The sequence below is a fragment of the Molothrus ater genome, chromosome 1, assembly GCF_012460135.2.
Source record: "Molothrus ater isolate BHLD 08-10-18 breed brown headed cowbird chromosome 1, BPBGC_Mater_1.1, whole genome shotgun sequence".
Classification (NCBI taxonomy): Eukaryota; Metazoa; Chordata; class Aves; order Passeriformes; family Icteridae; genus Molothrus; species Molothrus ater.
Genome location: NC_050478.2, coordinates 104,463,381 through 104,535,469, shown reverse-complemented (window position 1 = coordinate 104,535,469; position 72,089 = coordinate 104,463,381). Strand labels below are relative to the sequence as shown.

General features: G+C 37.9%; 2 protein-coding genes across 3 annotated transcripts; one reads left to right on the top strand and one right to left on the bottom strand.

Annotated features, from left to right (window-relative positions):
- Nucleotides 1–37,129: 37,129 nt before the first annotated feature.
- Nucleotides 37,130–56,529, bottom strand: METTL4 (methyltransferase 4, N6-adenosine). 2 transcript variants are annotated; one of them, XM_036378625.2, is made up of 9 exons: nt 56,439–56,529; nt 54,558–55,071; nt 53,785–53,847; nt 50,227–50,593; nt 48,041–48,110; nt 46,056–46,230; nt 45,735–45,841; nt 45,047–45,135; nt 37,130–38,908 (listed from the first exon to the last, which is right to left on the bottom strand). In XM_036378625.2, the coding sequence occupies exons 2-9, from the start codon at nt 55,044–55,046 to the stop codon at nt 38,763–38,765; spliced, it is 1,506 nt and encodes a 501-aa protein (XP_036234518.1). In that variant the 5' UTR covers nt 55,047–55,071; nt 56,439–56,529; the 3' UTR covers nt 37,130–38,762. The 2 variants fall into 2 exon arrangements, with proteins under 2 accessions (XP_036234518.1, XP_036234519.1); XM_036378626.2 differs by having other exon boundaries at nt 37,130–38,905.
- Nucleotides 56,530–58,416: 1,887 nt separating this feature from the next.
- On the top strand, nt 58,417–71,765 carry NDC80 (NDC80 kinetochore complex component). Its single transcript, XM_036406745.2, has 16 exons — nt 58,417–58,517; nt 58,899–58,985; nt 59,764–59,887; nt 60,015–60,187; nt 61,387–61,489; nt 62,301–62,390; nt 63,664–63,757; nt 64,877–64,983; nt 65,801–65,945; nt 66,242–66,447; nt 67,636–67,788; nt 68,060–68,149; nt 68,965–69,057; nt 70,572–70,702; nt 71,076–71,178; nt 71,537–71,765. Exons 1-16 carry the CDS (start codon nt 58,417–58,419, stop codon nt 71,657–71,659), a joined length of 1,923 nt encoding a protein of 640 aa, XP_036262638.1. The 3' UTR covers nt 71,660–71,765.
- Nucleotides 71,766–72,089: the final 324 nt, after the last annotated feature.

The window sequence follows — 72,089 nt, the reverse complement described above, 5'->3', positions numbered from 1 at the left end:
TCTCCAACTTCACAAATATGTTAGCTTGAGAGATAATGAAGAGCGGACTACTTTCCATTCAAAGGTTAGAAGATAAACATTTCAGAAAACATACTTTAGCTGAGTGCCTGTGGTAATACTCTCATGATACTGTGTCCCATAAACTGGTGTTGCTCCCTCAACATGACTGCAGCATGAATAAATGGAAGAGGCAGAAACACTTGGGGACACAGTTTAGTGGTGGACTTGGCAGTGCTGGTCTAATGGTTGGACTTGATGATCTTAGAGATCTTTTCCAAACTTAACAATGGACATAGTTTAGTGGTGGACTTAGGAGTGCTGGCCTAATGGCTGGACTTGATGCTCTTCGAGATCTTTTCCAATCTTAACAATTCTATGGTTCTATGGGAGGCTCGGAAGAAACCAGGGCAGTGTAATACCATTTTCTGCTTGCCACCTGTCAAATAGAAGATTTGAAGTGCTGCTATTGGGAGGATAGCTCATAATATACATTAGGGTATGTGATAATAGCCAAAAAAATATTTTGAAGTGCTAGACTTCTAGACTAGTTAAAACTACAGTGAGAAGAAATAATTTGATTATGCATGAACTTCTTCCAGTGTTGGGAAACACTGCAAAATGCTAGGTACCAATAAAACATTTATTTAGGAGAAAATATACTGCTGGCAATAGGAAAGTGAGTTTGTTCATTTAGGTCAATAGTGATAGGTGTGATTAGAGTGGGTTTGCTTGGCTAGGTCCATAACATCTCATGGCATAAAGTAAAAGTAATGATATTACAGCTGTTGTCACAAGTAGATGTTTAATAAACCATGTCATGTAGGTAGTTTCAACCTATACACAAGAGAAAGATTCAAATGAAAAGTAGTTATTGTTTGCTACCAGTGTTTTAAATGCTTTGAAATTCACAGCATCTACTCTGAGTGCAGGTGTAACAACCACCTATTATAATTTGCTGAAGTAGTTGACTGGTAGCAAAAAGATACCTGAAGTATCTCTTGTACCTCTCACGCTGAGGCCACTTCATATCGAAGAGTTTTTAAGTGCTACTTTTTCTCCCCCCAGCTTCACCTCCATGAGTTAGAGGAACACATAAACCTCAGTGTCTGACTTTGCACAGCTGATTAACCTTGGCTAAGGTCCAAATGCCCACCTAGCCACTCACTCACTCCCTACCTCAGTGGGACATGGAAGTAATAGGATTACAAAATTTGGGGTTGAAGACAGGGAGACAGCTTAGTCATAATCTCATCAGCTCTTAAATAAACTGCAATATTCAGATTAAGTCCAGGCTGTTGTCTTACTCTGCTTACTCCCCTGATATCCTGACATCACCTGCTGGTGTGAGCACACAGTATCTGCAATTCCCTTCAGCCTGGCACCCTCTTGCTCCCCCCATCACAGTTATAGGGCAGACAGAGCCCCAGAACAGAGGAGCAGGCATACAACTAATTTCCACATGGAAATACTTTCATTTTACTTTTCTACACCATCTCCTGATAGGACATCAGCACCCACAGACCTGCTCCCCATTGCAGTTTTCCCAGAGCCACCTCATCCCTAGAACACTGCCATTTGCTCTGGACTCTCCTGATTCCCCCTCTTCACAGCACTCCTCAGCACTACTTTTAAGCTCTTCAATTTAGCAGAAAAGCCCTCTGTTGGAGGGTTTTAAGAGCATCACAAGACCCTTGACCATTAATGCTGACTGTTCCACAAAAGTACCAATTCAATTCACTCTCTTCCCTTTTACTTGCACAGACAAGTCTCTATCCAGTAATGGCTTCAATCAGCTTCAGAGCACACAACAATAAGGATTTAGGAGACACAGGTGTTTGAGCTCATCCTTGATCTTTTCTCTATCAGTACAAAGTGTGTTTGCATTGCTTTTTCCATGACCCACTTGTAAATATCACTGGTGATACAGGGAGGATGAAGAGATTGTTAAAGTGTTGGAGAGAAGAAAAATAGGGTTGGAAAGAGGAAAGCAGACCTCCTAACATCATTTTATATGGACATAAAGATACAAGACTGAATGCTGTGGGTCTTAATCCTAGAACCCAGACCACAGAACCACAAAACTAAGGCATCGTGGCTGAACAGTTGGCCATTAGCGGACCACAGAAAGCAAACGCATCAGAGGATTTTGTTCCAGTCTGTTGTTCCTGCTGCAGTGATACATATGGGAAAAGGAAGAGAGGATTAGCTAATTGCTGACTTCAGTAGTCATTCAGTTATAGAGTGGATTGAAAACTTACCCTCCAAAATTTCTTCTTTTGAAAATGCAGCTGGGTCAACATAAAATTGCTGGGAGCAAATTGATATCTCTAGCTTAAAAGAAAACTTAAGAATAATTATAAGTTTTACATGTTTTTCTTTCAGATTTGTAATAAACACTGAAATGTTCAGGGCTTACATTCAAATTGAAACAGTCTCAGTTTATCAAATCAAATATTTTCATTGTCTGATTTCAAATATTATTTTGTTCCTTTTCCCAGACAAGTTATTTATTTTCCACACAGGATGAACATTTTACTAAACAAAAATATTCTTTATTCAATAAAAAGGGGCAACTTTAAGGATTTGTCCTAATAATCGTTCTGTGTTTCTCCTTTACTTTTCTAACTCTCAATGCTCCTGCTAGAGTAAAATGCAGACAAATCTTCACTGGTCTCTTTTCCTCAGTCTGGGTTGTTTTCAGAGCCTGCTTGCTTATTTCTAAGCCTCTGTGCTAGTTTTGCCATGGAGGAAGGGAGAGCAGGACAAAATTTATAACAACATTCTCTTTGGGATGCTGTTCTCATAATGAACACAAATTGCTCTCATTTATCATCTTGTGATGTAATCATATAAAAGCCTTTCCCGTCCTCATCCCTATAAGGTAACTGTTTTGCTCTATTGGATTATAATGACAAATGACAAACTCTTTTGCATGACTTCAACTGTTTGAGTCTGAAGGGATTGTTACTCTGTAATGCCACTGTGGACTTCCAATGGATGCAACCCATGCCAAAAGCAACAGGTGGAAGTGTACAGTACACCAGCAACTTAACTATGCTGTGATGGCTCTTAAAGGGGCAAAAAGAGAAACCAGCCAACCCAAACAAACAAACACAACAGCAGTCTTCAGGACAACCAAAATTTTAAACACCACAGGGAGTAAATTGTGGCTACATATAACATCTGAATGGGGCATAAATCCAAGGATTCTACTCTTAGGATGTTTTATTCAATAAACGAAACCAGTTGGATTTCTCACTATATCAGCATTCATAGGGTACAAATTACCATGGAGTTATCTACAGGATTCATTTGCTTCATGTCTTTTGGAGTCTAATAAATACATTCAATTCAGGGCTGCCAAAACATGCAGAGTTCCAGTAAAAAGTGATGCAAGTAAAGGGTGCTCAGCAATGCAACACCATTGTGTACCATTTCTAAGGAACCAACTGTGTTAGTATTTCCAGTAGAAGAGGCAGAAATCTTCCCCAGTGTTCCAGGAGAAAACTTCACCATTTCATGTTTCCCCAGAGTATGCCAGCAATTTAAAATTCGTGATGTGCTATTTGCAAATAGTTAAGTACATAATTAATACTCGCTTTGAACTTAGAACATTTGCTCTGTTGAGCACAGAATTTGACACATGAGTGAACTGCCTTTTCAGGAAAATCACGGACAGCCATTTCCATAAGACACACAAGTCCTCAACAAGCACCACAAAGAAGTTGAGGTATGCTTTTCCTTTTGTCTTCCACAAGTTTTTTCTGGAGATTTTGATTAAGTACCATGGACTCTCACATCCTTACACATCGAGTGACAGAAGAGTTGAGTCAGCTTTCTAGTATCATTCTTTTCTTCATTTATGCTGCCTGTCCTGTACATGACTAAATATTCAAATTACTTATAGACTGTACTGTTTTCTTTATTAAAATGAATAGCGATACATTTAAAATACATTTAATCTAAATCACATTGTAACACCTACCTCCCATTGAAATAATTGAAATATATTGCAAAAAATTATACATATCTACTCTGCATTTCATTAAAGAATTTTGCAGGCTTAATCAGCCTTGAATACACCTGTGCTTCAGCTCTCCACAAGATTAAAATAAAACGGTACCATACTACTCTAATTATAATATTGACCTAAAATCAGCCACCAGCTCTACTGAATTCAGTGAATGTAATGGTGAGGATGCTGTGATTTTTTTATATTATTATCTGGGGAGAGAAGTAGTAGACAAAGTTGATCTCTTATCACCTGAAGAAGAAATGTTATGTTTTCTATATTTACCCCCTGAGTAAATATAACAGCAAAACTCTTGCTTATAACTTAGATGCTTCTCTATTAAAATGACTGAACAATTTGTTTCTCCCACACTTTAAAGGCTCTGCTTTTTGAGGTGCCAAGCAGCAAAGTGACAGAAAATTGCAGGTTCCATGAAATCTCCTTTGTCCCATACTGTTTTGGCTTTTTTACTGAGTGCTTTTAATACTCAGTGTTTTTAATACCATGGCAAGGAGCACATCAATGACACTAACAGTTGAACAGACTAGGAAATAGGAACAGGAGTACCACAGCTCTTACCTGATGTTAATCTCCTGCTACCAATGAGAAAGTTTCACCACCACATTCCCTGAGTCTTTCGGTTCATTAATTGATGTTGACAATACATTCCTGCACAGTGGACATTTCGGAAGAAAACCACAGGCACACAAACATGGGGCTCAAAGCAGCTCTAAGAAGTGATACAGTCCATCCCCTGTCCCAGTGCACATCATCTACAGAAGCCTTGACAGGTTATGTCTAAATAATTCCTAAATCTCCAAATGGAGATTTTCCAGTTCAGCTAAGCATTTTGTTGTTGAGTTTAATGGCCATTGTTTGAATTCAGTACCAGAAAATGCTCCTTCTCTTAGCTCCTTCTCTTTTTATGTACCTGAAGACTGCCACAAGCTCCATCAAAGTCTTCTCTGTAAATTAACCAAGTTTATTCCATTTTCCACTGAATTCACATTTTCTGCATGTCCTGTTTCTCTCTTGAGGCTCTTTCCTGTAGCTCCATGAAAGCCTATGGGTCCACAGTGACAACCTGCAACAAACTGTCAACAAATATTTGTCACATCACAAAAATGCATAAAAAATCACTGTGGAAATAATATCTAGTTCAGCTATTCTTGCCCATAAGGGACAGATACAAAATCCTGCATAGAGGAGTATGTGAAGCACTTCATCAACATTAATTTTTAACTTAATTTTACTAATTCACTTTGATGGAAATATTTAATTAGCTACTAAGAAGTAAAGGAGGTTTGGGATCCAAAAAAACATGTTTTTGGATGACTTTCCTTTTCAGGGATTCACATTCTGCCTACTCCAGCTGTTGGCACTACCAGGTATTTGTAAGGGATTCCAGGCTGTTCTCAGTACTATACAGGGCTCTCAGTGGGTACAAAAGGCTGGAAACAACTCACACATAAACAGAGTCCAAAAAAATCCTTTCAGATTTTCAGAACTCTGCAGTACCTGTGGTGACAGTGTCATGTTATTCTGTTGAAGCAATGCACTTCTGTAAGAAATAAAAAATGTTGTTTAGCTATCACTCAAGGTCCTAATTGAATATTTGGAATCCAAGACATTTGGATTATTTTGCTGGTTGAGTTATGAAGGTACACTTAGCTGTGGATAAGTTTACCCTTTATCTTTGGCTGAAAGCTTTGTATAACAAATTATGCCCAAACTAATATATTTTCTTTAAATACATCTACTTTTTCAGCAACTGTCTTTAAGGCTGCCACTCTTTCCAAGTAAGTGATTACGTGACCTTCTTCTAAAGTTTTTCTTTTGTTATAAGCAGTTATTATGGTCATTTTAATGATTATTAATGTATTCTTATCATAACATTCAGGCACTTGTCATTGTCATAACATTGTCATTTTGTAGCATAAGAACCCAATATTGAAATTAACTGGAGGCTGACAAAATACATATTTTTACAAATCTCTCTATGGCCTGTGCAAAGCATCACAGTAGTTTCTCACTTTCTGCCCATCTTCTTTCCTGCTTGGGGAGGGATGGAGGTTTTGCAGGATATCCCAGTTTTTGAGTCACAGCCCTCCTGAAATTTGCATCGACAATGTTTGTAAGAGATCACTCAACCTGTCTTGGTCTTTTCTTTTAGTGTCACTTGCTCTTCAGCCACAGCCAGATCTGAAGCAAAGCATGGTTAAGATATCTTACAAAAAACCCTCAATTTTTTAAAACCTGACACTGCTTCTTTCTCCATCACCTGGGAGACACAAGCAGCCAAATGCTCACGTCTGCACAGGCCAGGTGCTCTCACTCCTTACAGCTTTAATCTGTTTTGCTTCCTTAACTCCCCGGAGAAGGTCAAAATGAATGGCATTGACCCCAGGCGTGTAAAATGTCAAAATCTCATTAACTTCATTGTTTCAGCGCTTGGAGATTTTCATTAATTACCCTTTTGTTCCTCTGGTGTCAGCAAGAAGTGTCCTGTGGGTTGCTCAGAGCTTCAGGAGCTGACAGATCATCAAAGATATCCTTATAAAGCTAATACCATAGAATAATTGTGGCTCCCATACCACAACATTTTTAATTTTAGTGAGAACAGTTCCTGTGGCAGTTGATTTAGGTTCATATTTTATAGTTTTATATTCATGATTTCTTATTAGTACCTAATAAGATACTCTTCTCAGCACCTTGGAAAGTCAGTTCCTGTTTCTTTCACTAGAACATCATCTGCCCTTATGCTGATGGAACCCATGAAAATTATTTCTGAGGCTTATGTCTAGCAACATGTCAAAGGAATCAAAAAACAAGATGTTTCTTATGTGAATAAACAGAACAGTGCAAAGTTATTATGTAGTCCAAAGCAAAAACAGCTATTGGCTGAACTAAATAAGGAAGCTGGAAATATAAAAATACCTTTCCTCACTTCACAATTTGGTTCTGCTCAGCAATTCCATAACAGCCATACCATTATCCCATGAAATCAACAGCTTGGCCTTTGCATGTAATATGCTCACTCTTCACTTGATGATGTGAAGCAGTTCCCAGGCAGAAGCACAAAAAACTTAAATTTTTCATTATTTGCCTACAGGCTAAAAAAAGAGAGTGATAAATTATAGAATTTGTAAAAATGATTCTGTTTTTGCTGTTTTTCAGGAACATGGATCTCATTTTGACATTTTAAGTTCAATGTGTGTGAGATATCACATGGAGTTTGCTGACTCAGTATTTTGGAGCTGCTTTGAAAAAATGGTCCCAAGTATGAGAAAAGTACTTAAGAAGTAGGATTAGCATCAGAATTTTTGGGACTATTACAACCTTTTAGGGCTATTAGAATCTTTTAGAAAAATCAGATGATATAGATGTTTTTCAGGCTTTTGGGAAAATTTGTTCTAAAATGGCATCCTTATTTCTGCAAGGAAAGACAATATTGAGACCTAGTTCTAAATCTTGGTACGGTTTAAAAAAAAATAAACCTACAAAAAGATACATTTTTTAATATTAAGCACTGTAAATAATGAACAAGTCAACTTTAAAACCTTTTTAAATGTGGTGATCAGTGACAGAATCCACAGCATGAAGCTGAGTCAGAGGTGTTTGTGGTTCAAGTTAAGCCAGGAAAAAGGGCTTTGCCATAGGTATTGAAAGCTGTGGTATGAATTTCCTAGGATTTTATTAAATACCAGGAGGTAATGACAAAAAGAACAGAAAAGTGAAAAGAGAAAAAATATAAATAATATCTAGTATAGAGACACAAATGAAAACAGAATTATATTTTCAGGAAAATTCAAACACCGAATTGAACTGGTGTGAAGTACCTCTTTAGACAAAAGAGAGGTGGAGAGGAAGAACAGGTAACAGATAAATGAAAAATAGGTAAAGAAAACAGAAATAGCTTTGGCCAGACATAGACACATCTATGCCCTCCTTGCTCTCTAAGAAAGGGCCAAGTCCTTGAGGGTGGTTCTCATCATACTCCCACCATGTCTGAGCAAACCTCAGCACTGGAAGGGAATCTTTGGAGCTCTCACTGGGTGCTATAACCACCTAGCAGATACCTAAAGGACTTTCACTTACAGCCCAGGAAATCAGCTGTCCAACATCGTCTGCAGTTATCTGTGTATCCTGTGACTGAAGTCAGGCAGGAAAGCCAATGCCTGAGCCTTGCCCAGAGAGACCTTGGCGTCATATTCTGTGCACAGACACCTCCTGTACCTGTCAGAGCCATCTGTGGGCATTCACTTGTTCCTTGGCACCAAAAAGTGGAGATGAACTCACTGCTTTTTCATTGCACCTCATTTCACACATTCCAAGGATGATGGTGAGAGAAAGTCTTTTTTCTGCTGCAAAAAATCATCAGCATCTAGTACTCCAATTACTGCCAAAGGCCATGTTTTCAATATCTGCCCAAATCATTGAAGAACTACTTGACCAAGAACAGCTACTACTAAAACAAATGGTGTGGGAAGAGATTAACTGGTCACCAAATGGAGTGAGTGAAGCATTCAATAAATGATACAGAAGACTGGCCCTGTCTGAGAGGCACTGGAGATGAAACTGCAATAAGGTATTTCCACTCATCTTAAGGACCTTTTACAGCACATCTTCAGCACCCTAGAGAAACCCTTCTTACAGTTGCCTGTGTTCCAGCTGCAGGATGGGAGTTTGTGTGTTTATTCACACCTAGTTACTAAGAAAGTTTGAGTCTTTAAATTAACCAAAATCCACTTGCCTAATGTCTTCAGTTGGGTAGCCAACTGAATCCATAGATTAAAGCTAATATGTCTGTATATTGGAGTATTTTATTCCAGTTCTAGAGCATCACCTCATTGTAAATGACACCTCAAAGTCTTAGTGTCATTTAATGAGTACATTTTTTTTCAAATATCATTTTTTTTAAATATGCACTTGCCCCATCTCCTGAAATACCGGCTGCAGGATCTACTAGCTGTTCCTGAACATTTACAAATAAAGCAAGGTGTAAGAAAATCAAAGCACATAGACTTGGTTAGCTTTATACAGGCCATGAGTGATAGATATTGTGCTGTAAGTCCAAACAGCACACCACAATACTCAGGGAAATCTATAAAACAGAGCCAAAGAGATTATTTATGTTATTTCTTCACCCTAAGGATCAACTGTCTTTTCTAACAGATTTCCCTCCAGCCTGTTCTTAAAGGCAGTCTGACAGATTCCAGCATTCTCCTGGCAATCTATTTCAGCATTTCATTGCTTTGTTAAAAGAATATGTCTCATCCTGAAGTCAATTCCTTGACTTAGTATTCTCTGTCTTCGAAAAGCAACAGATGTAGAAATTAAATTGATCATCCTTCTTGTCTCTCCTTCTTTTTGCAGTTTTGAATTGGAAACCTGTGGGAAGAGATTGAAAAAAATTGTAAAAAAGGAGAAATATATAGTAAATTCTATTACTTTATCTAGTCAATCTTACATCTTACATGATTCTATGGTTTATTTATATACTTTTTTTTTTGTCATTCATTCATTCATACACTTACTAAATTTAATACCCATACAAGCCACATCTCTGTAGTGGGGGTTGTGCCACCACAGGATGTTATTACTTCCTATATCTGAGGGGTAATGGATTAGTTTATATACACCATAATGTGATGCTTGCTTTACCACAACACCATGACTCATGTTCATCTTGTGAACCTTTGTAACTAATAATCTCCTCTGCATGTTCCTGCATTGTTCTGCACCTGTACATAACTATCCTGATCTATATTTGCATTTCTCTTAGCTAAATTACATTCTACTTCTTTCTAAATCATTTCTCTTTAAGAAAAAAAAAAAAAGAGAAAGAAAAAACTCTACTCCTATCCTTCAACAAGTTTGAAATCCTTAGGAACTCTAGTTTTAGTAACTTCTATGTTTAAGGACTCTTCTCCAAAGATAAAGCTTTGCAGTCCTTTCAGATCTCAGTCTCATATTCCAAAGAGTCTTCCTTCAAAAAATCTGGGAAGGAGGAAAAAAATCCCAAACTGATGAAGTTGCATGTGTGTATCAGATGACATTCATAACATATGAAGTATGAAATTAAATATTCAGGCATGCTAGAGCAATACTTTTTAATTCAGTCCTGAGAATTAAACTAAAAGCAGATTTTGTAGACAAAGGCATATTTTGTTCCACCCACAAACTATGTATAAAGTCTTTCCTGGTATTCCTCAATCAAATGATCCATCCCTTGAAGACAATCAGAAAATGGTTATTTTCAAGCAGTGAATATCCTAATGTAGTATTTGTTTGAACGCATAAGGAAAATAAAACCTCCAACTATAAAACTATGGAATGGACCTTTTTAATTCTTGATGATTTGTCTTATTTTGTAAGAGGAATCTCATCCAGTTTAAGAGTGACATTTTACTTTACATGCCAAAAGGAATGTGAGTACTGAGTATAACCTCACCTTCAAACAGAGGAGGCGGGGACAGAAAAGCTGATTATGAGTTCTGAACAAAGCATGATCCACTTAGGGTAAAATTCTACATAAAAATGCCTTTTTTCCTTTCATTAAAATTTATTCAAAGAACAGATGGGTATGGAGTTTTTTAGCATTTAAAATGGTCTCTTAGGTGTTTAGAAGCAATGATACATGGAAGCTTGTCAACAAATGGCCTAGGGGGTAAAGAAGCTTGACAGTAACAGAGGACCAAATATTCTTTTAAATACTTTCAGAAACAAGCAAAACATTTTTTAGACACACAGGACACATAAAAGCAAACTCTACATTGTATTTTTTAATAATTTAAATGTGTGGCTTCCTTAACAGTGAGGAAAAGTGGTTTCTTCTTGGATTCTACTTCTTGTTTTCTCTACAGATATCTTCTATTTGTGCTATTCATCCACAATTCCTTTTAAGATATTAGCAACATCAGTAGAAAGGAGACCTAGTGAGCTGAAATATTTGTTCCTCAGGCAGCAAGTAGAGGAGCCCTGCATTCAGCGCAGACCAAACCCCTGAGCTCCTGTGAATGGAATACACTCCAGAATAAAGTCTCACAAATTGACTCCAGAAGTATCTTAGCCATGGCTAGTTTTTTTAAAGCTATTCATGATTTCTCTTTAGTATAGTCTGTCTCATCCAAAGGAATAAAATTTTCCTGATCAACAACAGCAGTGGGATGGGTTGTTTAACTGGATGACTTGGATGTGTTGAGGGCAACCATGCCTAAAAGAAGCCACAAGAGTGAAATCCTTGGATATTTCTGCTTCATACATGAGCAGTGACAAATGTGAATTATGTGTGAATGCAATCCCTGTTCTCTCTCCACTAAAGACAAAAATCTTTTTTCTTTCAGAAAAAAGTCTCTGCACTCCTGCAGTATCATCAGGACTTCTGGTGAGCAGTGGTCTTGAGTGTGTGCACATGCTGGCAGGCTGTAGTGAAGAATAAACCTCGAATCAAATCAAATCTTTCCAGCAGGGATATCTAGGAAAGTCACAAGGATCACTGAAGTTCCATTTCTTCCTGAACTTCCCAGAAGACACCCAAAAACATCAGCAGCAAATTACTGCAACATCAATATTAATTTTGGGAATGCCTAGGAATCCTTCCGGCACTTTGGCTACACTTAAGATCGTCACACTGTGAGAAACATACTTGTTTAAAAACTAGTAAAAACTAATCGCAGTGGGTATGGAAAAAGCAATATTCTTGAGGCACACAGAAAGTTGTTATTCATTTGAGGTATGCACCTTCTTAAAGATCAAGAAAAGCATGCAGATGTTACCACAGAGCCATGAAAATATTTCACTATTTTAAGGGGTTAATGGAAGGCAAAACAAAGCAGCTGTAACTTTAAATCCTGATAATTTAAAAGATGTTGCTCTGTCATTATTACAACTCATAAAAAATGTATTGTTGCCATAACAACCGCCTCATCACATGTGAGACTGCCTGCAAAACTCAAGCTTTCTTTAATCAGACAGAGACATAGGCCCAAACCTGAAAATATTTCACCGATACATTCATGACATTTACTCTCTTGTAAAATGAACTTTAATGCACACAATGATTTTTTAACCATCATTATTATAAGGAAAAAAAAACCAAACACACACTATTACTAGAAGACTCCAACAGATTCCGCTTCTCCTCCTAGGCACAAAATTTGTGTCAGGGAATGATTGCATTTCTTCAGATGGAATAGAGTCGATGAATGCAATCAGTGTACATTCTCTTCACTGCCATCATTTTCCTGGGGCTGCACCATGTATCATTTGAGTAACGCTGCACATAAATCCCAGATGGTGGCAGGATTTGCAAATGATCTAATGTGGCAGTCCCTGCCTACATGCAAGGATTCATTGAGGAGAATTGCATTTTAATGGCAGTAGAACGTGCACCACCTGGCTCCATCTGATAAAAAGCCCACACAAAAGAGCAACCACATTTCCCATCCTATGGGCCTGAGAGCGATGTGATGCTTGCTTTACCACAACACCATGACTCATGTTCATCTTGTGAACCTTTGTAATTAATAATTAGTACAGGACCTGCTGCTAAAGCTGCACAGTTCAGGCAGAAACATGGAGTTGGCTGGAAGGACGTCCGTTCAGAGGGAAGGGCAGCACGTCCCCATGTCCTATGGCAGGTCACTCCATAGCTGCTGCACAGCACAGGTGTCTGGTGAGAGGGACAGCAGTGCAGTCACACTGCTCCTGGCTGCCCAAAAGTCATCTCTGCAGCTGTGGCCTGTCCCAGACAGCATTGCTGTCCCAGACCTCCAGAGGAACAGTTTCCTCAGATGGTCCCACACTTGGGCTGAAGCCCTCAGCCTGAATGAGCCAGCACTGGGGGACTTACACCTGAAGTCCCATTCCCAGGGGAGCCTAATCTCCAAATTAATAGGTATCTGGGGACATTGGCTGGGCTTAGAACAAAAATTTCAGCTTTGATAAGGCAGGGCTTAAGTTACACCTTCCAAATTTTAGTTTCCACAAACTGAAGCTTTCCAGCAAAATCTTATTTCCTTGGATTTTTGTCAGTCAGTCCTCCTCTACCGCACAAATGATGTTTAATGTGCTACATTTGATAAAAAAAATTAATGTATCCTTTCTTTCCATACAGGTATTTTCTTCAAGTTTTGCAAATTTTCAATCTTAATTCTTCTTAAGTGATGTTCAACAAGTAAATGCATTCCCTTCTAACATATCTTCATGTTTAATCATGGTTTAATCTGATTTTCTGCTCTGGATTTCAGGGGTCAAAGTGCTTGGCTCAAATCCTAGTGCAAACTTGCTTTCTGTGCTTCCTTTGCTTTGTGTTTCCTTATTTTTTTTTTCCAGGATGTCCCAAAACATGCTCAATGTGCTCATACAGTCGCTGTTGCTAAGTGCCCAAACTAGCTGTATAAGTGGAAAGAGTGTTGTGCACTTGTCATTATAGCATTCAGGCTTAGGCAAATATCCCTCATGAAAAAGGAACAGCCCAGAAATATGTTTCTCCTTCAACTGAAATCCTATTGTACTCTGCTACTAACTCTTTTTTTTTTCCCATACTTCCATAGACTTGGCTAAATTTACCTGTAAAAAGGAGAGGGAAACAAGAAAACAGAGAGAATTTATATGGTTCAGAGGAATATGTGTCTAATGTCAGAGAATGGTGGATTAGAGAAACCAGAGGTCTGACTCACTCTGGCAGTTCCCGACTTTCCTGTTTTTCTAGAGAAATGCACAAACACTTGGTGACACGCCAGTCCTTGGCATGCACCTGCCTCACTGATAGCTCCCACACACACAGGGGAGGTGGGGATTACTTTGGGAAAGATTTAAAGGAAAATAGGAAGAGAAAAAAAGAGGATGATAGGACAAAACCATGGCTGAATTCAGCCCACAGGTTCAGGGAATGGTTAAAGGCAGAGTAAGGAAGAAAGATGCAATCCTCAGCCACCAATAAAACATTTCTCTCACGAGTCACCGCTAGAAAACACATGCTGAGTCACGGGCTCTATAAGCAGTAATTTTAGGAGAGATGATTGGACAGTGGGAATGGTCCCTTAAAACACTAATCTGCTTTGGAAATATTTTAGGTCATTCAAGGAATACAGAAAACAATCTTCCCTGAAACCCATCTGTCTGTCCAGACAGTTTTGGATCACAAAGAATTAGTTGTTTGTTTTGCTCATATTTCTTATTAAAAGGTTATATGTTAAACTTAGTACTAATGAGAGGAAAAATAATGGCACTCAGCCTCCATCCCCAAATGAGTCCCTCCTAGAAGTGTTTCATGTTAAATGTCGAGATTGTTATGCAATTATATTTCAAATTCACACGCAGACGTACTGTGCTTGCATATTTAACTATGTTTTCCTAGACAAGACCTGCTTTCTGTCTTTTGGACTGAATCACTGGCTGAAATGTCCCTTCTGGCCACATTTAAAATCTTGATTATAATCCTTGATGAAACAGGGAAGTGAACAATCCTTGTATTTAATCATAATAAATTAAACTAATGAGCTTTCCTGGCAGATTTATTACTTCTCCTATGGATGAAATTCCACTGGCTGATCGTATGCAAGCCAAAGAAAGTCTTATATAAGGGGAGGGGGTGGGGGAAGGGGTGCATAATATTTTACTTGAAAACAGAACATTCCCTATACGTTCCTAAGAACAACTAGGTTTGTGACTTTTCCTTCACACTTGTATGAGAACCAGAGAGGGAGAGTCAAAGGCAAAGTTCAGGGACTCAGCAATGGGGTGGAGAGATGCAGGATAGTGCCAGGAGTGGTTTTAGCCAGTAGCAGTCCTATCTGACACAAGGAGATATACTTTAGTTCTTTGCCATTGCATTCACGTAGTACAATACAGTGACTCTTTTGGAAGCACTCTAAAATATATACTCCAAAATTTCATGTACTTATTCAAGACTATACATGAAAAAAGGTAATATTTTCCACTTAAATCCAAGAAGCTGTTGAAGCACTTTTCCTTTTTCATCAGGAAAAGCAGCTAAGGATGGGGTCTGGTCTTGACTCTGCAGAGATTTTTCTCTGTAATATAGAGACAAAGCCTGGATCCCGAACTGCAAGTAGAATCAGATAGGAGAGCTTTCCTCCTTGAGTTTCCTGGTCCCTTTCAAATGTCGCCACAAAACAAGAAGTATCCCTCTCTTCACATTTGTCTCAGGGCTGTACTAATGTTGGCTGATAGTAAACCAGAAGAAGACATACCCCAGAGTGAGGAGACACACCACCCAAGAGAGCTGTGACCATGCATGAACTCTGATGGGTGATTGTTAGCAACAGGATTGTAGATGGTGTAGCAATAAACAAAGTTCAGTGCGTGAAAGGCCACAAAAATCTCCATATCCAAGTAATAGTAATTTACCCTTGCAATTCTTTCCCTTTTTTTTCTCCTGACAATCAGATAAAGTGTGGGAGGCCATCTGTCTGCAAGAAGACAATCACTGCTCTGCCGTCCCAGTAGGGTGAACTTAGTCACTGCTTAAGGAGAATCACAGGTCTGAGTCAATTACTGCAGACTTTCTACACACAACATGCTTGCTTCTTTGCTCCACTCAGATAGAAAACTATTTTTAAATGCAATCTTATGACTTTGTTTGCAGACCTCTTGTAATAGAACAGGAAGTGCTTAATGTTTCTCCTTCTGAAATTTTGGTCATTCTTGCACCATCAGTTTAGACCATGTAGTGCCGGTCCAAGGACATGGCTAAAAGTTGTTGATGTGCCTTTCAAAGACCAGTCAATTTGCAAGCACCTTGTTAAAAGAAATGAAAAATGTTGTTTTCTGTTGCAGATAAAACTGGTTCCAGACACCAGCAGCAAACTCAGGCATCAAAGAATTTCTGGTCCAGTGGAGCCCTCACAAGCCTAATCGATACTTCAATTGGATACTGCCTGTCAGGGCACCACCTCTGTAATAATTTTCTTCTGACTTTCTTCTCACCCCGTGAAATATCAGGTGAGAAAAATTCCCAATCCATAAACAAACCAGGACACAGAGATATACAGCAAAAGCAACAGTGGGAGAGCTGGGCAGCTGCTTCATTACAGGGTTACAGGCTACTGGCATTTGACTGACATTCCTACAGCAAAAGACAAACAAGCTCTGTCTACTAACATTCATTTTTCTCTCTCCTGCATACCTCTCTCAGAAGTGGCAAGCCTCTGATAATTGCTGCTGGATTCTCCCCTAAGAAATGGGTAAGATGGAGCTCCAAGTCCACTGTGCAAATGCAAACACAACAGAAAGAGAAGGAATTATATTAAATTCCAGTGTCCTTACTTTCTTCTTGTCTAGGTTTGCTGCTTCTGGGTGAGTATGGATTCAGCATGGTATACATGGAGAATTTAATTAAGGAGGGCCAATGAAAGCAAACCTTTCCCTGCTCAGCACCTGTACTCTGACTTCAGTTTTAGAAGCTTGCGTGATTACTGCAGGAAGCAGTTATACAGAAAAGTAAATTTTGATTGTTCTTCATTCTTAAACTCTGTTTGATTACATCTGGTAAATATTGTGCCCTAAAGTCATTTAATTATTCAGCTTTTCCACTTTTAAATAATATTAGTGCTGTATGAAAGGTTACCTGGAGGGCCAATTTTAATGGCTGAATACATCCTGAATAAAAATATTCAAAATTATTTCCAAATGTTTCCAACGCCAGGTTTTATAGTATTCTTTTACAAGCAGAGTTAAATTTCAATGTGTACATCAAACTTCATTTATTTTTCTGATTTAACTGCTGGGCTACTCCAGTTGTGGATTTCTGGATATTTTGGAAACAGGTGGCTGTTAAACTAAGTTCTGGTTGAGGGGATAGTATTAATCAGTATACTGCAATTTGCAAGACACTTAAGACTTGGATCCCCCATTAAATCCAAATCAACCCTCACAAGACACTAATTATGGAAATGCATTCATATATTTCAGTGATATTAGTTACACATCGACATCTGCCTCAGACAGACAAATTAAAAAATACTGCTGCAAGTTAAACATGGGACTCTTCGACACATGAGGAGGGAGATGCAGCACCAGGCTACCACCCATTGCAACAGAATTTCATTTCTATGCATTAATAATTGTTTCATAAAAGATGATAGATAATTTCCAAATACAATCACAGAATAAAAACAGACAAAAATCAGAAGTTAGCTGAAACCTTTCAGTATAAAAACCTCATATTTTTACATTGATTAAAGTCCCAGACTGAGCAAATATTCATTTGGAGTCACTAGACTACACTCTCCATCATTTTACATGCTGCTATGTTGTGCAATAAAAAGTATAGGAAGCACAGCAGTATCTGTCAAAAGTATTGGCAAAAATAAGGCACTCAATTTCAGCAATTTTGCTAGTTATAGTATAAAAAATCGTCCTATTACCCTGCCTATAATAAATAATAATCTTCACAAGGGTTTGAAAAAATGATATTACAGCCATGTGAATTCATAACTCTCAGGGTATATAAACTGGGGAATAATATCTAAGGTAAGCAAAGCCTTCTGGAGCCTTCCCTTACAAACCACAGTCATGCAGTAAAGACAGTGCAAAGTTCAGCAAAGCCAGCTGGAAGGCTTCTGTGAACCTCAGGAAGGATTGATCAGACCATGACAAAAGCACTTCAGTCAAACATAAATAGAACTCACATTCATTCAATAATGGTATATCACTAGTTTAAAAGACAAAGAGCTTTTCTGTCTTCTAAAAAAAGAACATCTGAGTTGAGAGTATGATGTAAAAACCCTTACAAGTAGATGAATCAAAATGGATTTTCACCATCTATTGGGTCACACATCTGTAACCCAAGCCCCTTGGTTCCTGATAGATTTAGTGTCTTTTCCAAATCATGAGACACTTTCCTGTTTAAATTGCTGAAGCTTTCCTTTTAGCACTGCAACAATATGGGTGGTTTAGGCAGAGGTAAATTTCTTCACAGGAAAGAAGATCTGGTACAGCTTGAACTCATTGCAGAAAGAAAAAAGAAAAAAGAAAAAGAAAAAAGAAAAAGAAAAAAGACTGACAACAGCCATGTAATTTTTCAAAGTGAAAGGCAAATATTTGAGGAGGTTATAATAGACTCAGATAGACTTCTCCAAAGGAATAACATGTGCACCCTTACTGGCAGCAGGACTCTGCTGTGATGAACATATCTGTTTCTTCAGGCCTCATGGGAATGTGGACCTGGGTTGGGGGTGCCAGTCTCAAGCTGAGGTGTCACTTGGGCTGGAGATCTGGTTTACAACCACACAAAACCAATCAATCAAAACCCACCCAGACAAAAGGGACATGACTATATTTTTTGTCTCTGAATTGAAACTCTCTGAAGTGATTTGATGTTGTTGAGCTTCCTGGTCAAAGAATGGACTTTCCTTGAGGTATCTCTAGTGCCCATTCTGAGCACCACAAGAGACGCTACAGGGAAACAGGAAGTTCTCTAAGCAAATCCCTGCAGAAGCCCCAGCTTATCAGAACACAATGTGAAATGGTCACAGCCACTTCTTCCTCAGCACACCTTCTCATACCACCCTCTTTCAAAGGAAGGGGGAGAGAAGGAGGACAATCCTCAGCCAGCAGAATTTTTGATGGAAAGTCCATCTGGTTTTGCAGGCATAAGAGAAGCCAAAACCTGGATCTCTTGAGGCTAATGACAGTTTGGAAACTACACTCCAAAGTCTTCACTGTGTTATCACTTCATTTCAGGAAACAAAAAATAATAGGGAATGAGGGTGAATGCTGTACTTCACTAGATGAGCAGTCTTGGAAAAGATTCCAAGAACTCCTTCATATATTTGAGAGTGCTGCTGGCACCAAAATCATCTTGTTTTACTGTGATGTTGCTTTCACCTAGGTGGATAAATGTTCAGCTTCCAGTTTCCAAACAAATATCATCTCACTTGTGAGGTTCTTTGTCTTCCAAACAAAGCTTTAGCGTTTTGGGTTTTTCCTGAAGAATTTCAGCCTGATGGATATTGGCAGTAGAAGGCATGTTAAATAATGCATGAAGAAAAAGATGGACACAAGAAGTGTCAGTTTTCCATTTTATACCCTTTCCCCCTGCAGCCTTTGAAACATATTTTATGCAGTTTCTTTAAAATTCATACAAATATATAAAGGCTAACCCTTCACATTAGGCTCTCATGAATATACCATGCAAATTCATAGGCAAAGCAGATGTAACCCTCAGGCCATTGCCACATGCCCAGCTGTAAAAGAGGTACCACTGTGTCAGGCAGCATTTTGTTGTTTCTGGCAATCCCTCTGAATTTAAGTTAGTAATGAAACAAAATGGAACAGACAAAGGCAGTATATTTTACACTCCTTTACACTGGAAGTACAAGTGCAGATCAACACACTGTCTCTAACCTTATGGGATTTTTAGCTGTCTCCAGGTAAATAAATCAGCCTCTACTTTTGTTCCCTCTCTTACAAATGCCCACAGTTCTGTCAATGATTTGAAAGTAGTGGTGTAGTAAGATATCTCAAAAACTGATTCCATATGTACAACAAACATCCTTTATATCAAACACACATATATTTGCATTGCTTGCTCAAAGCTAGACTGCAGCAAAACAAATAGATGATCTCATTCAAGAAAATCTTCTTTCTAATGATACATGTTGGCATCATATATTTTGATAAAGAAAATACCTTATCTTACTAAGAACCCGTAATTACATAAGTGTCAATATGGAACTGAAGTATCTGAAAATGTTTTCTTCAGCATGATCCAAAATCAACTGAAACCACTGGAAAGACTGAAAGTCTTTCCTAAACTTAGTCTTAATCCCTTCCAGGCATCACACGCTATCCTGCATTGATACTCCCACCTAAATAAAGTTGAAATATTTGTGCATCAAAGAACAATTAGTCTGAGAAAAGCATGAACAAAAAATACTTTCAAGAAACAGTTTCTACTAAAAATTTAATATCAATATTTTACCACTAGGCTAAAACAGCATAATACAACCACAAATGTTGACATAAGACATGCATTAAAATCTTAATTAAAGTGCATTCTGCATAACAGCAAGTCTTGGCAGTGCAGGCCATCTACAAAACACTATGAATTGCATTTGAAATTTGAAAAGAGTATGTGCAATTCTCTTTTAAAAAATGCATCATTTTTCTCAAGAGAGAAGGAAGTTTAATAACATTCAAATTGCCCAGCACTTTAGGTTTGCCTGAAACTACACACACATCATATAATTTGGTCCTTACAAATGTTATTATTTTTCCTACCCAAAGCTACCGTGCTATCTAGAATGAGGTCCCAGTAAACTGGTGTTTTTGTAGAAGGGCTTAACACTTCTAGCTCTGATCCAACAAATTCTCTCCATCATAATCTCTTTGGAATTAATGATTTATTATACTTAATGAGACTTCTAACATGCAGAAAATTAGACAAGTCGTTATGTCTTCAAAGGATCACTTCCTGCCAGGCAAAAGTAAGAAAGCAGCAGACACTCAGTAGAGGGATGGATGATCTCTCCAGCTCAGACAAAGAGCTCACTATTTTTTTTTTAATGCATGAATTAATCATCTCCATTACCTCTTATGAAGCCATTGCTGCTTAGTTTTTATATATAACTGTACGTCTCAAATCTTTATATTCAAGAGTTGCACATCTGTCAATTAGCATTAATGCGATACAAGGCTCTCTATTTTAGGCTTCATGAGAGCTTAAAGTAGTTAATTTCCTCTCAGGTGCTCCTAAGCATTGAACTTAACTTCAAAACAGTAAAATCTCACTTTCCTCTCTTAAAACTTCCTTCATTTATCTCTTTGTCAGCAGAAATTCTATTTCTTTTAAACAAATACTGTTGTGTTGACACCATGACAACTAATTTGCACAGCAATAAAAATATGATCCTTGTCCTCCACTGCTTCTTCCCTTCCTTTGGATCTCACATGCACAACACTGGATCAAGACTTAAAGGGTCTTCATCAAAAGAGACCACCCCAGACATCATTCCTGGGGAACATCAACTGGTCCAAATTAAAGGCTTAGATTCAGACTGACACTCAGAAAACTGCTCTTGCTTGAGCCAATTCATCTCCATAACACAAAGGAGGAAGTGGCCCCTGCCATGTAAGAAGGCCTATTGCACCCTTGTGAGGAAGCCATTGTGCTGTCTGTGTTTGGTTATGGTTTTATTTTAGAGTGAAGCATACTCAGTAAACCTGGTAAAAGGAAGCTATGAGAAAAATGGGAAGATGCTAAACCAGGGTTGAGGTCAGCAAAAAACAGATGCCAGTGTGAGAAGGTGGGCCATATTCAGAAATAATAGGATATGGGTTTACACTAGGGAAACCAAGTGTGGTAGGATTCAACAATGCAGGTGGAGATAAGATTCTGGTGTGAGGATCTTTTATTTTCAGTCCTTTCTTTTCTCCAGAGATTAATTTTCAGGGTCTGATCTGGTTTCCACTTTTCCATTCAAATATGACAGATCTTGGTTTCACTTCCTTAGGCTGTGGGACCAATCAATGTGAAAGGAGAAAAGTGGGAGATGAAAATGCTGTTTACCCACTGTAAACAACATTTACAGCTAAATATTTGCTCAGAACTGCCCATTCTTTCCTTAAGGGACTTTGGAGGAAGAGACTGGAATCAAGATACAAGACTCATCTTGTTTCTTTCAGCCTCTTACACTGCTCCAAGATAGGAAAAGCAGAATGTGGGGATGTGCAGAATTAGGGAAGACCTATTGAGCCACCAACTTTCATTACCAGCATGGAATCAGTGTTAGCTGTTTTTTATTTTGGGGCTGAAGGACAGGATTTAGCATCTGGAATGATTTTTTTGTGCTATGGTTTCAACTGCTGCCTTTGCAATGTACCAAAGAAGCCAATGCTTCTTGAGATTTCCTCTGCATTTACCTTTTCTCATTAGAATTTATTTTAATAATCACACATTACTCCAAAACAGCAAAAAAAGTGTCCTTGTTTCTGTCAGAAATATTGCACTTGGTATGCAAAGTTGTTTTTAATCGTCAGATTGGTCTGCATACGTATAGATAGCGCCTTACAGCATTGTTTTTGCAGCCTTAATGGGGAAAATGTACATACTGGGGCAAAGTAATTGGATTTCGGCTGAGAAGCAGCATTTGAATGAAATCAATAAAGATTCTGTCATCTAATATTTTAAGTTTGGTACAATGTGTATACTGCAGGTCAGTGTAAATTCATTAAAAAGATCAATGCGATGAAATTTGTCTTGGGTGCCTTGAAATATCCTAGGGTGACTTGAGAGGAAGTTGCCAAGGAAACAAGAGATGTAACTCAGAGAAACATTTAGGTGTTTTAACTTGATGTCTGAATTCTACTGAGTTTCTGTGATAGTATAATATAGGAAGTTGTCATGGAAACAAAATTCAACAAATGGTTAATGAAGAGCCAGGCCAGGCAATTACTGCAGGTGGCTGTGTCAAACAGTTTGGACCAGAACATCCTTAAAAGATGAGAACTCTCCACAGGTCCCAGGTTGTTGTTTTTACCACCAAATAAAAAGAGGAAATTATGCTTAGGCACCAAAATGGTAGATGCATTCTCAAAACTGCTAACAGTTTAACATCTTTTTAGCTGTCTTAATTTCTGTTAATATAAATCATAACTCTTTAACCAGCATCTAGAAGCTCTCTTACAGGTAATCAACCTGCTTTGAAGTTCAGATATAATTCTCTTGTATTATTGTCCATTATAAATGAAACATTTTAATTAAAAATACTTTTAAAACTCAATTTGTATCTTGATTGGTGCCTCTTCCAAAGGCTTTTTGTTCGACATGATGTTTTGGTTTTGCTCTTTTACCCTAGGTTTAGTCCCATGTGTACTTTTCTTCAATAGTAACTCCTTGCCAAACTTATTTTAATTTCTGTAATAGAACATAACAGTCATTTTCCAGGATCATGCAAGCATCAATATTTTTCTTCCTTTATTATTCCATTTCAACTTCTCAATTTCCTGTCTCATTAGGTCTGAGGCGTTTGTTAGCATGTGTACAGTGCTTTAGGGCCTCAGCACTGATGTGAAAACCCATAACTTCCTATCAAATTCAAAGGAGAAATCTAAGAACACATACAGTAGCATGCAATGTATATTCTTTTTTAATGCCTTGAGGAAACCATGGCATTGGCAGTCTCAAGGAGATTAGCTGATGCAGGCTCCAGAATGCACACAGAAGGCATTTCATTCTGTTATATACAGAAATAAATATATATACATTCTGTTCTATGCAGACAGACCACACCTAATGAATAGATAAGATAGAAAGGTAATCTAAATACTTCTGCATGGAAATTCCTTTCACAAAGCTACTTAAAATTCACAATAATTTTACTTCCCCAATGGAATGCCCTCAAATAGTTGTTCCTGGGAAGTATTTCCTATCTAACACTCATACTAAGAACATAATGCTATCTCATTTGCTAAAAAGCTCCTGGCCATTATGTTCTAGCTTCAGCCTGTCACTTGTTAAAAATAAGGCTTTTTGAGATGTTTCACAAACATTTTTGTCTGCCTTAAATAGCAAGGGATTAAGATGCCAAGTACTGGATGACAATATTTGTAGCTACCTCACCACTTTCAGTTATAACTACAATTGTGAAATTTACATTATGTCATTTCTGCCAGCTCCACACACACAGACATACAAATGGGACATTTTGAAGCATATCTGTGCTTGTACAGGAATGAGGGTAAAGACAACTTGTGTCATGTGCTTGGCTACTAGAAATGCCATATGCTTTCAATGAGGTTTAGCTTTTTCATGAACACAGAAAAATCTTCCCTTTGATCCCTTCACCTCCTCCTCACCACTGTACCACAAAGGTGACAGAGGTTGGTGGAGTATCCACACACCCTGTGGTCCTGTTTCCCTCTGCCTGCTGCCCCAGGTTGTTCTTCATATAGTGCAGCTGCACTGATGGTGAACAGGAGAAAAAATAGGAAATCCAACCAAAAAATACAATATTTCTAGCTCAGCAAGACCCCTCCAATTTGTTATGGGATTTTTGTGGGGGAATGTAAGATGTAGTGTTACTTTCAAATCTGTCTTCACATGAGCTTCACAAGGTCCAGATGGATGCTTAGGGAGAAGAAAAAAGAGAATCAAACTTTCACAATCATCTCATTAAAATTCTGGAAATATCTGACTTTCTCTATTCCTTTGAATGAAGATTTCCAGGAAAATTTCAGCTTTTATGTAAGTTTCTGGACTTCATGGTCATGTAGAAAAGTGCTTAAAAGGTTTAGAAAGAGAGGACAGATAGGCTAAGCCTTGTATAGTATGCTTTTTTTAATATCTACACATTATTGAGAAGCTGAAACCACGATACATGAATGATTGGGACTGGTCAATTATCAAGACTCCAAACGTAAACCATATTTAACACGAATGCATGCCCTTGGAAACCACACACAATCTCTTTTACCATCAATCCTCCCAGCAGAAAATCTAAATAGAAGTAGGATTTTGCCAAGCACCAGATGACATCCCTGAGCTGTGAAGGGTACAGAAAGATAAAGAGAGGAAAAATAATTCATTGTCATTCCCAACATAGTAGTTAAGCCTACCTTGCCCTTAAATGTATTTTGCAAACTGTATGATTCTGTAATTTTACAGCTTTGTGCTAAAGATAATACAATAACCTTGAAATTTGCTTCATAGCAACACAATCAATTAACTACTTACATATGGACAAACACTTGAATACATTGTATTGTGTCTGGATGCTACATTGCACTTCTCTTGTAGACTGCATTCAATTAACTCAAGGCTGCTGTGAGTTCCTGACCATGCTGCAGAATAAAGTCCTTCAGTGAAAGGGTGTTTGCCCCTTGTGTGTCAAGATATTCAAACTTTAAACTTGAATGAGTCCTCTGAAAGTTTAATTGCAACACTATTAGTGCTAGAAAGTCTGTTTTTAAGGCCTGTTGCAATTTAAGGCAGCTGAGGAAGCAAATCAGACTCTGGCTCACTGCTCATTGCCCAAAGATGGTGTAGTCAGCTGGATAAAGACAAAAAATGCATCTTTGTTCGCTATGCAGTCAAATACCATATGTTCTCTGGATTATTTTTCTTTAATAGCATTTATCAGAATTTATCAACTTCTTGAGATCCTAAGTTAAGGAATAAGGAACCTTAAAGTTAGGGTTTCTTTCTCTACTATTTGTATTAGGTAACAAGAAAAAAAGGTGCTCCACTGTAACAGCAGTATTTTCCCAGCAACTCATTTTGCTTGGTGTTCTGAAAATACAAGCAGAAGAGATATTGAAGCTATGGGAATCCTGGGATACAAAGTTACACTACCTTATTAATCATCTGTCCTTTTTAAATGCTCCCATAGGTTAGCATTTATGTAAGAATCATTGGCATCACTGGGTTTCTTGCATACTTTGTAATGACCAGTGCTACTATGTTCAGTCAGGGATAACAAATTATACTTTACCTAACTTATACAATTATCATTTCACACTTTGACTACTCACAAAAAGCAATTTACATCCCATACACAAATTTAATGCTTGTACCTCTGAAATTGGCAGCAGTTCTATAAAGAAAACTGATTCCTCATGAATGATTTTTCAAACTATAAATGTGAAAACTCAACCTTAAAAAAATTCAACAGTCCTTTTTCCATTAATATAACTTTCAAAATGAATAGGTCTGTGAGCTTTTTATTCTTGAAAAACATAGTGGAGAGAGGCCAGAGCTGTCTTCCCAGAAGGAGTCTGTTAAATAATAAATATAAACCCCAATAACTTTCAGGCACTTCAAACCAGGCACAAAATACAGAAAACTCACAGCAGTTAGTCAGTAGATCAGAACCAGGGATTCAAGTAATTTTTATTCACTTGCGCAACTCAGGGCAATTTGTCTCTCACTGAACTGCTGTTTACAAAGCATCCACAGCAGAAGAACATTTTAAGTATCTTGTGTATGGAACTTCCCACTAGGAAACACAGCTGGTGATATGGCAATTTAACAAAAATAAATTAAATCTATACATGACCCTCTCAAAGGCTGAGCAGGTTGCCAGTGCTTTGGGGAAAATTCTCCTGTTGCTTACATCCTCTTTGACAAATTTTCAGGTCTCTTCTGATCTGCAGACCCTCCCTGCATCTTCAAAGTATGGACTCATGGGTAAATTTAAGCCTCTGGCCAATTGACCTGGCAGGGACTGAGCAAGAAAATCCACATCAAATGGTACAGGCTGGGCCAGGGAATCCAGTCAGCCCCTTGTTCAGCATCAAGGCAGGAGTCATGCACTGTAGGATGTGACTCGTGCACAGGATGTGAGAGCCAAGCCTCTTGCAAAGCTCGTGTGGTCTGCTCTTGATGAACAGGAACAGGACAGGGCACAGAGATAAGTCTGCTAAATGCCAGCTGTCCCTTGCTGGGGGGGCTGCAGCATCTGGAATGGACATCTTCAGCAGCGATGCCTGCTTCTCCTCCATCAGAGGAACTAGACCACCTGCTATCAAACACATCGAGTGCAGGGTCTGCTCACCCCGACTGTGGCATCCTTCATTCCAGGTGGAGAAATCCTGACCTCTTTCTTTCTTTCTTACCCAGCACTTTTCAGCCATTCCCTGCACTGGACAGGCTGCAAGGCTGAATTGGGCCACCCTTCAGCAGCGACCTTGACTTTAGAGTGTGCCCCTCACTGGGCCAGCAAAGATCTGTTCAGAGCTCACATAAGCACAGGTGAAAAGTTTAAGTGTGGTGCTGACAGAGAGATTTTTACTAAAATGTATGTGGGAGCCTGAGTTAGCCTGTGGTGAAAACATGGTCTCAGTCTAGATACTCCATCACAAGAATGACAGATCCAAAGTGCACCAATGCGCTTCCTAAATCACATTGTTTCTAGTGTCAGGAAAGGAAAGCAAATAAAGCAAGGAGGTAAGGACAAAACATGATGAGTGAAAATATGTATGTGTATCCATAAGCATGTGTGCCCACCCTACACACACACTACATAACCTAATTGCATTTCCCATGATAACACCTTCAGGAAGACAGTTCAATTTCAGCTATGAAACATAGCCCCGTTTTTTAGGGTATGTCATAGATTTCAACTGGCAGTTTACCAGTTGATAGTTTGAGGCTGAAGGAAACACTTTCATTCATTTCACTGAGGGTAATCGTGGTGTGCAAAGGCACTGATTAAAATGATAAACTGAAAGAGGGCCAGAAGTGAGAGAAAACCTCTCTGCCCCTCCTGCCTCTACTTGCTTCCTGCTCCTCAGCACTGGATTCCTCAACCTTTGCCACAACTTGCTGGTAAATAGTCTGGGCTAAAATTAGGTATATAGCAAAGGGTAGGTGTTACCATCTGCTGCATGTTGTTAATTCTTGATGGCCTGATAACATCTATTTTTGATGTTCTTTATTAGCTTTCAGGGGAGGAGAACACAGGGATGGGGCTCTAGTGCCACCATCAGTGGTTTGCAGTATTTGCTGCTTTTCTTCAGTTAACAGCCACCTCTGTCACAGCAAAGGAGTTTAAGAAGAACATGCTAGGTAAGACAAGTGACCATGACAATATTTGAGACATTATCTGTCATTTCAGTGCTTTGAAATAATCACTGATTTTCTCATCTGGTTCTGAACTCTCCATTTTCATTCTCCACCTACAATCATGCCCCCAAAGATGGAGTAAACGAGCCAGATAAGTGACTTAGCACACATGACTCTCAGCCTTTTACTAGGTAGTAAGCATGTAAATGATGGTTCTTTAAAGACAACAGCTGAAGGCCTGAGCTGCTTTCTGATCTTTTACATTATACATGACTAAGTATTTTGCATCATGCTCAGCTAAGCATACGGCAAACAAAACCTGGAAAGAGAAAATAACTCAGAAATTAGCTCAGGCCGATCAAACTAAAGAGAATCTTCATCATAGGTCAAATTTTCAAGTGAAAAGTTTATTAAGTATTTTAAAGGTTAGTACTGGAGGCTACCTTTTTAATACATGCTTGGAATGCATTAAAAGTTTTTACCTGGAATCCTAAGCTTTATACTGACCCGTTATTTTGGAATTCCAACTGTATGTAGACTTCTTACTCTTATCTTGCACATCCTCATAAAAGCTCCTTCATCACATGCTACCAGTCATCTCTTCCTAGAGCCCATGTTGGTCATACTCAATAATTCTCTTTCTCCTCCAAGGTGCCAGAGATTCACTATGACACCAGCTGTGACAATTAAGTGCTTCATCCTCTAATGAATCAGATGATGCAGCAGTCCAGCTCTCAATCCCATTGAGCTGCCATCCTGGCTGGGTGCCTCTGCCATCCTGACCTCTTCCTGAGAAAGCTTGGCTGTGTTCTTCCAAGTGCCTGAAAAAGCCAACAAGCCAAGCACCGCTTTCAGGACTGGCAAGTATATTTGTTTTCAGCATCTCTGCGGTGAGTCAGTGAGACAGATGTACTCTGGAGGGCTAGCAAAGTCACATTGCCTTTTTATGAATAGCTGAGATATTCAAAACTGCAAAGCAGCTTCCCAGAGGAGGCAAATGTGCCCCAGCCAGAGTCGGCTTAGGCCCTCCTGGAAGGCTCAGTGTCTGGAAACATTAAGAAATATCAACAGCAATTGTAAATGTCAGCAAAGAGAGTTACTACTCACAAGTGATACATTAAAGATCCCCATCCAGTGGGAAAACTGTATCTGATATTAAGCTCTCCCCAGACATAGAGCTCTGCTACAGAGAGATGGAATACTTGTAACTGAAATAGATAAATGCTCTGGCTGCTTTTAGAAAGCCTCCTGAATTATGTGCCTTTTTCAATCTAAAGAGATTTATATCTCAACATGAGCAGGCTCTACTAGAACAATCAGAAAAAAAGGGAATGTCTGCAGGTGACAGTGTTACCCAACTCCAACTCACCATGTGACCTAGAAGTAAGAATTGTTAAATACTTAGCTCAATATTTCTAAAATTGTGGTCCGTGATGTTTCTAAGGGTCACTAAAAGATACAAAAGAAGTTTAAAATGTTAGATATCAGGAGCAGCTGTAGTTCATTTCTAAAGGAGGTGGGTTTTGGATGTGGATTATAACACGAGGCGGCAACGTTCACAAGATGAGGAACTCATACACTCTCAGCTGCTACCAGCAGCTCAGTTCCTTCAAGGTAAAGCATTAATTAAAATCACATGTAGCTGGCAATTATAGTTTGGTTTGATACCCCTGTAAGACATAGAAGGAGCTATGTCTGATGCAGTGAGTAAAAATGTTGGGATTACTTGGAAAAAATGAGTCAAAAAATAGTCACAGATGGTTTAGAAAATACTACGCCTGCCTTATAGGGAGCTATCTGTTGTTTTCTAGTCTGAATAAGCTGAGAAATTCACAGAAGGGATGATCGGTGATGAGAAAAGTGGACACCATAAGCTGTCAGGCAAAGGCTTTGTTTGTGTAATCTAGCAGCATTTCATCAGCTTCCAAGAAAATTCACAAGTTCATTCCAGTTGAGGACCATCACATGTGCTGCTGCTATGAAGAAATGGAAGAAAGAATAAGGGTCTTGCAAATATGAAATTATCACCTATAGTACCCAGTCAGAGAAAGAAAACTAAATAGTTGTATCCCTAAATCTTATTCACATACTCCCTCCTCTCACAAACAGACACGCAGAGTATGCAAGAGGATAAGGACTGCTTGCTAATCCCTGGCTACTGCAAAGGAAGATAAGTAATCCTCTGTAATCAAATCTGTATGAAGCCTTTGTTTCTTCATAATAAAGCATTCATGTTACAGATGCCCTGCCAGATTTTACCATCTTTCCATTATATTGATTCTTAAATAGGAAAGCTATCATACTTCTGACTGCTTCTCATGAGGAGACTAATTAGATTATTTCATCATCTGGTTCATCAAAGCAGGAAATACTTAAGTGTCACAGCTGGTCTCAAACTAAATATCTAGTACCAAGACTTTAAGTGAAAATTATTACATCTTTAGTGGGTATTTCATAAATGGCTAGACAGTAAAAAATTATGAAGATAACAGATATAATCTCACATATTTGGGCTGCAAAGGGAGTCAACTCTGCAAGTGCATTTGGATTTATTTTCTCTTGCTTTTGCTAGTACTATCATCAAAGAGGTTTTGTATAATGAGCAGATCTGGAAATCTGAGAGAGCTATTTAGATTTCTGGCAAAGATTTATGACTGAGAATTAAAAACTCTGAGGCAACATCTTCATTTAAAGTGAATGTCCTGTTACTGATGCAGCCTTTCCAATCACTCACCACTGTGGAAAGATCAACTACAAGGAAGCACACCCCTCCTTGCAAAGGAGCCATCCCACTGCTCAATCACTATTCACTGTCCATCATTCCTTTCTGAATTTGTAAAAGATCTTCCTCTTTTGCACATACTGTGTACATTCAGCAAATCCTCCTGTAAAGAAATGTGTGACAAAGCCACAACTTTGCTGTTCTTCGCCTTCTATATATACACAGAGGAAAAAAAAAGACAAACTACTCATGTGAAAGAAGAGTTTGTTACCACAGTGATTTTGAGTGAAATGGCCTATCACCAGCAGACACTTAGGAAAAGGCCTAGGCTTTGCAGGTCTACTTAAGACCTCAAAAAGAGCAGTGTGATGGTAGGTAAATAATTTCCTTTAAAGAGTGTTCTCATGAAAATCATATGTAAAAGTAGAGTCTTCATATTATATCAAAACCTCAGTAACTTTGTTATGGGATAATATAATCCTATTTCTCTTACAGACCTATAATGTCATTATGTAAATGGCTATACAAAGCCATGATTGTATCAACTAAATGAAATTGTTGTGTAAGACAGTTGCCAGCCTCTGCAAATGAGGGTTTTCAGCACTGTAATACCAGAAAGTTTCTTCCTATAATACTAGAGGTAATGTTAACATTCTTGATTCCTGTGGCATTTTTTACTTTGAGGTTTATCATAATTAACCTTGAAGAGCACAGGACCAAAAAAATAACAAATCTGTGGAAGTTGATCATGCAGTGAAAATTGTAATAATATTTAGACTCCTCTTATGTTCTACACTTCCTTGACTTTATTAGAAATTTAGAATTCCTCATAAATTTGCTGGCCAGTTTACTTGGTCAAAAATAGCTCCTTTTAATCTAAACTCCCTTGGTTACTTTTAAAAAATTAGGCTGTAGGCCTCATAAAAATTTTCAACTGAAGTTTTGACTGGGTCACTTTGATGTGGAAAAATGTAATTCTTATGTCATAACTATCTTTTAGAAGTTATATGAACCTCAGGAAAGGACACATTCTTTCTGAACTCAGCCTAATTTTTGTAGTGCAGAGTAATGGAAGATGCAAATAGTTTAAAACACACATGCAATAGTTTGAGGGCAGTAACAGTGCCATAAGAATATTTCCAATAAGCTGTCTCCTGAATTAATGGCATAAAGCTGTTACAAGACAGTGCTATTAAATAAACTGGCAACATTTTGCTACAAACTTCAGTTAATGATCCTGTAAAATCATGACCCGTGATGCAGATATTTTTAGCCTGTTACATCATTAGCTATTCTTAAATTTCTAACTTATCTCTGCCTTTGTGCTGGTTTTACTTTGAATGCATTTCATTTTCTACATAGTAGTCAGTGTGTAGCCATACTTTACGCCGAAAAAAAAGGGCAGAAATGAAATTCAGATTTTTGTACAATACTGCGGCTGACCTGTAACCAGCAGTGTGCAACGTCTGCTGTGCTAAAAATGCTGGCCAGGGAACTGCACCCACTCTCCTGTGTTGAAAAATGTCTCCATCTCCAAAAAGGCAAAGAGATGGATCTTTACAGATCTTTACAATGAAGTCTCAAACATGTGTATGAGCTTGTCCACAGTAATGGTTTAGAGAACCATGAGCACTGCAGTGGCACTAGTTGTGAAGTGTACCATCATCATTATTCCACTGCTTTTTGGGCACTGTTTTCCACTTTGTTTTCTCCTCTTTACAGACCCTCATACATAACTCATACATACTCATTTCTCATACATAACTCATTTTCTCATCTCAAAACTGTATGTTATAGAAATACCCTTTAAGGAAGGACACAGAAGGGAAAAAAGAGATCTAAGACAGGCCAAAGTGACTATTCCACCAATCCCAGGTGCTTAAAGGACTGTAGACTCCACAATCTGAGGCAAATGGAGGCAATATTACAGACAAAATGAGAATGTCTGACCTCCTTCTCCCTCAGCAGAAGTTATTGTTTGGGTTTTACACAAGAAAAGGAAAACTGAATATGGGTGCCCGATATTCCAACTAGTGATAAGCAATATTCCTATTTTACTTTAAGACAATTTACTTACTGACATGGGAAAAAGGACAACATGCCATTGCATATTGAACAACAGGGGGGAAAAATCTTACTCAAATATTTACCTTCACAGCATTTTATTAGTAGCATTTTGTAGTAATCACATATTATCTGAACAGTGAGAGACATAATTCTCTCCCAGGATTTTCCTGGGAAGCTGTGAGAAGGCTCAGAGAAAATAATTCTTATCTCTACTTGCTGCACCTGTTGTTGTGCACATGTGGAATGTGTTATGGAGATTGTTTACCAAAGAGTGATTTCTTAATTGGACTCTGGTGATGCTGTTTTGATTGATTGACCAATGAGGTCAAAGCTATATTGGACTGTCTAGCAAGGGCGATGGGTTTTTCATATAGTATAGAATAGTGTAGCAAGAATAAAGTGATTGATCAGCCTTCTGCAATCATGGAGTCAATGCTCATCATTCCCCAGTGGGGACCGCTGCTGCTACAGTATTTTAACCATAAGTACTATCTCCATAGCTGATCTGAAAAAAGTCTCCTGAATTCTGTCAGGGCTATCATTTCTATAAAGGTCATCGAATGAGGCCTTATTTTGTTGTTTTGTTATCAAACAGGTAGCACCAGAGAACTGATAAATAAAAATTCCCTTGTGGATCGTAGTCCTGCTATGGTACTGTTGTTGTCCTTTTTTACTTACAAGTTAGGCAACACAACAGAGAAATCACACCTTTCTCTCATGTGGCTTGCATTTTTATGTTCTTGTGGCAGCAGCCAATTTTGCTATTGCCACAACTTCCCATCCTCCAGCTTACATTTACTAAGTAGCCCTTCATTCCCCCTTACTACCAGATCTGGTGTTCATGTTTCCAAACCCATACCACATGGGATTCTTGTTTCCAATCCCATGCCACACTCTGTTATCTACAGATGTTTGTGGAAACAGGTAACAAAAAAATAAATTCAAACCATGCAATTTTACAGACAAGCCTTCCTGACAGTTAAAAGAAATCTAAAGGCACCTCCAGTAACAAATATTTAACAAAATAAAGTTACTAATGTGTAAATGAATATTAGTTTGAAGAAAACCAGTTGGGAAATTGAGAAGGAGGAAGGAAGAACTAAGCAGCAAAAAACCAGAGCTTATGGAAATTCAGACTTACTTTGTTGTAAGTAAATGCAAACTACTAACTGAAATATAAAAATGGTCTGAAACAAGTAAAGGAAATTTGAGATTTTCTCATCACAGGGAAAATAGGAAAGATGATGCATTTCTTAAGAAGGCACTGTGATTGCAGTGTCAGGACCCCAGTGTCAATAGTGCCTCCCAGTCCTTCTTCTCATAAGACAGGTAGCTAAAAAGCCAAATAAGCCGGAAGGGAGGACCACAACAGAGCTCTGCCTGCAATTTGGCAGCCAGAGTACTTCCAAGAATGCCTGGATGTCTTGAGAACAGAAGAATTTTGAATCTCAACCCTCAGAGCATGGCCCATAACTCTCCAACCCCAAAACAGCCCATGTGGCAGGCTTAGACCCAGAGCCGAAAGCCCAGGCTCTGCAGCACATCAAGAGTTCAACAGGTTGAATAAAAAATGCTTGTGAGTAAAAAGCAACTTTCTTTAGAAAATTTTCAGTCTACTTGAAGAACAACCCTGACAAAAAGGTGATAACCTCAACTCCTTTATGCCAGGAAGGAAAGTCCTCAGAGCTAGGCCCAGCTAAGTGACCCAGCCTCATTAGAACAGCTCTGATGTCATTTTAGTGATGTCAAGGCACATTGAAGCTGCCAAAGAACCCACAGAACCATGGACCTGCCCAACCCCCTGCAGGCTTCCCATGCTTCTGAGATGTGGCCAGGGTCATGGGAACACACCTGGGCAGCTGCTATGCTGTTCACTTATCCGTGTCCATGTTATGCTTCCAGAAGATTACAAAGCAAAAATATATCCATTAAACAGCCCCAGGCAAGCTTTCAAACCATGCATGGTATTGGGACATCTCTAACCAAATAAATAGTACCTTTTCCCCACAAACTGGTAACATTAGGACACTGACAAGTAGAAATATGGTGATATTAAATTTCTAGCAATGCACATATTGTTGTTATTCAAAGAACTGTATCCTAGTGATTCACACACTGTATACACTGATTCTCTCCAACAGGTCAGCCTTACCTGCACACACACAAGCACATACACAATTCTGTCCACAAAAAACTGGCCGACCCAGCCATGGAAACATTGGAGGTCAGGTAGGGGCTGGGTATAGGGTCTTGGCAACCTGATCTGGATGAAGATGTCCCTGTTCAGTGCAGGGAAGTTGGACTAGATGACCTGTAAAGGTCCCTTCCAAATCAAACTATTCTATGATTCTATGAAAAAACCTGCCAGCTGGGACACCACAAGACTTCTTTCAGCAACTGGAACATACCTCATATCCCTTGGCTATTCTCCAGCCACCTTCCATTCTCTTCTTCTTATGTCCAATCCAAAATAAGCAGTAGGCAAGTCTTTATTGGTGTGTTGAGGCTAGTGAACAAAATTATCAAGGCAGAGTAGCATTTATCTCCTGTAATTTATAGCTGTTTGTGTAATTTGGAAATCTATTTTTAAAAGTCAGCCCTTTGCTGCTGCTGACACCTATCCAAGCTGAATGCTATGAAGAGGTATGACCTCCTCAATTACCTCACTAACCTCACTTCTTTAATTATGTTTAATCTTGCAAAAGAAGATTTGCTGTTTCCACAGGAGCACATGCCTAGCAATCATTATTCCAAAAACATATCTTACTGGTATAATTCTTTTTACTTCACAGAAGTTTAAAAATACAAGTAAAGGTCATATGCTAATTTGACATTTCAAAATCACACTCAAACCTGAAGATTCATAAAAGTTTGATTATGACACTTGATGTACTCTATGTATAGAAAAAGCTTAGAAATACTTCTTTTTGTAATGCAACTGAGTTTTTTTGCAATAAGACATAATATTAAAAGGCTTTAAATAGTAGAGAATACCTAGCCAAAGAAGCTTTACCATTGTCCTGCTAAGACAACAACAGATGTACCAAACAACATACTTTCTGAAAATTCTTGAGTAATCATAGTTGTCACTTCTCCAAGTTGCCACAAGTATTTATAGCTTTAAAAACCCTTTTAATTTGTGAATGCTTTAAGAAAAATACACACTCCACCATTTTTTTAATTTGAATGTGTGAGAAGAAAATCCCATTTAAAATGGGGGAAACAACCTTACAAAACCTTAAGAACACTGAAGATGTGCATAATACCTAGGCTGATACTTATTAAATACACCTTTAGTATCTCATTACCATCTTGTATTCCTCCATCCTTACCTTCTCCCCTTTTCTTTCATTTCTTACGAACTTTGTAAACTCTTCAGAGCAAGTTTGTTTTTTTTATACAAGGCTTGACACAACAGAGAGCATTTTTCCCTCTGAGCAATTAACATATACTACATAAAAGGAAACCAGATCTTAAATTATCCTGTTATATTAGCTAGTTTCACTCATCACTGATCTTTCAGCATGCTGCAGATTCTGCCTCAGAAGAATCTGACAGACACTGAACAATCTGATGGCTGGTTAGGAACAGCTGGGGTCTTGGAGAGCTAGAAAAGTGTAAGGAGCTATTTAAATTATGAATTCAGCATAACAGGCAAATAATTAAGTTTAAAAGATGACCCTATCACCTCAAACTATCAACTGTTAACACCACCACGAGATTTCCAAGTTAGCAACAGTTTTCTCCTCCAAGTTTTCTTCTCCTGAGAAAATGTAATGGTTTCAGGTTGGCTGCAGACGTGTAACATCACTTCTGTCATATTCACAAGGTTTTATTCATGGCCAGAGCAGTGGAAAAGCAGCAAACAGGTGTCCAAGGCATAATTTTGTAACTATTTAGGACAGGATCAGATATGACAAGTTCCAATCTTCAACTTTTGACTTAGCCTGAGCAGCTTAGAACCTGCCTGCACAAGTCCTCTACATACAAGCCATACTTAGGAGGCTGGATTTCCAGGTGCTGGAAGTAGCTGCTCAGCTGCTTCCATTTAGTGGTGAACACAGTGATGGCAGGTTAACAGCTGGGCTTGATCTTAGAGGTCTTTTCCAATCTTAATTATTCTAGGATTCTAGAAAGCCACTGTTTGCAAAGGGACTCCACAGAAAAGACAAATTAATCAGGTCATTAATTGTTAAACAGCCTAAAGAAGGTTATTCCCTTAGAAGGGTTCTGCTGCTTAGCTCAAAGGAGAAAGGTGGTTTCTTGATCTTTAAGATTGTTCATCTATCTTTTAGCTGGAATTAAAATGATAATCTGGAGTTGTTCATAGCAGCGGATGTGGAACAGACAACATTGTCATTTCTTGTATTGTTTTGTAGAGTACAAAGGGAAAACAAGATAAGTGAAGCAGTTATCATTTATTACATGCTTGAGTCCCATATATCATTTAGTACTGGATGAGAGCATCTTGGGAGGGCAGGGGAATTCTGACTAGGAAAGCAGAAGTTCCAGGTAGGGAATGTCTTCTAAAACTAAAAGCAAATAAAGAACCATCTATCCCTTGTAGCTGTAGGTAAGATTGCTTATATACTGACAGTTTAAAAGGCAGACTAAATAAAAACATGCAGCAAGAAACGTTTCCCTGGGAAACTACTTCCACTATTACGTTATTTACTTATTTTGAGTATATGTTTAACTGTTGGGGGAGGGAGAAAAAAGCATTTTCCTTGCTTTATTAACTCCACTGCTCCAATAGGCAAAACATGGAATTGAACAGTAATATAGAAACTGGAAATAAGGCACAAGTTTTCATTTTCATCTTTATTACAAAATTATCAAAAAATACTCTGCTAACATTTTGAAGTTAAACTTAAAAAAATCTTCACAGCTCACCAGGCTATCAAGAGGGAAAATGAAGGAAAATAAATTAGGCAATGTATTTTGTTCTTCATTACAAACAGTCAGAACTCAAGAACCTGCCATCAGGAAAATCAGTTTGTCCAGCACCTCTGCCTCTACTGCTATAAATGAGTAAGTAGCAGAGGCCTCATTACATTTTCTTTATATTTTTCAAAGTAAATCTAAGCACAACAAATGATACATAAAGTGTACAATTCTTTAATATTTTTTTAAAGGGATCATTTTTTGTTAGCTGAAAAATACAGCTCACTAGCATGGCTTTATAATGTTCCAGAACATAAGGAAAAAATCTTTTAAAAAATACATATAATCTGTTAAAATTTCAGAATTTTTAAGATGTTGAAACTGATCATTTACAATGTAGTCAAAAAATTAACACCATATACACAAAGACAGAATTATCAATTGTTTTAAAAGTATCATTTTACATAGAATATGGTCAGTTAAAAATTCATAAGCCAATATAAGCACTGCTCCTTTTATTTTCTCTGAGGCAGACAGATACATACAAATATGTAGCAAGATACACTGCCTTCATAACTATTTTAGTTCAAAATCCATTGTTTTGCAAAAAAAACTTTAAGAAAACAGGCATCATTCAGAATTTTTTACTTCCATTGACTCTTGAAAAACAATACAATTCTTTATTATAATTCTTTAAAAATAGCACAAGCTACAGTACAGCAGTAGCAATGTGCTATCAGCTCAGATTTGATAGCTGCAGTGAAATTACTTTAAAATATCTTTCTTTTCTTGAGGTTTTAAAAAGAACAGGGATGAACTTACACTCTAACATTGTTGGCAGATGAAAAATTATTGTTTTAACCCACCATATTAACCTGATGGGTTAATATGATTATTCTTCAAAAACCAAAAGCCTATAGAACCATAACATGCTAATTCTCTAGGGTCATGTTAAACATTGACCAAGAAGGAAAACTGCAGAGTAACTAGCCCAGTTATGCCAACTTTTTACCAGTTCACTGTATGGTCAAATATGATTTTGGGGTGGCTGACCACCAGGAATCACCAAAGAAACCCCTGGTACAGAAGAACATGTGTGCAAAGCAGAGGGAACATATGTTAATGATTTTGGGGAAATTAGTACTATCAATGTCAATGCATATGTATGTAAAATACAGAATATAAACAGGAGCTTTCTCTATAATCAACATACACAATATTTCAGAGAGGATACTCCCTCATGTACCTGGCCAGATAAAGAATGCCTGCTTCTTAATGCTACACTGCTATTAAGGAGTTTTATCTTCACTGATTTTTGGTAACAACATCAGTATCTAAATATGTTCAGATCATCAATATAAGGGACCACCTTGCACAGAGGGGAGATAGCATTAAACAGGTATCTTGTCACTTAAAGAATTCTAACCAAAATGCAATTGGTTTTATTCCTGTTACCTTTAGGTGCACCATCAGCAATAAAGCTAAGTTCAAGAGTCCCCTGGGAAGATGTGGAATTTCAGAGGGTAAGATGTCTAAGACCCAGCTCAGTTTTCATTCTGCAGAAGAGTGAAATAATCAATGTGCTGAAACTTCAAGACCTCATTTCCCCAGCTGGTCCAACCAGGCTGTAGATTGCGAGCAAACAACTCCAAGCATTCCACATCTGGCTTGATAAACTCTGCCAGAACTGCTGTGCAAGAGAAAAAAAAAAAAAAAGAGAACAACAGTGACAATGGTACAAACAATAGCAAAAAAGTAAAACCTCCCCTGTGATGCTGGCAGACGAAAAAATGAATGTTTCATTAAAAAAGGGAGAGACAGCAAATTAATTTCAGAGGTTTCATCAAACAGCTGGACTATTTATAGTGAGAAAGTAATCTTAAATAAATGCCCTTGAGATTCTGAAAAATACTGTCAAGGCCTTCAATAGCCTTGATTTATTGGTTTTCATTTAGAGAAAGGGAAGGAGGATTTAGTTCAGCCTCTACATAGATGAATTCTGCATTTTTTTTACTAATATCAACCAAACACCTCCTAAAACCTCACTTAGCTTCAATAACATGGGGGCAATACTTATATATATAAATAAATAAATACATAACCCTTTCCTTAATTAAGAGCACACTCTCTTTTCCTCTGTACCTTAAAGGGGATGAAAGTATTTTTGTAATGACAACTGTTAAAAGTAATACCAGTTAAATAAGTATAGCACTAAAAGAGCTATAAAAATGCAGGAACTATTTTTTTCCCCAATATCAACCTGGCAGCTGAAGAGATATTTCTATAACTGTTACTCCTATTCAGTAACATAAATCTCAAATTTCTTTTAAGTTAGGCATTTTTGCTGCCTAAATCCAAATATAAAGATGCCTGTCATTAACATCAACTGTGTCACTGATCATGACTGGCATTCTTGGAGTGATAGAAAAAGATCTTGCATCTTGCTTGAAAAGTATTATTGCCAAGAGTTTATTGTTAAATGTGTTACTTGTCATATAGAGCCATTTAGTCTGTGGCTGGTTTTAGCAACTCCTTAACTAGGCTTCATGAAATGGCTACAAAGACATTGTGTACAAAAACATGAGAAAAGCAAAGGGTTAAGGAGCACCCACCATAGAGAAGGCAGAAAAACTGAAAAAATTATCTATACTAAAAATTGAACGTTAAGTTTTTTGTTTTGCTGCTGAAGATAAAAGAGGAAAAATTACAGAAACATATCCCTCTCCAAAGGATACTTTGGTCATTTTTAGATCAGATCTGCTAGTGATTTCTGAATCTCTGTCACTTAAAAATACAACTCATAAGGCCAACATTTTGCTCCTTCACTCAGTCTCTTCAGATATGATCACTGCAGAAAGCAAAAACACATCCAGGCAACATACACCGAAGTATGAGAGGAAATGTTTTTTCTTTTTTTTCTTGGTGCAATCCAAGTACTGACTTTTTGCATCAAGTTTGCCAGTCACAGATACCCCATGTGAGACTCCAGCTGATCAGGTCATGGATTGCTCCTGCTACAGAAAGATGAGCACCCACTTCACTTTCTAGTGTTAACCAACCCAAGATGCATTTCCTACCCTGCGTGATCACCTCTTCCAAAGCTCCAGTATATTAAAAACTTTTCTGTAAATATTTTTAATGGGTGTTTCCAGGCTTTATTGTATTTTGGCATGGTGTAAAAATCTATTCGCCTTCTCCCAATCTTTAACAAATGTCACATGAATGCCTCAGATGGGTTATCATCAAGGCAGCTTTTAATCTAAAAAATACTGCTACCAGAAGGAATCTTATTCCAAAAACCTGCTTCTTTTAGAGGCCAGATAAAATGTTTAAACAAATCTAGCATTTACAGAGAAGAATCTGGGAAGTTTAGAGGAAAATGTACATTCTGACAGAAAACTCACACACTGTTTGGTGTCGTGGGTGTTTCATCTAATTAGACACCACTTATGAGCAGTTGCTTAATATCATTTTGCAAACACATCATAATAAAAAAGTGGTAAAATTTATTGTTCTTTTCACAGCTCCATTAAGATAAGAATTTCTTGTGCTTAATTTGCTGACAATTTGATCAGAGGGCCAAAGCACCTCTCCTAGGAGGACAAGCTGAGAGTTGGGGTTGTTTATCTTGAAGATGAGAAGGCTCCAGGGAGACCTTATTGTGGCTTTTCAATGCTTAAATGGGGCCTGTAAGAAAGAAGGCAACAAGCCTATTTTAGCAGGGCCTGCACCAATAGGACAGGGGATAAAGGTTTTAAACTAAAATAGGATCAATTCAGACTAGATATAAGGAAACAATTGTTTACAATGAGGGTGCTGAAACACTGAACAGATTGCCCAGAGAGGTGGTAGATCTTAAAATTCGTAAGTTAAAAATAATCATCATAGCATTAGGTTCAGTAATCCAAAGCTGTTTTAATAGACACCAAAAACTTCCATGCCTAAAAGAACAAATCTGAAAAGCACACTTCAACCAATCTCACACACTGGTTCAGAAAGCAAAAAAGGGATAACCAAGAAACCGATCAGTTCAGCAGAAGCAGGAAAAGTGTGCCAGTCTTTCTATCAATTTGGTTCTAGAATTTAAAAAGGAAGTTGCAGGAATCTCCCTTCTCCTTCTGGCAGAGACAGCATCTTTTTAAACTTTGAGGGCTTTTTAAAAAAAACAGACATATTACATATAATTTGAGATCACATTATAGTATGATTCTTCATTGCTAGGTTGTAGGCATTTACATAATCACATCAGGCAGTAACTTGCACTGCAACAAAATTACCATATCAAAAGAGCTGAATTTTGTTGGCTTAAAATCTCATTACATTGGTTTCCTTCAAATAGGAAAAATCAGTGTTCAAGTCACAAATTATGTCTTCTTTGTTAGACCTTTCTATCACCAGTAGGCTATCTTAACACACATGGATCTGATCTGCAACCCTCAAGCAAACCCTTGGGTTTTTTTCCTCTGAAAACAGCTTAGAGGAGTTCCATCAGTAGAAAAATTAAGTATTGAGTTTTTCTACCACAGGAATAGATTGAAAAACAAAACCCAGAACACAATTACTTCTATCCACTTACAGATACCACTGACAGGAAACAGGTTAAATAGATGATAAACAGCCTGTTCTTTATCACCTGCAGGTGTCACAAACACCAAGACAGCAACTCAGATACTTATACTTGAGCACCTAATGCCCTAGGACACGTGAAGCAAGCACAAAGCCAGCTGGCAGACACAACAGCTCCAGAAAACCCATTTCATTCTGAAGCACAATCCAGTGTCCAGGCAGGAGACTTGACACAGCTGCATACTCCTAGTCCCAGACACGTATTGAAGATGCATGCTCCTAAAAATGTTTAAATGAGCTAAAGAATTATCTTTGAAACAAGCGACATTTTTTGAACTTCCACTGCTTAAAAAGCAGGTTCTGCATTGACAAATTGGATATATAAAGTGAAAATAACTGTCTTCTTTTTCACTGCCTGATCAGTGAGCCATGCAAAGCACAAAGCACAAGTTATCTCAGTTTAAAATAACCCTTCAAAAGAGTTTGCAACTTAGAGGTCCTTATTGCCCAATTTGTCTAAACCCTGGACCAGAAAACGATCTGAAATCCAGCTCAAAGATGGCTTTACAGCACTGTGTCTTTCCTGAACTTCAAGTTAAAGCTAGATGCTGATGCAACAATCAATTAGTCTTACAGCAAGGGCTCACAAGGCCCATAAGGAAACAAAAGGCATTTACTTCTTTTAGTTCCAAGCAAACCTTTATAACATGGCCTAATAAACCATCATTGCTACAGGAGGAGGGACTTCCCATGACTCCTCATTGCACAGTTCTGCTGAATATATGCAAATTGGTTAGAACATAGCCAAGAATTAATTCCACTGCTTTTAGGCAAACTCCTAGACAACAGCATTATTTTCTGACAATAAATGCATATACTTAAAAACTGGAAGAGTAATGGCTGTAACAAGAATAATTTATAATACAGGAAAAGGAAAAAAGGTGATGTGAAGTTATGTAGAACTTCATATATATCTGTAACAGAGTATCTTTTGTGCTCTCTAAGAACATCATTGAATTGAATTAGGAAGAAAACCTGCTGTTATTTGAATCAAAACCTGGAGTAATAAAATTTGATTTCAACACATTTGCATAAAGCAGCTTAAGTACATTTACAATTACATATTAGAGCTCTAAGCATTGAACACAACACATGCATCACCAAAAACCCCTACAGTTGCAATTTCATGGTTAAATGCACTGTAGGAACACAAACATCTCTTTTTGATGGCTTACTTTAATTTACATCTTTCTCTTCCCCCAGAGAGATAAACTCTTATAATCAGTCATTAAGTGGCTACATATGTATCAACATACAACCTTTATTGTTGTAATAAGAAACAAAGTGCCAGACAGCATCAGTAAATACTAATATTTTTGGCTTTGTTACTACTTAAACAAAGCATAAAGAATGTGTGTGACTCATCAAGTGTCCTTCTCCCCCCTTGCCAAATATCTGCTTCTGTTCAAATTTCTTCTGAACCCCTCTAGCATGTACCTCAGCTGCTCTCTACTGGCTGCTTAAGATCATTGCCTGGTCATTAAAGCGACACCTTGTACAGCACAGAAGTCAAAGCATCAGCAATCAGCTTTTGCTTTACTGTCTACCTTTTCATTACATAACCATATTCTGCACAGACCTGCCAAAAAAACCTGTAGGATATACGTGGATTTTCACAAAAACTTTTTAAATCATTCATATTGCTCCAAGCAAGTTCATTTTTTCAAAGAGAAATAGAAATGCTACACAATGTTATCAAATCCCATTACTCAACTGAAGACTCAAGGAATACACACAAGAAATTAGGAAGGACAGTTTCCTACAAATTCCACTCAGGGTTATAATTTATAACATATTCTCCAATATGGTTTCTAGATTCTGCCCTACAAAATAATTGTTCCGAGGACCACTGTTGCACTAAAATTTTCCATAATACATCCAAACTGCTGGTTTGCACCCTTGGATGCCTCACAAGTTTCCTGTTTGTGTCCAAGTTTGCTGATAAGTATTGGCTTGCTAAAGAGACCCCAGGTGACAGCCTCAAAATAACCACCCCACTGTTCATTAGCTTAAATCAATACATATACCCCCTGCTGTAGCCCTAATTCTTGAAGATGTGGCTTCAGGATGGCACTTTTTTCTTCTATTTTTAGCTAACCAAATTATGTCCTTTCTACTAGTTTTTTAACAGGTGTGTATGTATATATATATATATGGTAATTTAATAAATGCAATCCCCCAAACACAGATTTTAGAGCATCCCTGGAGGTACAACAATTGCTCAGATCAAAAGCAGTTCTACCCCTTGGGAAGAGAAAAAGGAAAGCATATCAGTGAAGCAAAGCATGACACCTCTCCTCTCCAAGACCACTAAACATTTCTTCTACCTGCCTTTTCTGATGTGAATACAAAACACCTGGAATATTTGCAGACTCACTGCAAGCTTCCCCCTTAGTGGAGGATGAAATCGATTTTGTGAGAGGTATTAATTATATTTCTTACCACAGCCTTGTAAAGTTCTAAGGTGCTGTAATGATGAAAGAAATACCACTTTCTATTGACAAAACTAGTAGAAGTGCTTCAGAACAATTCTTTGGACTAGCTCTAAAAAGCTGAATTTATACCCACGCTAACTGGCTGGCTGGAATTACTGCAGCAGTTTCAGTGAGTGAAATACAACTTCAGTGAGTGAAATATAACTCCTCAGAAACAAGCAGGGCATGCCTTATTTTTTGCTTCTTATTAGCAATCTTAAAACAGTTAAGTTTTTGGATTTAAAGGCATAATTTTACTGCTTGCATATAATCAAAATCAATATAATCAAAGGCATGTAATCAATTCATGTATATATATAAACATTTATTTCAGGATGACATAATAATGAAAGAGATTTCTGCTTTCCTATTTTATGTATTCCCAAAGTTCTCTCCCTCACAAGGTGCTTTAGGTCATTTGTCACAACGTCATATATGAAGTATCTGCAAAACTGTTTTTGCAGCATTTAAAAGATAAATTTTGAAAAAGGCAACATTTTTTCTATGTCTACCCAAAATGTTCATATACTACTTGAAGTTCTGGTTTTCACATTAATTTTCTGAGACCGAGACTGAGGTGCTTCAGAACACTTTTAGAGGAACCACAAGTTCTGTTGAGTAAAATTGCTTGACAGATGGGAAATTAAGGCATTTCTAGATACACCCCATAATGAGGCATTCAAGACCACTGTGCTACAGAAACATTAGGCATAAAAACCAAAACATACCAGCAAGAGGAGGTTTATGTGAATGCAGACTGCAGGGTATGCTGACAATTAACTGATGCTCGGGAATTGGAAGAATACTTTCAGATTTCCTGTCATATAAATCAGAAAAGAAAAGAAACATGAGAATGAATGTTACCCAATGTGATGCTACAGCTCTTGCAGAGTGATTTCAGATGGGAGATAACACACAGAATGCTCATTCACAAACTTCAGGGAAGTCCAAGGAAAGTTAAATGCTGCTCAGACATAATATATAAAATGAGTTTATGAAATCATTGGGGCTTTGGCCAAAACATGGTTTACAATAGCCATGTAGAGCCACTGAGAACAAACAATGCAGTCCTGTACCACGTCATGTACGGAACAACAGCAGCATCCCCAAAACAGCATCAGCCTGTGCCAAGGGCTCGTGGTCCAAGAGAACCTGTCAGCAAAGGAAGCCCTGTCCACAAGGCTTTTGTCCAAGAGTTTCCCAAGACAGCAGATGCAGGAACAGATGGGGGTTCCATTCTTTAGTCTCACTAAGGCACTCCCTTACTCCAAAGCTAATAAGGCTATCTTTAGGTCCACAATCAGCCAAGAGATTTTGGGACATTATACTGTATTATGGGTAAGTGATACATACAAAGGGAATCCTAGCAGCTGCCAAAAAAAAAAAAAGACATTTACCATAAATATCCTGACATACCTTAAATCTTCCTTTACATCTCCTTGAACTCTCCCCAGTACGAGAACTTCATAGGGTTTTTTGTGCAAAGAATCCAAAGGCAACACAAATTCTCCAGCTGTAGTAATCTGACACAAGAGAGTTAAAAATACACAGTAGAAAATTTTAATATCCCATATTTTTCCAAGACCTCTTCCTTTATAAAAAGAAGGAAATGATGATATCACAGCTTTCAAATACCAAAGCAAATGGCAGTAAATACACAAATTAGAAGAACACAATGTGTCATAGTGCAAGTTTTCTCAGTCTCCAAGAAAGTAACAAAATAAATTAAGAACTTACTTTTACCCAGTGCCACTCAGCAAGTGTTTTCACCGACCAGTGAGGAAAAAGTTCATCCTTAACAAAACGTAAGTGCTTCTGTCTGTTAGTCACCCACATCACTACAAGACAATTTGGAGCAGCTAGTGTTGGTACTGGAATCTGCTTTATTTGCCATGAAGACAAGTAGCTGTACCTATGCCAATAAAGTGAGAAAGCAAATTAGCATATACCAACCATAAAAATTGCAGAGCAAAACAAATGGATAAAAAAATTACACAGACCAGTCACTTGAAGAATTATCTCCTGACAATCTAAGTCATAAAAATAGTTCAAGACTGACACCCAGTGGACAATTCTGAGAGATCTGATATAAAATCATTAGTGTATGTACATAAGTTTTACTGAGCAGAACCTTGAACTATGTACTTCCACTATGCCTTGAAATAAAGCACTATTAGTTGTGGCTCTGAAGTTTAGGAGCCCATGTTTCTTTTCATTTAAGAACTATCAGATGTAACTCAATATTCTCATCTTTGTGCCAGAACAAAGCTATTTATTGAACAGCTTCTTAGGCAATGTAACGCTATTCACTTCTCATAATAAACTCTCTTCTGAATGAAAATGACAAATGAGTCACACTAATTTGAATGGCAAGAGAAGAGGTCATTAGAGATAATAACTTCTCCAATTATTTTCACAAGTTGTTCATTTTTTTAAATTATCAGCCATGGTAGAATTTTTCTACGTTATCCAAACCCTTCTGCACTTTTCTGAGCTAATTGAATGCTACACTGGTGAATCCAGGATGCTTTCCAGATCCTGTCCTGTTCTACCATTTTTTTTCATGATGCAATTCTACGCTATCAACAGACTGCAGCTCGCGGAACCTACACATTGCAGCACCAAAAATATTGGCACACTGCCTAATGAAAATTGGCAGCCACCATGCAGGTAGCCAGGACCCTACACAATGCTACAGTGAGAAACAGTGAACAAGGATAAAATCCAAATACCTCCTGGACTGTCTAGAGGAGAAAATGTTCACCTAGATGAGAAATGCTTCACAATGATTAGCTGCCAACAAGATAATTATGAGCAGCGATAGCTTCTCCACTCTCTCCCTTTATTATATAAGGGAGAAAGGATCTTGGTGACTAACTTATGCTCGTAACTACAATTATTCTCTGAGTACCTTATATACTCAAGAAAGACACTTCTGAATGAGAAATGTCTCATTTGAATGAGAATTTATAGAGGTTTCTGAAGGGCTTTCAAAAGAAAGCCTACACATTAGTCTCTATATCTTCAACTTATGTCTTCATAACAAGCATCAAAAGCCACAGCAAACTTTATTCTACAAAGCTGTAAGACCATATTTCCTGTCTACCCTTCTTTCAAAGAGATACAATTCTATGGTAATCAAGAGGACTCCACTAGCATAAATATGATGTTACTCAGCAGTGGAGGAAGCCTATAAAAATTTAAGTTAATAACTTCATAAACTACAGTACTCAGAGTTCTTATTGCACTAGAGGATTTCACTGCTGCATTATCATGTTCTTCTGAACATTAGACTGAAGCTTGAGTTACACCTCAAATTAAATAAAAACGCACTCAAACTCCTGAGGAAGATTTCAGTCCTGGAAATACTTACATATTTATCTAGTTTTATGTCCACTGAAGTAACCCTATTAATTACAAACTAATATGTGCATGGTCTGGGCCCTACAGAACAGCTGAATCCATACTTTCTTTGTAAAGGGCTAACATTCTCTCAGCATAATTTAAGATCTGCTCTTGCAAATATCTTCTATGCCAAGTATCCAACGCATTTCAGTGAAATACCTAAGACAGTCCATAGATTTGAAGTGTGAAAATATTCACAAGTTTGAGCTACAGTCTCACAGTTATACTGGTTGTAGATTGGATCAATATATTAAAATGTTAATTACCCTTTGTAAGCTACCATGACAAAGTTTGTTTGATTTTACTATAAAACATACCTGTTACTCCTTTTAACAGACTTGTTCTCCCATGGTGGATCGATCACAATTACATCAAATTTTTTCTTGTCTGGCAAGTAAAATTAATGAAAAAAAAAGCTAAATCAGTAAAGTAGCTTTAAAAATATCTATGAGTTAAAACAGATATATAGCAAAACTGCAAATTTCTTCTGTTCTTTCCAAATAAGAAGTTAAAAGACTTTTGACATGCCTGTTCTAATTCAGATAATCATATCCAGAAAATTCAATATTTTTAGGCTGATTACCTAAGGAAAGGACTTTCATGTGGTCTGTGTCAGATCCCTCTAAGAAATTTTGAGGATCTTTAGGACTTTCAGGAAAAAAAAGCTAGCAGAGTGCAAGTCTCAAAAATAAAAATTTTTCAAAGTTTCCCAACAGAAGCTATGCAATAAGGCACCCAGCTGAGTGAAAAGCTACAGCCCTGAATGCAAGATTCCTGTCCTGTTTGATCTTTTATCAGGCCAACAGGGACATGCAGAGCTTCAAGCCAGCCCTAGAAAACTGTTTTGCACTACTGGAGGAAAAGAGAGACAGATAGTGTATGAAATGGGAATCAATGAAGAGTAAAAGAACCGAAAGAGTTTTCATGGGAGAAGCTGAGTTTACTTTAGCTGGAGGATAAAAAATACAGAACAAATCCATGAAAAAACAGAACTCCCCAATTTTATTTCTCCAGAGAACATTTTTGTTCTTTCATTTAGTCTGACAGTAAAAACAACAGCTTAGTATCTGATGTTCATGAAATGTGATTACTACATATTATTCATTTAACACTGGAGGTGTTATCCTCAGTGGACTGACCAGCAAGAATTACTTCTCTTTTGGCAGGTGAAAGGGAAGAAGAAAGATAATAATTAAAAGGGACAGCAGATTTACTCAGGAAAAAAGTCTACAGTCAGGGCATTATGTTAACATTCACTGTTGTTTATTTCAAAAGCACTCGCTCAGATTTCTTGGACTGCTCTGTAACTCCTTGGAGAATCTTACATGCTCCAGTGTGGAGAGTGGTAGCAGAATGATAATAATCTTCTTTCTTTCCTACAGATGAAAACAGCTTCCAAGCTAGATTTTGGACTTCAAATGCAAAATTACTATTTAGATAGTAAGATTCTACCTCCTGAATATCTTCTCAATAAAAAACAAAATTTAAAAAATCGTAACATCTAAATTACATATGCTTCCTCTCTTCTCATGTGCAATTAAAAAATCTAAAATTACCGATTAGAGGGAAGCGCAGTAATGCCCAGCTCTTGCTCACAGGCAACATCTTTCCTATAAGACTGTCTGATAAACCCTAGCTGTGACTGATAGTGATAAAAATAATAGTAATAATAATAATGAAGGCCAATTTGAAAGCTAATGGAATGGCACTGAAGACTGATGCATGCTGTCAGCTTAGGGCTGGGGACAGTGGCTTGGATAGCTTTTGATCTACTTTTACAGAGAACTTGATTATTCTAAAATCCCCTAATTTCCCTGTCACTGATTTTTGCATAAACCAATAATCTCAGCTGTGAAACACAGCAGCTGAAAAGTCAAATCATGGTTGCTACTGGTGGTCTTGCTAAAGTGATGTTGCCCTCCAGTTCGGTGCAACAGCCTCTCAAACTGTTACCTTCCCTGGGGGATACTGGGTTTTGTTCCACGACCTGTTTATTCCAATCTAAAAAGACCCTGCCACTGAACAGGATGAGTCTGTAAATGAACATTTGCTTTATGGTGCATTATCTCATCCCTCCCCCCTGGTCTAATCTAGCTAAAAATCAAGACAGCAGACCACCACTTCAGCAGCAGCATGGACCTATCTATGCTAAAGGCTCATCCTGTGGGACAGGAACCCAGCAGAACAGCTAATCCCAATTCAACGCGTTTACATGACTTCTATGCTGACAGCGGCTCAGAACACACTCACAAACTCCTGTATTTTGGCTGAGACTTTTAAAGGAGCCTCCTGGAGACAAATAATCCCTTCATAACATGATTTCCTAGCCACTCAACATTCCTTTGAAAGTCCTTACCTATTTGTGCAAAGTTAGAAATATCACCTTGAAAGCCTGCAACAGCATTTGCTATGAGTGTAATGCTGTAGCTAAAATATGTTCATTGAGTCCTCTTGACATTACCTGCCCTTCTTGGGCAGGAGAAAAACACCTAAAGATACTTACAGTTGAGCAGGGGCTGTAAACATGAAATATCAGATAAGAGGAAACTGCTTCTTGGTGGCACTAAGTATTTCTGCCCCATTAACACAATTATCTTTGCACAGTTTGAGTTGTTTTCCATAACACATGAAAGCAGGTCCTGCTCTGCATTGGAGGTTTTCTCCTCTAGCACATGTACAGCTTGATGGTCACTTTCATTAACAGCTGGAAACTGCTTTGCCATTTCACACAGTTCAGCCAAGCCACAGACAATGTGCTGAGGAACATTATTCTTCCTGCAACTGAGTTTTGCAGTCGTACGGTGAAGAAAACCACTTTTGAGTCCCTCTTGGACTAAATCCAAAGTCCCTTCCCAAATGAGCTTCCTGACCTGTATGGGGACCAAAAAAAAAAAAAAAAAAAAAAAGAACGAAAGGAAAAAGGAAAAGATCTTTCAAGTATCTACTTGACCAGGGAATGCAACAGAAATCAAAACATTTTCAATCTGCAGGCAGGGAAAAGGATCCTTGCCAATTACTGAGATCAAAAGCTACAAAGGCATTATAATAAGGTGTGTGTCTTGGTCTAACCCCCGCTGGCAACCAAGTACCACACAGCCATTCACTCACACCACATGCCTCCCAGTCCCTGGTGGGGAGAAGAATCCAAGGAAAAATTTTAGCAAACCTCATGGGCTACTGTAAGATCAACTTAAAAACTGAAACTAAAAAATTATTATCATTATTTTAATTATTGAAAAGTGGGAGAGAGAGAGAAGTATGGCCCAAGAGAAACAACTGACGCACAGTAAGAACACCCACCACCTACTGACTGATGTCCAGCCCATCCCCTTAGTAGCAAATCCATGGCTCCTGGCCAACTCCCATCGTTTATATAGTGAGCATGAGATCCTATCCATGGAATATCCCTCTGGCCAACTCAGGTCACCTGTCCTGGCCATGTTTCCTCCCAGCTTCCTTTGTGCACCTGCTTGCTGACAGCACAGGTGAAAACTCCTTGATTCAGGGTAAGCATGGCTTAACACACTGATGTTTGAATTGTTGCTGTCAACATTATCCTCATGCTAAACCCAAAATAAGAATATTTGATGTTTTCTGATCTATCCTGATCAGACTGGAAAGGACAAAGCAGCTGCACCTGGGTGCAGACATTTGGGCAACAGATCTAGCTTTAGCATCCAATATGTTAACTCTGGGGCTTTTTAAAAGTCTTAGGTTTATTTTTCATTTGCAGCACTCCCACTCCATCAACTCTGCATTAGCTGTCCAGCTACCAAGCAGAAAACTAACTCCCAGCCAAAATCAGGACACCGCGCTGTTGTTGGTTTTCATTTTTTGGTAAAATTACAATAATTAGAATGCTGGAGAAAGAAGGAGAGAGAAACTACTGAATAAAACATTTCAGACAACAGATGTGGAATATCATTGTTTCAACCAAACACAAATTTCAAAGCAATTATGTGAAGTTTAATTTAAAATTCTAATTTAATTTCAAGTTACTGTGCCCATGAACATCTTTTTAATTAAAATGTATACTGGGATCTAAAAATCGGTCATTTTCCACATTTCAATTCACTTCATAAAACAACAGTTTATGCATTTTACAGTCATACAGAAGTACCATCAGTAAATCAAATTAAAGTATCAGAACTCAATTTTTGCAACTTTTCTAAGTGGCAAACATGTCAAATAGCCTGTTAGTCAGTCCAGGATGACATGAGTCTTGGATGTATTTACACTGTCATGCACCTACTGGGGAGTCAGCATCTCCCCTTCACAAAATTTAGAGACCCATTTTATTCCAAATCATGGAGCCTTTATGAGTTTTGATTGTCTGTGAGGTGGGTTTATCCATTTGTCCATTGTCAGTTACAGGGGCTTTATTAAAGCCCCTGTAAAAAGCCATTATACTGTGGTTTCAAAAGCTTCTGATCACAGAATCTTCAAGATTACAAGAGGGTTTTACAAAATGCACTTTATTACAATTCCCAGATTAGTGGAAGGGGAAGAAAAAGATTTTTTTTTTATAATTTAATAGCGCCACTCTAGATATCAGACACTACAGAGTCATAAATTTTTAGTACCTAGGTTTGTGATAAGAAAAGCTCATATTGCTTCAAGAGAATTAATAAACATATCTTCAGAAATTATACCTTCTTACATGCATGTGTTAACTCGCAGATGGACAAAGTCTCTTGAATATGAAGCAATCAAAACAGGAGTTTTAACAAAGGGCTGCTGAAGGAGTTTAGCATATTTTGTACTGTTCCCTATGTTGACACTGACTGAAATTCATAAATGGATTCAACAGCTGAAATTCATAGATTCACTTGCAAAAACAAAAAATTGCGGTTGTTTGGGTTTATTTTTGGTGAGTCTACAGATATAAATAAGTGTCAAAATAATCTGGCTTAACTTGCAGAGGTATAACCTTTAATAACACAAATTTAGTAAAGACCCAATACTTTCTAATCTGTGAATGATACAAGAGGCTAACTGGAGTCACTGATTTTTCCAAACTCTGTATTTTCCACATATTCACCAAATATCACCAAATATCACCAAAGTTACACAAACCTCCAAGGCATCAAACTTCTTTTTTTAATTTCTTTCCTTATTTCTATTGTTGAATGATTTTTTAGCCTTTGTGTTTTCATACTCATGTTGATGCTGAACTTCAAAGTTTTCTCCTTTAAGGTGATTCTGCACATGCACAGCTTATTCACTAAAATAATCACAAGACCTCTACACTGTATCAGCAAGTTTACACAGGCACATGTTTACTACAAGACTGTTGCCATATAAAAGAAAAAAGCGTAGCCATCTAAATGTAGTTCAAGCAGAACAGATTTAAACAAAAAGCCCAGTATGATTAAACCTTTGTCAAAGGAAAGAAAGCAAGTGTAGCTCCTAGTTCAGGTTCACATTACTATTTGGGAAAGCAGTAAGAATACATCAAACATTACCTACAGATTGCATTTCTACAATTCCTACTATGTTTCAGTGTAATTCAGTTGTATCTTCATCAGTACACAACTGACATAGGCATACAGACTTCAATTCCAATTCATTCACAATGTTTTAGTAGGACAATATAAAATGTTAGAGAAAGATTTTTTTTTTTTTTCAATTGCAGAATAAGATATTTTGAAGCACATTTGTCACAAAGTGTTGAGTAACTCCAGCACAGTGTCCTGAAACACTGAAAGCTGATCTTCAGAACAGGTTATGCTGCCAATTTCAAATCAGCCAATTCCTAATATTCAACTCATCACCACACAATGTTCAGTTGTCTCTAACAGTCCAAGTTACTTTGTGAATGCAGCTTCCAGATCTTCCTAATGTCTCAGATGCAACTTCACATGTATCCACATAGAAGATCTATGCTGTAAGCACAAATTCAAATGAGGACTGGAGAGATTGACCTTCCTTTCCCTTTCCTTCTTTTCACCAGTGGAACAAGCTACAAAACCAGAATTTGTTTGCAACCACGCCCTCCACTCGGCACACGCCCAAAGTCAAGCAGCAAGTCCTTGCAAAATATACATTTTTTCCAACTTACCTTTGAATGGTATTCCAAAGCATCCAGTTCACCTTGGTTGAACACACATTTCCTTTTACGTTTCTGCAGAATTAGCAAAAACCAACAACAAAATCCATATCATTCCACAATGAAATAAAAGGGGAAAAGACATCAAACATACCTGAATTACAAATGAACTCTAAAAGCAGAAGAAAGTTTCCTGTTTTTCTATCACAAGTACAAGTCAAATAAGCAAAAAGATCCGAAAATACCTAACCTGCTGCAGGCTTTCACAAGGTACATAGGCTTAAAGCTGTTTTAAATTATTCATGGCACTAGGATCTGAAGGCACCTAGTGCACAGTTGGTGCTCATGCCTCCTTTGGGCCCATACTAAAAGTTTCAGCTGCCAAGGGCAGTTTACCAATTAGAGAAAAGAATTAACTATGTCTTCATGATTACATTTATTGGCTTAGACAAGTGACTCTTATTTTCTTTTGTCCATATGGAACAGTACTAAACAACACTGAAAGTAAATTCATGCTGTCCCTCCCAACTTGCTAATCTGCACAATCTCAACAGCTACCACAGCTTCAGACTGTGTACCTGACCACAACCAGTGTCAGGGGATTTCAGGAGCAATCCACTGCTTATGAGACACAGAATGCACATTACTGAGAAGGGACCCAGGAATATTCTCGAAAGTTCCCACTCTTCTACACTACCTAAAAAGACTCAGGTATGCAAAACAGTATTAGTAGTATATTATTTATCAAGGGATTACTGTAATTTACTGTGTTACAGATAACATACCTTCCTAGCAGTGGCAAGAGAATCTCCAGTGTCACTCTTTGCTCCTTCTTGGTATTCCTCTCTGCTGCTGTTGGCCTTTATTTCTGTCAGACTCACCTCAGGGCATCCCTGACACAGCTGCTCCTCAGGAGCCGCAGCTATATGGGGCTTAGAAATATCAAAGAACTCCTCCCGAAACACGTATCTCATTTTTGCTCTTTTACCTTCTGTTTCTACGGCATTTCCAGGACAGTAAGAAGGACCGTCGCTTGATGGGGGGGTGGCAGCAAAAGCAGAAATACTGTGACAGTCTTCGGTAGATGTGGCAGAAGTATTGGGAGTGACGCCACCAGGGTGTGCAAAGGAGTCACAGATCTCATAGCCACACTGGTTGATGAAAGACAGATGATCCACAAGCCATCCCACTGTCAGACGATGTACCACAGACATCGTAAGTCCCTTTTCAGGACGAAAAATCAGCTCCCTGAAACCATGGCCTTCACCAACCATTTGGCCTTCCTGGAGCAACCTCCTCCTGTGGGAATTTTTATAAGAATTCACTTTACAGAATTATCACTGTTTAATAAATTAGCACCTGCCTTCTCACAGACATTTCCATGCCCACACAGGGCACACTGTTGAAACTCCTGACTTCAGCTGCTTTTCCCATTATGTTCATCCCTATACCACTACTTTTTTTATAGCAACTAAATTTTACACAACTTCTTTATACTTTTATACAGTATGCACTTACTCTTTTTAACAAGTCAGAAAACAGCTCTATGACCCATCAATTAAGTCTAACACTATATGGTATGTGTATATATCTATACACTGTATATACACCACATATACATGCATTTACACTACATGTCTTTACTATATATGTTACACACGTGCTATATAGACTACATATATTCTATTTATATGCACACGCTATATATATATTCACACATGTGAAAAATGCCAATCACTTGCTTTTAAAATTTTAAAACTTTAATAGTAATAAAAATGGTTATAAAAATAGCAATATAATTAGAGTAATAATTATTTGGACAATTTGGATTAGGACAATATGAGACAATAGAAACAAAGAGTTACGGATGTCCAGGTACCTTTTCCTGGGCAGCATAAGCCCGAAAAAGGATACACGTTAATGAAGGATTAACCCCTAAAAACAATAACCTGTTGCATATTCATACACCTCATACATGACACATAAACTCCATTCAAACACAGGATTCTGTCTGGCCATCGTCAACTTCTTCCACTTAATCCTAACTGGCGTCTTCATGGCTGAGTGAGGTGGGAAGAAGTTACCGAATTTATTGCTCTCTTATCAGGAGAAACTTTCTCTGAAACATTTAGGTGTCCTGTGGCTGCTATCTCGCTACAAGTTCCTTCTTTAAAAAAATATCTTACATAGCATAGTTTCTATTTTAACATTTTGTTATAACATAAAACTACATTTAACACACTAGTTAAATGTGTTAAGAAAATTAATACATCATAAGTTTCTAACATAACACATATAATATTCATTTTAATATTTACAAAAAGCCAATCATAAAACATGCGTTTTTCACACACATAAACACACACATATATGCACATATACACACTATAGTTATATATACGTGCACATACTGTATCTACACACACACACAAATATATATACACATATACGTACGGAAATATAGATCACTATGACGGCACCCAGGAGCAGTAACACAGGCACAAGGGCAGGGGCAGCCGCGGCCCCAGCGCTGCTGAGGCCGGGCACCGACTCCCGTCCCCGCGGGGGCACACAGGGACTGAGAGCTCGGGCTTTTCCCTAGGAAAACTCTCGGCGGCTGGAGAAAAGCCCGGGGCTCGCCGTGGCAGCGCCTGTCAGACACTCACCGTGGGCACAAACACGTCGCCGTACGGCCATAGCCCTTGCCCCGAACCTTTCCGGGGGTGGGAGCCTCCTCCGCTCCGTTTCCACCGCCCCCGGTCCCCGCCCGCGGCGCTGCCGGCCCGCGGCCCCGCCGTGACGCAGTTCCGTGTGACGCTCTGGGCCACGTCCGGGCGGGCAGATTTGAAATTGCGAGGAGGCGGCGGCGGCGCTGGCGGTAACGGCAGGGCGGGGAGCGGGAGGGCAGCGGCACCACCACCACCTTCACCCCCTGGGACAAGTGTCCGTGCGGCGGCGGTGAGTCCCGGGCTGCGGGCTCGCTGCTGAGTGCCCCCGGTCGCCTTCGGTACGGTTTAGACGCGCTCTCAGGGCGAGCGGGTGGAGCTGCGCCCAGCTCTGCCGCGCTCTACGCTTTATTGTTTTTTTTCTGCTGGCGTGTTGGCTCTGGCAAACTGCTCTTAAATCTCTGCCCAAACTCTGCTCTTTCAGAGTCCTGGCTTTTGTCAGCAGCAGCAGGACCACGGCAGTGACAGAGCCCTGTACGCGGCACTGGTGAGGCCGCACCTCCAGCGCTGCGGCCACTTCTGGGCCCCGCAATTCATGGTGGGGCTGGAGCGTGTTCGGAGAAGGGCAACAGAGCTGGGGAAGGGTCTGGAGCACAAGTCCTGTGAGGAGCGGCTGTGGGAGCTGGGGGTGTTTAGCCTGGAGAAAAGGAGACTCTGGAGAGCCTTATCACTCTGGAACCACCTGAAAGGAGGCTGAGCCAGGTGGGGATCGGCCTCTTCTCCCAGGCAATAAGCGACAGTACACGGTCCCAAACTGCACCACGCTTTGGTGGGACAGTTGGAGGAATTCCTCCACAGAAAAGGCGATTACACACTGGAATGGATTGCTGTCATGAGTGAGTGTGTTAAGCTTGCTCAAACAACCACCACGCCTGCTCAGCATGGTGGTGGAGTCAGTGTCCCTGGAGGTGTTAAAGGAAAGGCTGGATGTAGCACTTAGTGCCATGGTCTAGCTTACAAGGTGGTGTTTGGTCATAAGTTGGACTTGATGATCTTGCAGGTGTTTTCCAGACTGATTCTGTTATTCTAGAAGCTAATTGCTTGCTATGTTTGTGAAAATTCATTCTCTCTGTGGCTGGTCTCAGTTAAAGTAATGGATTAATGCAGATTCTTCCCCAGACACAGTGAGAAATGCTGCCCTATGAATTGAGCTTGAGCTAAACTTCTGTTGTGGTTTCTGAGCAGTGGAACTGGAAGCAAAATGAAGCAACATTTTATATTAATAATGTGTTTTGGTAATGTCTGTAATAGAGGGGTTTTTATTAGTTATAATTCAGTCATTTAAGCCTATCCCACAAATAAAGTAGAACCTCTGTAGAGGGAAGAAGCAAGCAATTTTTTTGTGACTTTGTTTCATGAGTTCTGTTTACTTCAAATTCCCCCTTAATGCCACAGTGGCGATAATGGTATTAATATTCCAGTTTGATTTATATTCTGCATGCATATTCTGAAGAGAGCCATAATATTATCTCAGAATAGGTTTTCCGGTTATTATGCTATAATACTGGGATATCAGTTGCAGAGGAATGGATAGGCTTCGAACAAGCGGCTCAGGAGCTGATGTACAGCAGAACTGCTGTAAGCAGTATTTTTGTTCTCGTGGTAGTGTGGCCTTTTTCCCAGTGGACTGAAATGAAAAATTTCTCAAGCTCTTTTGCTTTTAGAACATGTAGGTTTGAAGTGGCCAAATATAAAGAAAGGCAAAACAGTAGGTTTGGAACAAGCACTAACACTTTTATCAATAAAACAATAAAATGATTGATTTATATATTTCTGGAGTCTAGCGTAATCTTTTTTCTTCTTTTTTTTTTTTTTTTTTTGGTCCAATGTACAGGTCTACTTGTTTATTCTGAGCCTTTGGACCTGGATTTTCTGATACTGCTGGAATACTGAGGGATTGTGGTTTACAGCAGTCACAATGAGGCGAAGCTCAAGTATTGCTGGAAGCAGCAGTCGACAATCTATGATGGCACTGAGAGTGCAGGACAACAACAAGATGGGTCTTCAGACACCTCAGATGTAAGTCTGGCTGGCCGTGTTGCTAAAAATAAGTATGTAAAACTAATTCTGAAGAGATTTATCATAGTGTGTTTGAGTGTATGAGTAGCAACTGAAGAAAAAAATTTGAATAGTGAGAAGAAGGCTCCTTACAGCCAAGGATGTTTGCACAAGTGCTCCAGTTTTAACAATTGCTTTAACCTTTTTGTGTACCTGTGTCATGTTTCAAATGGTAACATTTTGTTACATGTTTCTTAGGAGGTGTCTGGATGCATCAGTTGACCTTGCTGGGATGTTACTGGGATGAAGGTGTTTAGGAATATATGTGTGTGTATAGCTCTTGTATGAACAAAAGATGAATTGGTAGAAGCAGTCACTTGAATCCTTCTCTCTGCTCCTCAGGAAGGACAGAAGCACCTTTGGGAAGCTGAGCATGAGCAAACCTACATCTGGAGCTTCAGAAAGAAAAGTCAGCTGTTTTGGGAACAGGTATGGATAACTTTCATTCTTTGCACTGTAAGTTAAAACAAAAATGGTCCTCTGTAATTTTGGCATTTTTCTTTCTTGACAGATTTTCATTATAGGGAATAATGGATCTGAGGCAAGCAGACCTTCAGGTCTGCCTTCCTCCAGTCCTTGCTAACTAAACAATAATACTGTGGAGCAGGAATTGCTTTGGGAGCTTTATTGTTTTTTTTTTCCTTTTGGGAATAATGCGCACTGCAGACCTTAAGAGTATTTCAATACGTTTTCTTGTTTAAGGAAAAACGTTAAGGCATCTGAAGTATGCTCTGCGTTAGCTCCCTCTTTCTAAGATACAAACCTTCCAAAAATCTATAAACTTTCTTCTTAGCTCATGACTTTCTGTGTTGTGGGTGTCTTCTTGATAGCAACCCAATGTTGCTGGGGTCTATTCCTTTTAAATATTCCTTGAATATTTTAGATTTTATTTACAGTCACAAACATGATTTTTTTCTTCATCTTTGGGGGTATTTTTCTGCTCTCTAAAAGTTTATTTCTTTCAATAAAATGAAGAAAGTATTCATCCAGGATGCAGAAATCCCTTTGTTGTTTGTTGTACATGTGGCATTGTGGCTTCCAGCTTGATGTTTTACCAATGACCTTAAATGAAGAGAAAACTTCATGTATCACTTTGTATACCAAATGCAAAGAAAACATAAAGATAGCAGTTGTTGTGACTTAAACATGAAGAGAGTTCTTCTTTCTATGCTTTGTCACAAGACCTGTATTTATTGTCTGTCCCTAGAGCAAGTGGGGCTGGAGGGTCACGCAGCAGCCAGTATGGTGTGTTTGGGACAGAAAAGATAAAGGATCCCAGGCCTCTTCATGACAAGGCATTCATCCAACAATGTATCAAAAAACTTTGTGAGGTAACATATTAATTTATTCTGCATCTATGTTATGAGGTGTAAAATGTGCTAATCAAAATGTTTATTTCCCTTGGTTTCAACTGTAAATTTTATTTAGTGACTGGTATTCCGTGTTTCTTTTGCACAGTTCCTTGTTGAGAATGCTTATGCCCACAATGTTTCCATGAAATCGCTACAATCTCCATCAGTTAAGGACTTTTTAAAGATCTTCACCTTTATCTATAAATTCCTCTGCCCTTCTTATGAACTGCCTGACTCAAAATTTGAAGAGGAAATTCCCAAAGTTTTTAAAGACCTTGGGTAAGATGATTATTGTTAGTCTCCTGGGCTGAATAGATATGCTATGGCTGGAAATTTAAAAGCTAAGAATTCTGCATTGGTAGTTGGGGGGAATGAATAGGTTTATTTATTCAGATGAGACTCTAAAAGTACAATGTTGTGATTGTTTTGTTTCACTTTTGTTTAACTCTAGGTTTACTCTATGATTTTCAGCATCTGCTATACATTTTATATTTGAATTTGCAGAACTATAAGCTCTTGGAATCTTGCTTTGTCATGTAAAATTTAATTGATTATTTGTATAGAACTTTGAAAGACAAGGCACAATTTTCTTTTACAGACCTTTCTGTTCATTTTGTTAGAATCTAAGAACTAAAATTTCCAGAATTTTGGATCAAGACAATTTAATTTTAGTTTAAACAAATTTAACTTATCTTAAAATATGTTTTCCTGCCATTTTTCTCATTCTGCTTTCAAAGCAGAATGTGGAAATAACAAAAATTACTGTTGAGGGGAGAAAAGCACTAAGTAGCTGAGTGGTTTATTGCTGAATTTGTTCAGTGTTTGAAATCATTAATGCCCCAACACTTTCTTGGAAAGAAAATCCTCTGCCTGTTGATAACTGAATTTTCAGTCTCATTAAAAAATAAAAAAAAATAAAAAAAGGGAATGTACACCCATGATGGTGTCAGAGTGCCAGGGCTCCTTAAATGTAGGTGCAAATCTTTTTTGTACACTTCTCAGCATTTTAATAAAATTTTGTTTTAATCTATAACATTTGAAACTGCTGACATAGCTTGAAATGTTGAAAAGGATTACACTCTGCTGCACCAAGGGTGTAATTATGGATAAAATGACTAATTCTGACAAGTCACTTGAAGTTTTGGGAGTTCAAGGAGCATCTGGATGACACTCTTGATCATATGGTTTAGTTGTAGGCAGTCTATGAGGAGCAGGGAGTTGGATTTGTTGATCCTTACAGGTCCCTTTCAAGCCATGATATTCTATGAATCACAAAATGAGAAACCCATGATAATCGAATAAAATCGTGCTGTAAGAACCCAACTTATTTCCTTTGAAGTACAGTAGAATTGTGTTTGCTCTTCCTTCTGTGCTTTCATCTACATATAAAAATGCACTGCTTTATTTTCAAAATGTGGTGGTTTGTTTTCATCACTGTCTGCCACAGCTATTAAAAATGTATCTTTTTGGCCTTACAGGTACCCCTTTGCTCTGTCAAAAAGCTCCATGTACACTGTGGGAGCACCACACACCTGGCCTCAGATTGTGGCAGCTTTGGTTTGGTTAATTGATTGTGTCAAGGTAATGTTTGTCTTAAGATAAATATTTTCACTTTCCAGGCTGGAATGTTAGTTTCAATACAGATTTAGTACGTATTTTCTACAAATCTCTTGGTTTAACATATATGTAAACATAGATCTTCTCAGCTGTCATCTGGGAGCTGACCCTTAGCCTTATGTTTTAGTAACTTTTAAAGTGTGCTTTTCATGTTATATTGTGATAGTTTTTTTTCTTTAAATGTGTGCACTGGATAAATGTATAAAAAAAGGTGGTGAAAAGCTGATCTGTACATACATTAAACGTGAGAAGTTAATGAGTATAATCACTGAGTAGAACGTGTATCTCCAGTAGAGATGTTGTGACATCTGCCATTCTCTCCTAAATTTGAAACCTAAGGATGGAATTTTCAATTGAAATTATTCAAATGTCCTGTGATTCTGATACAGAGTGGTGAGTTTTCAGTTTAGGTGGGGTGTTTTTATTTAATTTTAGTTTTGTTTGGTTTGCTTGGGTTTTTAGTAGTGGTAACTGTTGTTGCCAGCTCAGGTCTGAGCAAAATTTGGCATCTGTGACAGAAGTTGACCACTGCTGAATTGAGCACCCATGAAAACCCTGTCCTCTTTTGCTCAAAAGACACAAGACAATTTGGCAGTGTTGACTGTCTAGTTCATGCCTCTTTACCTGTCTGTTTAGTCAACTCAACGCAGGCATATTCCATCCTGCTTGCTGAAATCCTAATCCAGTGTTACTCTGCTTCTTTTCATGAAAACCAATATGGAAACTAATGGATGTCTTCATATTTGCTCTTTGTGTGTGCACCTCTGCTTTTCAGCTGTACAATGCGATCAGGGAAAATGCACCATCATTTGATGACAGACAGAGCTGGGGAGGAGAGACAGATGATGGAATTGTACATAATAAGGTACCATAAAAAGGAATTTAGAATCAGAATTCCTCAAATGGATTTTGCCATGTGCTGTAACAACACAATTTAATTACAGTTTAGATTGTTGTGTCATGTATTTATAGGTCCTGTTTCCTTTTATATTCACAATGCTTTCTAGGAAGTAGAGTAGCATTATATAAAAACCTGATCAACTATTTCCTGAGCAGGTATCATGATCAGTCTATTGGTGCAGACTGGGTATTAAACAAAATATTCTCCTTATTTTATATTCACCTTATTCTCCAAGTATATACTGTTCTCCTTTGTGGAGAAAGGGCATCATTATGCTGTTTATTGTTTTAGTAAAGTTTCTGATATATTTTCCTTTAGCACGCAAGACTTCTGAGGTTAACTGCAGTTCAGTGTAAAGACAGTGACTTAATTCTAAATATAGTGACTTGTGCCAATATCTACTCAGTTTACTATGTAAAAATTGGTTGTAAAGTTTTATTTCTGAGCCAAAAAATAGGGTGGCAGTGTAATTCGAGCTCTTAATCCAACAGTTTGCTTTCTTTTTAATTTATCATGGATTATTAGTACTACTCAGATTTAACTCAGTGTTAAATCAGAGCAGGTGTTTGGAGGGGGTTGCATTATAAGCTAAAACATTTAATTAGAAATTGCAAAAATCAAGTAAAATCATAATTTTGGACTAAGGTTACAGCATGATGGTTGGCAAGTAAAAATGCTTTTAAACTAAATACGTTCTTCTACATTGGCACTTATGCATATATATATATAGATACAAAATTCACAATACTGGTGTAATTACTTCTGAAGCATCTGTGACTTAGTGTCTAGCAAATTCTTTTTGGGTAACCTTTCTTTAATTCTAGATAAGAGTACTTTGAGACCTGCAGATCTGAATTTTAATGGTCATATTTATAGAAAAGGTCTGTTAAACAGACCTGCAGTTTCCATAAACTAGCCTGAGAGAATCAAATGCATCAAGATGAAAAATTCTTAAATATTCTACCTACAATCTTTGTTAAATATCTTTGTTAAAAATACAGTATTTCCAGACCCTTCTTGGTGTGAATTATAGGTGTCTCCTTCTGCCTGAATATATAATCTGTTGACATTCTGTGTTCAAAGGGAGGAAAAAAGTTTAATTTTACAAAAGTACAATCGAAGCATTAAAGATATTTTTGATGTCTGTTTAATTCCACTGATTGAGTAGCTTTAGACTATCCAGATAATTTACAGGCCTTGGAATGGTTGAAACGAAAGATTTTTAAATTGTTTTCAGCTTTTCATGGACTACTGTGTGAAGTGCTATGATCTTTTCATGAAAGGGAGAGATACCTTTGAAGAGTTGGATGCTGAAGTGCAGTCAAAATTAAGTAAGTTTTCAAATTTTAAGTATTCAATTGTGTTACTGGTTTCTTTTCTCCTAGCATCGGTTTGTTCAGTTTACAAGTGAAAGTGATCTAAGGGAGTCTGAAATACCTAAGTATGTTTCAGTTACTTCAACTTAATGCTCTCTTTTTTATATATATTTTTAGCAGTACAGATGGATAGGTCATGATCTGCTATCAGCTGTAGCTGTGTCACCTGATTTTTTAATGCCTTTGTCACAGAAAACCAGTATGCAATTCTTCGGATGTGAACTCCATCTATGCAGATGACTCTTGTTTCTGTCTGGCAAAGTTAACAATTAAAAAAAAGAAAACTATTTTCAGAGGATGCACAGCTGATGAGAAAGTTCAGCTTTTGAAAGATCTGAAAGCAGTCTGCAAGAGTTCCAAACTCTATTGTGAGGGTTCTCTATGTGATTCAGCATGCACCTGTGTTTGTCTTCAGGGAGGTAGAAAATTATTAGGTTTTTTTGACTCACTCATTTCACCACCTGCAGAAATACAATGTGAGAACAAGGGAGAAAAACATTTCTTGCTTTCTTTGCTCTCCTATGAAAAGCCAGACTAAGGGGCCCTTTGTTTGCAAACTGGAGCCATCAGTTGGAGAGGAAACAAGATACCACACTGTTACTGGATATTGGGAAAAAATAATCATCCCATTTTTTGGCAAAGCCAAATTAAGTTAGGGAAAAGACGTCTCAAGAAGCAAGGAAGTATATGGATAAGAAAGAGGTTGTTAAATAAGTTTGATTTGTTCTAGCTTCACAAGGTAGTCCTGACTTGTATACTCTCCTGTGATGTGGGCTGTATGAGAGTTTGGAAACCCTTACCTCTTGGGAGTGACTTTGACATGAGGATTCTTTCTGACATGAGAACTGAGAAACCCATTTCTCTTCTTGTTTGTTCTGGGGGTTTTGCCTGGTTACATTTTAATGAAAGGTTTTTCTTATAGGTTTCTTGGTTGTTTTTAGTTATTTCTTTAGTGTAAAATAATTATCCAGATAATGGGTATTTACTGTGCTGAAGCTCAAGTTCAGATACTCAAAATAGGTGGTGCTATTGAGATAAATTTGTAACTCCACTCTCTCTTCTGCTCTCCCACAGAGGATTTATTTAATATAGATCCATTCCAGATGGAAAGTTTAGCAGCTGAGAACAAAAGACTTCAAGAAGAGATTGCAAGACTAGAGAAAGAAAAGGAAAGTGAGCCGGTTAGTAAATTGTGTCTGTTTTCATGGTGGAGTTGAATTTTATAATATTGACCATTTCTGATGAAGATGCTTATGATATATAACAAATGGAAAAATTTCAGTGCTTTGAGATTTTAATTAGGCCAGATTTTTACAGACTATATACCATTATAGAACAAGGCTGTGTTTTTCTGTGGAATCTTCAGTAACTATTTGTTTGATAATGTGCAGGTATTTACAGGTAATAAGGTCTTATATTGACTGAAATATCAATAAAATACTTGAACCAAATTTTTTAATATAAATTTCAACATTATTTTTTTCAAATGTGTTGGTATTCAAATATGAGGCATGGGATTCAGTGGCAACAAATATATTTTATGGAAAATACTTTGCTTGAAAAGCTGGATTCTGCTTTTAATACATCCTGAGTTTAAAAATGGGTTAGTGGCTGTGCAGGTGGCAAATTGAAATTCCTGCCAACTGTGCAAAATGTGCTGAGTTTATTCCTGGCATTCCATGCCCCTGTTTCATCTGCCCTCCATATATTATTAGAGTTAAGTTGTGGACTACCTGTAGTAAGAATTGTCTAAAGCAGTGTCTGATGCAAATGAGAGACTTAATGCTGAAATGCAAGAATCTTTTTGGCCTTCTTTGCTGTTATTTTAAAGGTGTCTTGACTTGACTTAGCTGTCACAGAGATAAAAAATTATTAAAGTTCTTTAGTTTTATATTTGTACTATTGATATTGATCAATTACTCTACTGTCTTATCTGGAAAGTCAAGTCATTGTTTTATATTTATCTAAGAGTGGTTGTTCTTTTCACCCATTTCCTAGGATCGTAGAGTAACGCTACGAAACGTGAAATCATCTCTTCAAGCAGATGTCCAGAAATACCAGGCTTATTTGGCTAATCTGGAATCTCATATATCCATCCTTGATCAAAAACTGGAAAGTGTTAATGATGAAGTTGAGACAGCAGGTAAGGAGGACTTGACCCAGTCAGGACAGTGAAGCTAGAAATAGTCTTCAAATAATTGTAGTTCTTAGCTTGAGAGCGGAGCCAGATACTTGGAGTAGGATGATGCTACAAATAAACTTTCCAGAATGGATTGCTTATAAAGATTTTTTTTTTGTCTAATAGCTCTCTGTACACTGGAGTAATGAAATGGTAATGTTATGTAATAATTATGTTATTTACTCATACAATACAGAGGTGAGGTTTATGTATATAGGCTGGTATTTTATGTCCATTTCACAAATGTTTTATGAACTTAGAAATGGAAGTAGAAGCCATGAAGCAGGAGAATGCCCGGCTCCGGCACATCTTAGATAACCAGAAGTACTCAGCTGCGGACATTGAGAGAATAAATCACGAGAGAAATGAGCTGCAGCAAACCATTAACAAGCTAACTAAGGAGCTGGAAGCAGAAGAACATCAGCTGTGGAATGAAGAGCTAAAATATGCTAGGAATAAAGAGGCGGTATGTGAAAACCCCACTACACTCAGAGGTGGCTGCCAGTCTTCATCATGCAAGCTTAAAATTGGAGTCTTGATAATTTCTTTCCTAAATAATCTAACACCACCACAATACATATATCTAACCAGGCAAAAATGACAAGATTGGCCTCTGTTTACATTATCTCTGAAAAATGTTGCACTTTTTTCCCTTTTTCTGTTTTGCACTTGATGGAAATGTACTTTTTTCTGTATCATAAGCGATGTGTCTAGAATATGAAGCATGGTAAGCTGTCACTGCTATAGCATTAAGAGTTTTGATAACATTAGCATGCCATTGCTTTGATAACACAAGAAACTACAGGCTAATGTTAATATTTCAGAGCACGGAAGTAAGGCAAAACTAGTGAATTTGAATCAATAGCTTTGCATACATTTAGGGCCTGATTAGTTCTTTGTGCAGCAGTTGTAACATCTTTCAAGGGCCAAGTTCAATCCCTTCAAACAGAATGAAAAGATATAGTCGTGTAAGTGATGGGATTTAAAGGTTCTGCTTTGCCAATTGGAGAGCTAAAGAAAAAATTTCAAATATATTTGGTAGGGTTACCCTTTATCAAGCACTTTTATTAACTTAATTCCTCAGGTGCAAGTATGAAGCACATAAAACTGGAAAAAGAACCCCTGGGTTCTTTAATGTTTGCATTTAATAGCACTCATTAATTAGAAATTAAAGCATTTAATAAGCTTTGTTTAAAGGCATGGTCAAGTTAGTTTGTTGTTAGGATGTGTGGCTGTGTAGCATTTCCTGTCAAAACTAATGAGAGAAGGCATATTGACCTCATGACTGATCATTTGTTTAGTATTATTTTCCAGCACGATTTTAGTTCCCCATCAGCTAATTCTCAAAAACTTGAGGCAGGAAAAATTATGGCAGATGAATATGGAAAACCACAGGTGAAACCATTCAGTGTTCTCAGCCACAGACACTAAGAAACCTCAGTGTGCAAACTCTGAAAGAATCATAAAACCGTACCTAATGCAGCAAACTGCTGGACTGGCATTGCATACAGCTCTTGAATACTGTGGGGTAACAAGGAATTAAGGCTATAGAGAGCAACTCAGGAACTTGTTTAAAGTACTATATGAATACTTCTTGCAAAGCTTTTCACTTGTATCTCTTTCTATGATTTGTGCCCTTTTCTCCTCTGAGCAGATCGAAATGCAACTGGCAGAGTATCATAAACTGGCTCGAAAGCTGAAATTAATTCCAGTAAGTGCTGAGAATTCCAAAGGCCACGACTTTGAGATTCAGTTTAATCCTGAGTCAGGACCAAATTGCCTAGTCAAATACAGAACTCAGATCAAGGTAAGTAGAATCAACACTGAAGGCTTTAGATACCAGTCCCAGAAAAATGTGTTTCTTTGGGAATGCTGGGAAGGTCTCTCAATCTCACAATGAAATGTCATTGAAAAGCTTGTGTGATGAGTCACCATAATGACATTGTAGTATGTGAAAGAAATTTGGTATTGGAGAATATAGTAACTTAAAAAAAATAAAAGGGAAAGATGTACTGGGGTGCATCTTGGTTCAAATAAGCAAATTGCATTTGTTGGATCTTCTTGTATGCATATTACAGGCTCCCCTCATGGAGATCATCAACGAGACTGAGGAAGAAATTAGTAGAGCCACTCAACGGAAAATTACTTTGGAAGATACTTTGGAACAGGTGAGTTGGTTGATGAAGACTAACACTGAGATACCAACCCTAAAGCTGTATCTGTTGCTTTCATTCAGCCTTTTGCATGGCTAAAGTGTGGTGTGGTGTGGTAAGTTGGTTTTTTGGATTGGTTGGAGTTTTCTGAGGACAAGCAGAGGGGGAGAAGCTGTGAGAAAACTGCTTTAATTGTCATGAAACCTAGAAGAATTTCTACGAGTTGGGGTCTTTGTTGGTTGAAATATTGTGTATTCCCTGAATTAAAGTTTATGTAGCTTACATATATTAGACCATAAACATTGGAAGCATTTGTTTTTAATAAATTGCTCATTCCAGTTGATTGTGTGGCTTACCATCACTGACAAATTGTCGTCAGAAAGAATTTTAGTAATATTGGATTTGGGATAGATTGAAAGAAGGAGAATTTTATTTCCTCATTCTTTTACCTTTACCTCAGTTTTTATTGCTGAGCATCATGTTATGTGGTATGGAATGTCCTCTTGGCCAGCTGGCCTGGTTTTGCACCTTCCCAGTCTGTTGCCTATCCCTACCCTACTCAGTGAGGGGCCCTGGGAGGGATAGAAAGCCTTGGAATGCTGTGTTAGCACTATTCAGCAGTAGCCAAAACTTTGGTGTGTTACCACACTGTTTAGCACCTTATCCAAAACAAAGCATAACATAGGCTGCTATGAAGAAAGATAATACCATCCCAACCTAGCCTAGTTTAATTGTTTAACCTGTTCAACCAGATGTGGTTTGTGGTGGCATGGATTTTTATGTTGGAATTCTTTTTGAACCATATTTCCTTGGTTATGTTTTCATCCTAGGTGAATGTAATGCTAGAGGACAAGAAACGCAGTGTGAAAATGCTGACAGAAGAAGCTGAAAAGCTGGATGATCTTTACCAGCAGAAGCTTAAGGTAGAACTTCTTACAGTTTGATGACAACTTATCTTTAATGATACCCTTATCCTTAATTTTTGTATTTACAGCTAAATTTTTGGGTTGCATTTTGTTTGGGCTTCTGCCTTTGCCTTCTTCCCTTCCTCTTACAGGATTTTTTCATTATTTTCAGAAAAGTGATTTGACTGCTACCTTAACTGAATTTCTTGTAAGAGAATCTGGCATCATACTGTAGCAGATCCTGTAAATCATAAATTACTGCATCCAGTAATAAAAGCAGCAACAATCATCTGACATCAGGATGTCTTCGGGCATGTGCTTGAAGGAAATTTTAGGATTAACAGAATCTGTCTCGTCTAATCAATTTGTATATAATAAATATATTTACAGTTTTTAGTAAACATGTTTAATCAGCTTCTGTAAAAACTAAGGAAAACATTGATTGACCAACAAGCACGTGAAATTGTTTTAATGATCTCAAACTGTTGCTTCCTTTAGCTTCCTTTCCCAGCACAGGAGCAGTCCCTATCCTTTTCCCTACTTGCAGTTCAGTAACAAAACATAACCCTCTCTGTTAACAACTGAGTGGCTATTTTGGTACCTCCCAACTTCTCTGACAACACTGCTTTAGTGTGGCTGTGGTGCCCTGCAGAAAAATGTTCTTTGAACTATGCCAGTGTTTACCATATATGCTCCTGTAAATCCAAATTCCTGTGCCATAGCCAGGAAACAGGGCTATTTCACTGCTAATACCTGCTGAGGCAGATGTATATATAGGTATATAAAGGCAATTAATTTAGTTTATATTTTTCAAAACCACATGACATTTAGCTTTTGATCTGTGCTCTTGCATATACTTTTCTCTAAAGTTAAGCTCATAAAATACACACTTGCTACCAGATGCTTATAATAAGGCATAGTCATGTAATTCCTCTTCTAATTTTTAAAATGCTGTTTGTAAGTCTTAAATATTAAAATTAGTTTTGAAGGATGATGTTTCAGTAATCTACCAAAATTTCATGTTGAGTTGACGTCAGAATTTTGTTTGGTTTTGTGGTCTGTATAGCATCAACAGTGTCATTCTCCTTGAAGAGATGATTATTTGGAATTGTACTCTCTTTCAGACAAAAAAAAAAACAACTATTTTCTTACTCAAATGTGGTTGTATTTTTTAACCTAGAAACAGTTGTTCATGATGTGCCATTTCTAAGCTATTTAGACTATCTAAACAACACTTTTTGATTTTAACTCTGAAGGGAAAGTAGCTGCAAGACAGGCCTTTAAATACGGTTAAAGGAATAAAGAGATGGTTAGGCTTATTCTGGGATGGGGATGATACAGAAAACAGCTGAACCTTTAGGTTTGGGAGGGATGTCCTTGATTGGTTTTTTTTTTCAGTTCTGAACTTGGAGCTACTTGTGTGAATTTTGAATTCAAGCATTAGGGTATAATCAGGTAGTAGAAAGAAGAAAAAAAATCCAAATTATACCTGAGAAAGGTCTTTTTTTCTTCTCCTTTCCTTATGACTATAGGAGATAGAAGAGGAAGAGCAGAAATGTGCAAATGAACTGGAGTCATTAAAGAAGCATAAACAGTTACTTGAGAGTGGTGTCTATGAAGGGCTCAGTGAAGCCACAAATGAATTGCATGATCTCCAAAGACAGTAAGGCTCCTAACTTCCATGTCTGCCTTGTTTATTTTGGTTTTTAAGGATAAAGATATTCTCTTGAATGTAACATAAAGCTGTTTCAGCAGGTATCCATCTCAGTGTATTAATTTCACAAGTTAACAACTGAAAGATGTTTCTCCTCAACAGTATTTTGCAAAAATATTTGTCTACTGTATCAGAACTCCTGTTTTCCATGTAAGGGGTTTTTTAAGTTGAGTATTAATATATTTGTAACTTGGTTCAAATTAATACTAATGGAAAAAAAATATGGCTAAACGTGATGATAAATCAGACTTGAAGTGATTGTTTTAAATGTCAGGAATTCTCTAATTATGGACATGACCTTCTGAGTATCTTTACCTTTTAGATATCAAGTCGTTTTGCAAACAACAACAGAAGAGAAGAGAAAAATTGGTGCTAACTTGAGTCGTCTTATAGAAACAGTTGCTACTCATATAGCATCTATAGTGGTAAGCTAAAATTTGATATTCAGAAGTAAATCTCTCTAGAGACATCTGCAGTTAAACACTTGGAAATTAGAGCTTACTCTTTCTGAGGAAGTATCAGTTATTTAGCTGCTGCACTGAGTCCATGGATTCTTGTTAAATTTTCTGACAAAACCTTTGGTGTAAATAATCAGAATTGATTGCTAAGTTTCAGCAGCAGTAACATCCTGTCAGGTTAAACCTGTTTCTGATAGATGTCTTTCAGGAAAGTGTTTGATTGAAATTAGTTAACCTGTGCAATTACTGCTTAAAATGCTTTAGCAGAATCAGTAAAATAAAGACCATGACAGAGCTACTAAAGTTTTCTGTATCTGTTTTCTAGAAATACCTTGATGAACAGAATGCGAGAATTTACAGAGATGATGAAGAATTCATGCCTGAAGATCTATTGTCAAACTTGACCAGCATCCTAGACAGTTATAAAAAGAAGGCTGAAAGTGTCTAATCACTAGAAAGATGGAGATAAAAATGTTGCATTTCTGAAGCGCTAGTATGGGGCCTTCTAAAGGGATGGGTACTTACCTGTGTTTAGCACTGAAACTGATTTTAAGTGGAAGCAAGTAATTCTTTGTTTTGTTGACACAAATACATTTAAGAATTAAACAATATATTAGCGTTTTCTTAAATGCTTTGATCAGACTTTGTACTTTCAATAGCATATGTATGTGTTTAGGGCACACACATCACAGACAGTTCACATCCTTCCCCAAGCCTTATTTTACTAGCAAGACTAAATGTAAATGTCTGCCTCTTGCTTGTTCAGTTACTTATGAAACTGCACAGAGACACCTCTTACATGACTAAAAAATCAAAACATCTTTTGAAAAGATTAGTCCTTGTATAGTAGTCTTGTAAATAATCTACAAAAAGAAACT

Excerpts from the sequence above, each read along its gene's own strand:
- METTL4 (XM_036378625.2), bottom strand. The coding sequence starts at position 55,046 with ATGGTTGGTGAAGGCCATGGTTTCAGGGAGCTGATTTTTCGTCCTGAA. Across the intron at positions 48,111-50,226 it reads TTTACAGCCCCTGCTCAACT|ACAAGAAAAAATTTGATGTA; the intron begins GTAAGTATCTTT and ends TTTACTTGCCAG. Across the intron at positions 46,231-48,040 it reads TCTGTTAAAAGGAGTAACAG|GTACAGCTACTTGTCTTCAT; the intron begins GTATGTTTTATA and ends TTATTGGCATAG.
- NDC80 (XM_036406745.2), top strand. The coding sequence starts at position 58,417 with ATGAGGCGAAGCTCAAGTATTGCTGGAAGCAGCAGTCGACAATCTATG. Across the intron at positions 64,984-65,800 it reads AAGAAAAGGAAAGTGAGCCG|GATCGTAGAGTAACGCTACG; the intron begins GTTAGTAAATTG and ends CCCATTTCCTAG. Across the intron at positions 69,058-70,571 it reads TTTACCAGCAGAAGCTTAAG|GAGATAGAAGAGGAAGAGCA; the intron begins GTAGAACTTCTT and ends TTATGACTATAG.